This window comes from Xiphophorus couchianus, chromosome 23 (genome assembly GCF_001444195.1).
Source record: "Xiphophorus couchianus chromosome 23, X_couchianus-1.0, whole genome shotgun sequence".
Taxonomy (NCBI): Eukaryota; Metazoa; Chordata; class Actinopteri; order Cyprinodontiformes; family Poeciliidae; genus Xiphophorus; species Xiphophorus couchianus.
Genome location: NC_040250.1, coordinates 12,753,561 through 12,825,649, shown reverse-complemented (window position 1 = coordinate 12,825,649; position 72,089 = coordinate 12,753,561). Strand labels below are relative to the sequence as shown.

The 72,089-nt window shown below is 38.0% G+C and overlaps 3 long non-coding RNA genes across 4 annotated transcripts; 1 reads left to right on the top strand and 2 right to left on the bottom strand.

The window, feature by feature from the left end:
* Positions 1–15,560: 15,560 nt before the first annotated feature.
* On the top strand, positions 15,561–40,697 carry LOC114139267 (uncharacterized). Its single transcript, XR_003594412.1, has 3 exons — positions 15,561–15,712; positions 40,536–40,540; positions 40,597–40,697. It is a non-coding gene; the product is annotated as an uncharacterized LOC114139267 (long non-coding RNA).
* On the bottom strand, positions 36,161–53,301 carry LOC114139263 (uncharacterized). The gene is made up of 3 exons (XR_003594408.1): positions 53,008–53,301; positions 40,590–40,693; positions 36,161–36,606 (listed from the first exon to the last, which is right to left on the bottom strand). It is a non-coding gene; the product is annotated as an uncharacterized LOC114139263 (long non-coding RNA).
* Positions 53,302–54,447: 1,146 nt separating this feature from the next.
* Positions 54,448–62,607, bottom strand: LOC114139265 (uncharacterized). Of its 2 annotated transcripts, none has more exons than XR_003594411.1 (4): positions 61,945–62,607; positions 57,678–57,727; positions 54,682–54,726; positions 54,448–54,602 (listed from the first exon to the last, which is right to left on the bottom strand). It is a non-coding gene; the product is annotated as an uncharacterized LOC114139265 (long non-coding RNA). The 2 variants fall into 2 exon arrangements; XR_003594410.1 differs by having other exon boundaries at positions 62,153–62,607.
* Between the last annotated feature and the right edge of the window lie 9,482 nt (positions 62,608–72,089).

The window sequence follows — 72,089 nt, the reverse complement described above, 5'->3', positions numbered from 1 at the left end:
AAGGATCTGACACAGGACAAAGCACCACAAAGCTGTTTTAGAAATTTGCATCCATTGTACAGAAGTAGGTATGAAATAGACACAATTCCATCCATCCATCTATCTATCCATCCATCAAACTTATCTTTGAGGAGGCTGGTGCCTATTTCCAGTGGTCATTGGCCGAAAGGTAGGGGTATTCCCTGGACAGGTCACCAATCCATCACAATATAACACAGAGACACAAAAGGACAAACAGCCATGCACACACGCGCACACTCTTAACAACAATTTTGATATTTTGAAGCCTGGATAGCTGGAGAGAACACCGGGGTAACATGCAAACTCCATACAGAAAGATCCCAGGGCGGGATTTGTACCCAGGACCTCCTGCTAGGTGACAGTGCTACCAACTATGCAGCCAAAATACATGCAATTGTATTTTAAAATATTGTGAAGTTATTTTTTGTGAACTGACAAAGCAGATACAACTACTTGCCAAAGTGTAAATAGTGCTTTCGCTTTTCTGTGTTGTACAACTGCAAACCTCTCTGTATGTTATTAAAACTTAACCAACACAAATTGCACAAATATGATAGGGGAGAAAATGGACAGATTGCTTTCTTTTTATAGAAATCAGAAAAATTGCCTGAAAAGAATGGATTTTAATGAGGTGCTCTAAATCTTCCACATGACCTGACATTGTCTTCCAAAAAATGTTTTCTTTCTTCGTTACTGTGAATCTAAAATGTAGTAGTTTTAACGATTTGATTAGAAGGAATTATATCCGGTGGAACCTCCAACCTTCAGCAATGGCCAGCCTGTCACTGGCTCCACCATCCAATATACTCCAATCAATTCAGCTTCCTCTGCAATCCAAAGTGACAGTAAGACAAATCGGACTTCACATGTGGAATAATTGAAACAGACTCCTATTTGAGTTTGTGATGGACGCTCAGAGATCAGCGGCTTCTGCATCAGCCTAATGCAGCGGTTGTGTCCATGTCAGAGATGGATAGTGGTGTCAGACTTATAGATAAGTTTCTGTTTCAAGAGGATTGAGCACTGTAGTCATGTCACAGAGGCTCAACACTCACAGGGGCAGAAAGGAAACAAGGCGCTCATATTCTGTCAAGTGAATTGTAATTGCTGTTCGCCAGGGGACGCATAATTGAAAAATTGGAAGAGAGCAAAAAGTCAGCAATGTCTGTGTTGTAAACAAAGATTGGACCGAATCCTCTGTGGTCGTAGGCGTCCGTAAAAAAAAAAAACACACAAAAAAGGCTTAGCTCTTCTTTCTGCTGAAATCCACTCGCTGGAAAAAAATAAATAAATAAATAAAAGGTCTTTGGGTAGCAGGGGATTAGAGCCGCCGCGTTCAGTGCCAAGCAGAGCTACATTCCAGAGCAGAAGTGGTGCTTGAAAAGAAAAAGGTTTGTGGGGGAAATAAAGGAGGTGAATTTGGATTGATGTGAATCACACACAGGCCTGGAGCTCTTCCAGCTGGGTATAAATCGCCTACCTGTGTCAGAGGGAAGTGTGAGAGGAACATCCAGCAACAACAACAACAACCAGCTGCACCACCGCCGCCGCCACTGCCTGCCGCCCACGTCCGCCTGGCCGGCAGGCATGTTGCAGTGAGGATTAGATGGTATAATCAAAGGCATTCCACCTTCAGACTGGCAGGACCTAAGGGTCTCCCTCTTCCTTGCTGCATACTGCTGCTGCTCTGCAAACCTTCACGGGAAGCCAAACTGTGAGTCAAGCTGGACTCTGGGGGTTAAAAAACCCCCATACAAACGGACGGTTTACTGCAGCAGAGCTAAAACCCACACACAGCTCAGGGAGCTCTAAGCACAGGTCAGAGGTCAGGGAAACTCAGAGGCACCTTTCTACATGTACACTAGTCCCACTGAGGGTGGAGAGTTTTGGGTAGTGGGAGGCTTAACGCGCGGGCCGAGAGGTTAAAGCGTGTTTCCACCCTTCTGCTGCATCTCCGGCATCAGGGGCATCAATTGTTATGACTGAGTTAAAAGCCAAGAAACATGCCGGTGTCAACAGCCGTAGCTTCACACATGAAGTGGGATGGAAAGATAGCCTTCTTTTGCTAATTCTAGTCAGAAATCCTCATAATAACAATTTGTTGCATCTTTCAGTATGGAAATTTCAGTCACGGTCTTCTAGATGCTTCTACAGACTGAGTCTTCCTCAATCACTTAATCTTAGTTGGCATAGAAAAAGGCTGAGAACATTAACTTGGTTTCCGACATCACAACATGTAATTTCTCTGTAGGTGGATGAACAGCTTTCATAAAAACCTTTTCCAATTATTTTTTTCCATTGTTGTGAACTGAAAATCTATTTTAGAGTTGTGCAACTCCTAAATACCCAATATATAAAATAATAAATTCCATTATTTTAAAAAACACATAATTTTTAATTTAAAAATTTGTAGCCACTGCACCTCTCCTAAAAACAGGAAGTAAGTACCATATTTGAGTGATAGTGTCTTTTAAATGGCTATTTCCTAAGGAAAATATATTTTTAAGAGGAACATGTGAAGTGGATATGTGATAAAGAAAACAAAAAGATGAGGTATGCAATTTTGCTTTTGCAATCTTATTCCTTATTGATTCTTTTGTCATTGCTTCTTCCCTGATTTCTTCCATTATCATTGATTCAGTTCAGTCCTATGACCACATACTGAGAGTGCATCTGTTTCCCTGGCAACACTCTTCCTGTCTGTTTTTCTCACCCGAGGGGGGTACTTTATTCAAATTTTTATTGTCGTTTAATATGTTCTTCCAACTTTAATATGTACTTATGTTATCCTCCAAATGTTACTTCATCCCCTGCGACAACTTGCAGTTGTTTTTGCTCACAATTTTCTTGCACAGTTTTGTTTTTTAAACATATTTCTCAATATTGGACATATGAACAAGCAATAATATTGTGACATATACCTAACCAACATTTGTCATTTATATCGGGCTTAAGGACGAGTCACAGTACAGACAGGAATTCTGTAGGGTTGTCAAACCCATATTTAATGAAGTAAAGAAGATAACAAAAAGACATTCTTTTGAAGGATAGGGAGCGATATACATTAAGAATTAAAAAAACAGTATGGACCTTAAGGGAAGAAACCTGAAACTTAGAAAAAAGAAAATTAAACTAAGAAACCTCAATCTAAATGTACAACTGACAAGGACAAAACTAAAATGGCAAGCTCAAAGGCACAACAATAAAGGAATGATCCAAAACAGAAAGCAAAAAAAAAAAACTAACACCAAAGGTCCATGACACAATTGCATAAGAAATAAAATGAAATTGATTTTATTTATCAATCTCCTTTTAAAAACCAAAAAGTATGGGCACCACGTTATGTAATGATAGAACAGTTCTCAATGCAGCTGTCCTGGGTTTGATTCCTGACCCTGAGGTCTTTGCTGCATGTCTTCCTTCCTTTTCCATCTGCCCATTTCCTGTCTGGTAAAGGGCTCTAGTGCCAAAAATAATAACCTAGGCAGTACATTTGGACATATGTAATTTTTTGCATCACTTGTACAAAACACAAAATTGCCAATGCGTTATATTTAAACATTATAAAATTTTCATAGCACGTTATAAAAACTAAAAGAATATCTAAAACATTGTATTTTCATCTCCAAACTACTCCTACAAAACCACCTAAAAAGTTGAACTATTATATTTTTGCTTTTCTATGTCTGGGGATTCCAGGGTTAAAGATGCATTGTCAAGTGAGTGATAAAACCCACAGAGATAACAAAACATAAACAACATTGCGTAACACAAACAGATGACAAAAGGCATCTATTTTCACCCACACATCAATAGCTTAATGCAGGGGTGTCCAAAGTCAGTCCTTATAGGCTGGTATTCTGCATGTTTTAATTTGTTCCCTGGTACAACACACCTAGATAAAAAGATGACTCGTTAGCTGGCCTCTGCAGAGCATTGACATGCTGAGGAGGTAGCTACTAGCACCAGAGAGAGAACTAAAACAAGCTGGATACCAGCCTTTAAGGACTGACTCTGGATACTAGAAAAACAAGAAGAAACTAACATGAATGTTATTCAACAACACATGTTTTCTTCAGCAACAAGCTTGCATTTTGCAGTAATATAAGCTGACATTTTAAAGCTGCATCGCTTTGCAGTCACACATGCAAACAAACTACAGTATGTGACTTTGTTAGAAGGTCTCCCTTGCAACACATGCAAAGAAAGAGGATAAATTAATGAAAATTGTGTTTATTGATTTGCTAAGTTGTAGATTAGAATATGAATAAAAAAAATCTATTTGGTAATCCCTAAAGTTTGCTATACATTATTTGGTGCTGGATAGACAAATCTAAGTTCAAGACAAAAAACCTGTCTTGGAGAAATGACACAAGCTGCAAAGTTATATTTATCTTTATCTTTAATGCATAAGTTTCCGTCTGGCTTTGTTTGACTTTGTGGCTTGTGGACACATGAATATCTTCATGTGTCCACACATGAAGATATTCATAAATATCCAGCTCAACATGGATATTCTGAATATCCATGTTGAGCTGAATATTCTAACTTGAAAATGAAATTTTAAAGCAGACCAAAGGAATCATTGCTGTGCTTAATTTGATCTGGTCATTTTTTCTTAAAACTTTGTTAATCAATCAACAGAGGTAGGTTCCAGTGAGAAGACGTGCAGATTCACAGCTGTGATTTGCTGTAGCTGAAGAACAGAATAAGCATTTAAATGCAGCCTTGCAGCTCAGAGTTCAGATTTTATTTAAATTACAGTCATATCTAATGGTAATTAATGTTAATGTATAATTTACTGGAACAAACAGCTCTGACAGAAGCTGTAATTAAACACTGCAGGCTTCTCATTTTGTGCGAGTCTAGCAGGTGAATATACTTGGTTCAATAAAATCTATTTTTGTTGCTTTGTTCTTTCTGCAGCATCAGGACCGACTCTCTGATGCTCAGAGGTGAACACCACCAACAGCAGCAGTAATGAGGTCACAGTTCAGAGGTCCCAGCTGACATGAGAAGGAACAAACACTTCTCTGCCCGAAGACTTCAGGATGAAAGCTGAAACTGAGCCAAACAATCTGTTCAGGTCAAAGAACGCTGATCAGAAGTTTGTTGGCTGAAAGGCCTGTCGGTCATATAAGTGTGAGTGGAAGCATGAGAAGAACACTTTTGGGCCAGTGATGGACATTTTTCTCTCTATCCAAATGGTACCTGCAGGAAGCCTCAGGGAAGGTCATATTTTGACAGAAGGAAGTTGCCTTTGTTTTCATAAACTGAATTTTGTCAAGATTTGACAGAAATAAAAAGAAAAAGACAGAGGATAATAATCAGGAGGGGTAAGTGGGGTGATCTAATCTGATGTGCTTTAGTAGATTTTTTTTTCTGAGCAGAGTCACTGTCCAAACCTCATGGTAGAAAAAGTTTTGCATTTCAAAACATAATCAAACTAATGTTATTTCTCCTCTTCAAATTATTAAACAGATCACTGTAGCAAGACTTACAATAAATATGTTTTTGACCTTTCATTAGCAATGGACGATACATCAGATTACAGTTCAAACTGTAGGAAATTAATGGAAAGGTTTAGTTTACACTAAAGCTGTAACCACAACAGCAGCAGCTGAAATGTGTTGTATGTATGACATTCTTATTTACAATGTTTAAAGTACAGAGTAAAACATGCAAATGTTAAAGCTACTAAATGGATGCAAATCTGCAGCATGCAAGTACATTAACCTACATGTTTCCAAAAGGTCCTGCCTGAGATACTCCCACGTCTGCCAAACTGGCGAGTGTAGCTCAAAGGTTTTAACAAACACTGGTATATAAACTAAAAATCCTTGTGTACTGATTGTCAAGGAAAGTAATGTTGTAGTGACTGTGAGTTTGCAATATGCCAGAGGTTGGGGACTGGAGGAGTTTTGCTGTGGCTCAGGTGTTCCGATGCTCTTTGAATACAACATCATCACCGGTCAGGATATAGTCAGGAAGTTGAATAACCTCACTGAGGATTTCTGTTCCTGTGCCCTCTGCAGGGGGCACCTCTTTCCTTGCAGCTCCACCACTCCTTCAGTCGCTCACTCGCTTCTGAGATAAAACTGTGAGAGAGGGGTTGCGGGGGGGAAAGCCATGCTTATTTCCTTGCAGAGCTGAGAGGAGGCTCAGCATCACTTGTGAGGAGCAGGAAGGGGCTGCTGATTGCACAGGAACAGAGGTCTTTAATTTGAAGGCCTCAGTGCTGTTCAGGCCTTCAGACTCATGGGGAGTTAATCAGTACTTTGGCTATAGATAGAAAGACGGAGACACACAGAGGCTGAAGTGAGGAGAAAGAAGAGGGAGGGAATGATACTGCAGACAAAGATAGATCTCTTGACATGTGGCTCCACCAGCTGCTGTTCTCTACATGATGTTTAACAGAACCTGTTATGTGACTCCGATTTCTGTTATTTTGGACCGCTCCCTGGATCTCACTCGGCAGCTTCAGTTGGTTTAATTTTTCTGACAGACTGAAAAGATTCAAATTGTTTTCATCATCAGGAGCTGTCCACAGTTATCATTCCGCTACATGACACGTTAATGCCGTGATACTCCTGTTAATGTTTGGCAGTTGTCACATTCTTTGCCGAGAAGTGTTAGCTTGTGCTAATTAGGGTAGCACAAGCTAATTAGAAGAAAAGAAGTAGAAGAATGACACATTTTCTGAAATTGACAAATGGTGGTAACAGAGAAACTTGTCACTGAATTCTGAGACTTTTTAAAAAGATGGTGTTAGGGATTTCCAGGTCCAGTGTTTGACTTTCCCAATTCACACAGAGCACACCAAAGCTTTTTAGTGAAGAAACTCTAGGCCTCACTTACCAGTCTTTCAATACATCTTTAATATAATTTTAATTAAAATATTGTTTGACTCTTATATGTATTAATGTCGTTCACAGAGCACAGCCTTGGCTTTACTAACAACCAGGCTCTATAGGATGGTATTCATCCACTAGCTCTCATCCATGATTGATTCATAGAGGCACCTGTTACACATATATTCAGGCTTGAACTATTTTTTTAGATCACAATAGTACTCATATTTTCCTATTATGGATAAATGTATATATTCATTTGTTTTTATATTTGAAATGAATGATTATATGTGAGAGAATTGTGAATAATCTTGATTTAAAATTGGAATACTGGTTCAGGTTGTGGGCCTCCGTCAGGCTTGGCATTTCTAAACAGCTTCCCTAGGGGGCCACCTGACCAGATGCCCACATCTCTTTAACTGGCTTGATTTGATTCAGAGGAGCTGCACAAACTGCACTGCTAATGCAACCTCTAGAATTGAGGACAAATGCTAAAGTATTTGTCAAGATCCTCTTCACCAATAGCAAGAATCACACTGCTTCTTAAAGAGTACAGAGCGATCTATGTTGACTTTGGTATAATCTGTATTATCATCTATTTTAAGTAAATAACTGGAAGCAGGCACTTCAGGTGCCATTTAATGTGAGCAGGGGGCAGAAAGTTAATATGTAGTGTGATTACTTTAACTCACTTTAAAGCATGGCACCTAAATTACTTGCAGCCTCTTACAAACATATATTTGGACACCAACTAAGTAAACTTGAAGAACTGCCATACTGAAAAGCAAATTTAAACCGAATCTATGATCAAACAGTTTTGCTGTAAATGGTGAAGAGAACTCCTAAATGAGCATATATGTCCCAGCAGGGAGTAAATAAGCATTAAAATATTCTTATCTCAAAGCAGCTTCACTTCAAACCAGAATAGAAAAGAAGCTGATGTTTTGGTGAGCTTTTGTTACGGTTGCAATATGTTCTGGAAAATGTAAGTTCTGTTCTCTAGAAGTTTGCTTCAAAATGCTATCAGCTGAAGATTTGATTTATTTAAGGTTTGAACATTGTGGGAACCTGTGGAAAAACAGGGTTTTAACATCAGATTAATTAAAGTATTTGTACAAAAAGATTCAAACCTCAGACTGAGCTTCTGAATAATGTGTGGGTCTCTGCAGTGATGTCTTTCTAAAACAATAACACTTCTTGGACATGTTCATGTTTCGTGATGCTTCCGCCAAAAACTGTAATGCATTGCATTTCTTTCTATTTTTGTTCAAGGACAATTATAAGTGTTTGTATTAACCCTCCTTCACTCTGATCTGAAATTATATTCTGTGCAATCAAGACGTTCAAGTTTTTTTTTTTTTTGGTTTTTTTTTAGGAAATTCCAGATTGTTGTTTAAAGCTTTGCTCAATTACAGCTCTGTATGCATCGACTCTTGAGGACTATTTCTCTTGGCACATTTGGCAATCAGTTGCTCTAAAGCAAAATTAACACCAAACCAGGTAATTAAAACATTTTGTCATTGCATTTCACCCAAACCACGATCTTACTTTATGTTGTGTTATTCTGCTTTTAGACTCTTTTCCAGAAGGCAACCAAAGTGTAATTTCTCTCTAGTTGGTTTAATGAGACCTCTTGTTTTGTCAAAACAGATTGGGGTAAAACTTCGCCCTCTAGTGGTTGCTGTTGCCCGACAGATTGCATGCAGTACAATAAAAAGCACAAACACCTTTTAGCCCACAGCTCTGTGCAGCTCTTGGCTTGATGTTTACCGGAATTCAGTGCTCAAAATGTAGCAAGAAGTACACAAGCTGAGTTGCCATGCTCTGGCTGTAGTACTTCTAACAATCCAGCATTGTGACAGACACAGCGGCCCTCGTGAAGCTCCGGGAGCAGCTCTTCCAGCGGATGGACCTCTCTGCTTGTGACAAATTGCATGTGGAAGGAAATCTGCAGGGCCCATTGAACTTTAGTATTGCTTTTATTCCTCTGTCATGTTCCTGCAGAGATGAAATTGGATCGGTTTCCCTTTTCTTTTCTTTTTTTATGTTCCTGGCTCCCTTATTCATGGCTGCGTGCCCGCTGGTGCGCTGGATAAACGACCAGCGCTGTCTGACAGTCAGACATTCTTCTCTGCTTTTCTTTTCTTCTTGTATCTCCTCCTTTCTTGAACTATCCTTGAGATTTTAGGCACCTGAAATGGAGCAAGCGAAGAGTGATGCAGATTCACCACAGGAGCTGTGCTGTGCAGGAGCCAAGTGTATGCATTCATTTTATTCCCTAAATGTTTCAGACATGAGGTTTTCTAAAGCATTTTCCTCAGCAGTAAAGAAAAAATGTTTTGAAGAACATTTACCTTTCAGCAAATATCATCCTTTCAAAAGGAATTTTAAAAAACTCACTTTCAAGAAAAGATTTGGGGAACTTTAGAGTGAAGGGTTTCACTGGGCTCCAAACATCTGGCATCAGAAGAGGGTCATCTTGATTTTTGGCTTCAGTCTTTCTACCTGCCACTACCCCAATCAAAATCCGTACACCAGCTGAAGCCAAGTTACATGATATCTGCTTCAAATATAGAATAAACATTAAAAACAACTAGGCACATTTTCCTTACAAAGATTATGTGGTATTTGATACTCATCAATTTTTCTTACAAATTGAGAAATAATATGTGGCCAAGATGGCTGCCATTGGGAGTTTCCAGAGAACAAGAAAACCCAGAAGGTCTTGAAATTCCTTATAAGAAGATGGACAGCGTCCACTTGCCTATTTTCCTCCACTCTCCATTAGTTTAAGCACAGATGATGGCAGGTTCAACTGGGAACCATTTCCCGTCTCTCATTTGAAAAAGGAATGAAGACAATTGAACTCGGTGCCTGAGAGTTTTCCCCCCTGACTCAGAGGGAGAGTCAAACTGTTTTTAAGAAATGCAAAATCACAGACTTTTAAAAAAAACTTCAGTCCAAAATGGCCAACTTCCTGTAAAGTTCTGATTAAAAATCCAAGAGGCATAACACCTGGTGTTACACTTGAACTGTTCAACAAATGATTGTTTCAGCTTTGTCCTAGTGAATACAAATAATCAAAACATTTTCCAACCAGCAGTCTTTGTAATCAAGGTGTACTCCAATCAGGGTCTTAAAAGCCAGGAGGTAGTTTGAGCTGTACTAACTGGAACACCATATTAAATTTGGGAAAGCTGAAAAACCCTCCCAGGAAACGAGGTCATTGGATTGAAAAAGCAATAATTCAAAACTAAGCACAAATGCAATCTTGTTGTTGATACAAAAGGATCAGAGGAACACTGGAGTAATGCTCAGAGGCCTTCGAGTGATATCAGTTTGGATTCAGACCTTTGATTCACTGCACAACATCAATCGGGGAATCCTGTCTTGCAGCATTTTGACTGCTGTTTTGTTCCTGTGGGGAGTCACTCAAGCAGTCAGTTATTAAACACATTCATGAAAAGGGAATACAAACATCACATGAAGGAGTCATAAAAACTCCAACAGACATATTGCAAAGATAAGCGGGCCTCATATTTCTAATAACTACTCTTAACACAAGATGGTCTTTTGGGTGACTTGGCTTTTTCCTTGAAAACCCAGAGAAGAGTAGATTCACTAAGGAAAAAGTGCATCTGCTGCAGGATGGAGTGAGTATCCTAGAGGTACCAATCCATCTATGGCAGCACAATTTAACACCATCACCTTATAGCAAAGGGCCATGCTCATATCTCAGCTGAGGTTTTTCGGTGTAGAGCTTGAGTGTTCTTCACATTTGTTGGTTTCCTGCAGGTGTTCAGCCTCACTCCAGCACAGCATAAACATACATCTATAGCATTCATTCATTTGCTTTCGCAATACTGATATCAATTCATAGATTAAATTAATTTACAAGACAAGAGTCTTGAACCCAGCAGAGTGGTGCCACAAGGTCACCTTTCTCCAGATGATGTTTTAACACACAATGTTAACATTCAATAACATTTGTAATAAATGAAATGTCTGCTGAAAGTGACTTTAAGCAGCTATCCAAATGGTACCTGCAGGAAGCCTCAGGGAAGGTCATATTTTGACAGAAGGAAGTTGCCTTTGTTTTCATAAACTGAATTTTGTCAAGATTTGACAGAAATAAAAAGAAAAAGACAGAGGATAATAATCAGGAGGGGTAAGTGGGGTGATCTAATCTGATGTGCTTTAGTAGATTTTTTTTTTCTGAGCAGAGTCACTGTCCAAACCTCATGGTAGAAAAAGTTTTGCATTTCAAAACATAATCAAACTAATGTTATTTCTCCTCTTCAAATTATTAAACAGATCACTGTAGCAAGACTTACAATAAATATGTTTTTGACCTTTCATTAGCAATGGACGATACATCAGATTACAGTTCAAACTGTAGGAAATTAATGGAAAGGTTTAGTTTACACTAAAGCTGTAACCACAACAGCAGCAGCTGAAATTTGTTGTATGTATGACATTCTTATTTACAATGTTTAAAGTACAGAGTAAAACATGCAAATGTTAAAGCTACTAAATGGATGCAAATCTGCAGCATGCAAGTACATTAACCTACATGTTTCCAAAAGGTCCTGCCTGAGATACTCCCACGTCTGCCAAACTGGCGAGTGTAGCTCAAAGGTTTTAACAAACACTGGTATATAAACTAAAAATCCTTGTGTACTGATTGTCAAGGAAAGTAATGTTGTAGTGACTGTGAGTTTGCAATATGCCAGAGGTTGGGGACTGGAGGAGTTTTGCTGTGGCTCAGGTGTTCCGATGCTCTTTGAATACAACATCATCACCGGTCAGGATATAGTCAGGAAGTTGAATAACCTCACTGAGGATTTCTGTTCCTGTGCCCTCTGCAGGGGCAGGATGTCTGCTGAAAGTGACTTTAAGCAGACCGAGGAGGCTGGTGCTTTGGAAGGATGAGACTAATATCAGTGTTTTTGGTCAACATGCAAACATGGTTTAATTAGGGATCATCAACTGTCTCTAATTGATATCAGAACCAAACTAAATAAAGACATAGTTCAGAGTAATAAATTGAATCACAATGACTACAGTACAAAAATATTTGTTTATGGCATGAAACACACGTAGAAATGGAAGAAATCTAAAAACCAAATGGGGTTATGAACCGTTAGCCCTTCAAATTTACCCTTAGGCAGAGAAATAACAGTTGACAGAAAGTAGGGACCTTTCACTGGTAAACAAGCAGCTTGACGGACTTTAAGTCAGTTTACATTTATTCTTTTTGGTTTATTTTCAGCCGAGATTCATGTTTGGTTCAGGAGGAATTTTGACTTGAACTATTTTCTGTCAAAATATAAAGTGTGCTTGATTTTGTAAAATAAAACCTCAAATGATAATGTATGACTTTGCTGTCAAAGTCGCAATGGGCCTGGACATTAATTAGTTTGGAAAAAAATACAACTTTTAACGATTGCCTCTAGTATTCTCCTCCTTGTAGGTCCACTGAGCTTAAAGTTTTTTATGTGCCCCTTAAGATGAAACAAGACTTAAAAGACCTTTGAATTGTAACCTGAAGTAATAATTCCCTCTAAGAGAAACTTCATGCCTGACTGGTAACTTTGAATCACTCAGCTGTTGCCGAGTTGTCATAACAAATGTAGGTCATGAAACCTTTTGAATTATTCTAACTGATGGGGATGTTTGTAGGGATCCAAACAAATTACTTTGCTCAGGTGCTGCTAAGGAAAATGAAGACAAGCCACTTATCTGCTCCCAGGTTGTTCTAATCGGAATCCCCGTAGCTCATTAATGAGGCGAGCGGCACCCACTGCTGGGTTCGAGGTGGTGAGCTCTTTTCCAAAGGAGGGGAGGCTGGACAGGCCACAGCGGCGTGTCGGCAGGGGTCAGAGAGCACCTGGGAGGGGAGGCTGAGCTGTGACTGGCAGCTCACAGCAGGGGGGCGTGGCTAACAGGTCTCTACTAATTGCAAAGTTAAAAGCAGCAGGAGTCTAAATAACGTGTTGCTGCACTTTTACTTGTATTGAACAGCAAAGCTATTGATCGAGTGGGGTGTTTGTTTGTACAGATGGGGGAGGGGGTATTTCTCATAAAAAGGTTATCGGGTATTGATGGGGACTTGATGGGTTGTGGCCTTTAGTTTCACTCGGCTCTGTGGTGTTGAATGAAACAAGATGGAAAAGTTAGTTAACACTAACAGAAAATATTAGGACTCCTTTTGTTAATTAAAACTTAAGTTTCCAGAGAGGAGCAAAACTAAAATAGGCAAGCTTGAAAACCTTGTTGTTTGTGTAGCCTTTTGACAGGAAACATTTTCAACAAATACAACTGCTGCAATGTAGAAATCGTTAAAAAATTTGAAATGAAATAGCTTTGCGTTTCTAAAGGTCACTTCTGAACTTTCATTTAATCTATTTCAATAATGTCAGATGACTTGGTGAGATAAGTATTCATGCTGAAAGTTTTGACTTGGAGATAACAGAAAATTGCTCTAGAAATTAATTCAGTGGTGTAAATACTGTATTTGTTCATTTTGAGCCTTTTGAGCTGAGTTTGTCCTGAAGTGTCCTTCCAGTTAGCTGTACCTCAAAAACCTCCAAAGTCAGGTGCCAAAGACACACCCGTTGGCTGACAAGTCAATACAGCAAGAGTTTCACTCATGCCTAAGTCTTTTCTTGACCGTCGCAGGACAAAGCAGTACCTAATCTGTTAGAAACATGGCCCAACCCACATGTCTGTCTGGGTTCTAGTTTACCTTTAGAACCAGCATTCAATCTAAAAAACAAACAAACATTGTTTATACCTGTCTCTTATTCTCCTCCTGGTAGGTCCACTGGCATGCCATTATTGACAAAATCACAGTGAAGTTCAACTCTTCTAAAGAACACAGGTCTCTATAGATAGAATATTTCATTATTTTTTTGCTAGCAAAAATGTCCTGCTACAACTCAAACATACACGTCATTCACCTTGGGATACTTGCAACTGAAGGCATCACTCCCTGATTACTAGAAATCGCTAATATACCTTTTGTCACTTGATCCTTAAATATAAAAAGTTGCAAAAGAGTGGTGATACAGCAAAAATAACAAACCCATCCCTGATGTAGTGGAGCAATTTAAATCCTACACTTTTGATTCCAGTAGCCCACTCATTATTTTCTTCAAAACATTAATACATTTTTGTTAAACCCATGGGGCACACCAGCCTAAATGGCAGGATAGGAAACAGTGTGACGTTAGCTCCAGTTTGAATGCTTGCAATAAACATACTGTAGCTCACAGAAACTGGATGATGAAGGACAACCATGATTTGTATTCTATGTTCTACCTTTTCTCTCACAGCTCTTGTCCCAATGTTTCTTTGAATCTCCCTCTGAATTAGACCCAGTGATAGGTATTTTCCTTTCGAACCTAAATAAAAGAAAGAACCACAGACAACGTATATGAATTTTATGTAGAGCTTTTGCAAAAGGAGAAGGCTCTGTCCATTCTTCCTCCGAAAAATCCACAGAGCGTTCTGACCTGCCCTCACAAAAGCTCCTGTTTTTATTGTCAAAGAAAAACAGGCAAGGGGGCAGTCAGGAAAAACAACAGAGGTCGTAAAGCTTCTAACCCAAACATCTAACAACCGAGTTCCAGATGTGATATCTGATCAAAGGTCTGAGCTCGGTTCAAATCTCGGTCAGTACTGTCAAGAAAACAAAATACGACTGCTCACAAGTAGTTACTAAATTAAGAGGTGTTCTTTAAAAGGATTTAAGGTCTGAGAAACTTAGTGTTATCTATTTCTCGTAAAGTTGAACAGACAGTAGTGACCTCCATACACACGTAAGGAAGAGAACACTTTAAACAGAAAATCACAATGATCTATAGGCTGAAAGTAAACTAAATTAAGAATAAAATGATAATACCAAAAAATCTCTAACACCCAGGTTAAAGCCCTATGATTTGCACACTTAGCTTGTGTATTAGATGTCTAACACAAGTTTCTGTTATTAGCCTAATCTTGAGCTCTAACCATTTTTGTGTAATATTCCTTTCACCCTGATGGCACAGAAATGTTCCTGAATCTTCCCTCTGTCTTCTTTCTTTCTATGCTCTCTTTAATGATAACCTGCACCTGTTGCTTCTCAAAAAGAGACAAATCCAAAAGGTAAAGCTCTGAAGTAGGAAGACTGGGTTTTTGTTCAAGCTGTTGCTTCTGACACTCATTCTAGGATAAGTGAGATAAAGAAAGTTTAGATATCTGACTTTGAATATGTACTTCTGAAAGCAATCAGAATATATAATATTTAAGTGTGCTTTGAGAGGTGAATAAAACCACGTTTCGTTCTTATCTCAGCTGCCAATTCTGTTTCTCAAAGTAGTTTTACACTAATGTGCATGAGTAATAAAGTGTTACCAATTTTTTTCTATTATCAACACGTCCTTAACCAATTTTGAGCAAAACAAGTGGAATGAGTCATTCCTTGTAATATTGTTTTCACAATTTTGATCAGAACAGTAGAAAATGGTCATTAAAAAATTGTATGTGATCAACAATAATCTAAATATGCTGCATGTCTGGTATATCTGATTACTATTTTCATTGTGTTATCAGAACAGAACACCATTTTATAAAATAAGGATTGAGGTCCACCGGAAGCTGTTATGGGTTCAATGCCTTGCTTAAAGGCACCTTGGTCCACCGACCTTCCTGCTAGCTGCGCTCTTGCCCGGCCGCTTCGCTGCATGTAGGCCCGCGGCAACTAGCCGGATCAGGTCACCTCTAGGAGCGCCGATGCTGCTGTTTCTCCTCTTTCTCATCCGTCTTGCAGCCTCATTGATGGAGGCGATGCGTCTCCTGTGTCGAACAGGTGAGTAGAGCCATGCATTAAAACCTCGCCAGTGCCGGTCCCCCGGGGGACTCAACAAACATACACATGAACGCACCACTAACACTACTGCACCAGCTGGCTGCTTAAAGAAAAAAAGAAAAGATCAACTGGAGCTCCTGACAGAAAATAATATCACGAACAAGGGCGAGCTGAGAGCAGGGTTATTTCTGTATGATGTAGTACATGCTGTTTGAACGTATGTTCCCCTGCATCAGGTCTAAAATTAAACATCATCACAGAGTCTGCAGAAAAAGACTCATTAGCTGCTGGTGCTGCCACACAGAGAACTGCAACCTGAGCAAATACTCCAGTTACAGCAACATCAGTTTGGGTGTTCTGCTAATTGTTAAAATTTCTACTAATATTTCTAATGTTTTCCTCAACCAGGGTATGTAGTTACTCCAACTTATGTTCAAAGGGTTCCCAATTTGGAAAAGTATTCCATCTGATCTTCACTCCCTTGATTACAGCTGTTTCACTGTCCTCAGATTAACTTCCTCAGTTGGCTGAGTCTTAAATCTTTGTGCTGAGATTTAAATTGTACATTTCTACCATTCACTCTTTTTTGATTTTGTGGAGCTTTTTGAGGTGAGACAAACTTTGCTCTGCAGATTTATTAATTGAACAACTCACAGCTTAAAATTTGTAATTTATAGCAAAACTATTTATCAGTATGTGTTGTCAGAACACATGAAGTTGTGAAAAAGTTGAGTTAAAATCCCTGCTAGTGACTGGAAGAAACAACAACAGATGTTCTTGAAGTCATTGTCTTTTACTACTGGCATTCATTGCTGCCAAAAAAACAGAGTGCAACCATCATCATTTTGCTTCACAATCGACTCACATGCAGGAAACTGCTAAAGGTTTGCAATTTTCTAATAATAGTAAAAGTCAGAATAAATGATAAAGTTGCTCAATAATAAGAAGGTAAAAAGACCAGCCATCAGAAAACTCTCCTAATCTTAACCAATTACACTACTAAATAAAAGCTATGGGTGACTATCAGTCAGGATTCATCATCAGTACTGGCAGAAAATTCAATTTTTATTATTATTAGACTACTTAGATCTCCGACTTTACTTACTGCTTCAGCACCAAAAATCCTGTTGCGGTGAATATTTTTGTTTCTCTTTGCAAAATAAGTTTCCACAGTCAATAGTGCGACACTCTGACTTTTTAACAGGTGTTAGATAACTTTGAGTGAATTGTGATCATGGGGACAACATATGTACGCTCAGAGCATTCAGAGAGGAAGTTGCTAAAGGAACTGCTTAATTTGTGTTGTGAAACGGGACATAATTGATTTTTAATTACAGGGGTTTTGAGTTTCCAGAGTGTTTTACGTTGTTGTGGATTGGGGATTGTGTGACTTTGTGGATGTGTTTAGAAAACTCTTAAAAGGCTGTGTGCATTTTGAATTGTTAAGCGATGCTCAGGGTGCATGGAGTTCTACTGCTCTCCTTTCTGCAGCAAGCAATAAAGCTCAGGACTGCAATGAACTGTCTCAACCGTCTTTGTTCAAAAGTTTTCCATTTCACATGTCCATTGCCATTTTGATCATTCTGCTCTGGGAAATATGTGCAAATATGCATATTTGGTATATACATTTTTTTTGTGTATGCGTGTGTTTTTTTTTTTGTTTGTTTTAACTAAATCATAGCAGTTGAGACCTATTTCTACACTAAAATAATTTTCTCTGTGGCTCACATTTTTCTTGCTGGTTAGTTACACACTTCTCCCTCATGTGACCAGCTCAGGAATTTTCAAAGAACTTTGCAGGTGGATTTTCCTGAGCATCTTGGAGAATTTATTACTATATGGATTCAGGCTATTTCTCTGTCCTGTGTGTCTTCATACGTTCTCAGTCTGCCTCATTGATGTTCAGATCAGGGCTCTGTGGGGGCCACACTGTGCTCTGTTGGATTCCTTTATGAATTTGTTGTCCTGCTGCAGATCCACATCAGACTCCTCCTTGATGCTGCTGCATGATCTACACATCTGAAGAACCCAAAACTTTTTCACAGTATAATACAGGTTTGAATAAGTTGCATGTGAGTGATGTTTCACATTCAGCTGTGTCTTTCAAAGTCAATTGAAGGTATAAAACATACATTTATTTTGTGAAAGGTATTTTGAGTTAGAATGGAAGTACTGATGTAATCTGCAACTTCTGGGGTACAGTGAGATATATTGATTCACTGAGCTGTTTTCTGAGTCAATTTCTTTTTTTGTTGTTGTTTTTTTATTCATTATTTTATTTTCCATCCTATTATCCACTCCTTTTATTTTGTATGAAGCATATTCTTTTATTGTTCTATTTATTTGTTCTTCTTACTTCACAATGTAATAGCATGCCGTGACCTGGTCAAATTTACTAATTGGCAGAGAGTTTTTGTTAAAGGAGCAGAGTACATATCACAGTAATTAGATGAAGACAGGTTTTGTAGCTGTGCTTTGCTCAGTATTGATATTTTAACTTTGTCCTGTAAAATTATTTCCTTTAGTCATTTTTATAGTTACTTACTCTTTCCACAGTGCGACCTTGCTTACTTTCCCCCCATGTCCATTTAAGTCTCAATTTAGCTCTTGCGAAAAGTGACTCACTTTTTTCATTTCCTCATTGGTTCATTTTCTATATTGTTTTAGCAGGAAACCAGCCATCATAGCCCAATCATCTTATGCCCATTAACACTCGAAAAAGATCTTGGTATGTTCTAAGTTGTTCGAAACAAGTTAAAACGCAGCTGAATTTCTGCTAATTAAACAATCCTCTTTCAGGACAAAGGCAATATTAGCACTTCCTGTCTGGATCTTGAGTTGTTTTAGTTTGTTTTGGGTTTTGTTATTTGTGTTCCTTGGTTCTCAGTTCTATTAGTTCTGCATTGTTTCTATTTTCACTTCAGTTCCATCTTAGCGATTCTAGTTATACTCCTTTTTTTAGTTACTTTAGTTTTTTATTAGTTTCTTAAGTCTAGTTATTCTTTAGTGTTAGATTTATTTCCTAGTCCCCTTTGTGCCACATATTTCTCTCTCTCCCAACCTCCCCTCCCCTTGACAGTTGAGACTGAGTTTATGGTTTTAAAAGCTTCATCTTGAGTCCTCCAAAACTTTATTTTAAACTATGATTTTATCTGATGTTTGATTGATGGTAGAATTTCAATTCTACTGTTTTACTCTAAAGAACAATGGGCAATTCGTCAAAATATGTATCAGAAGTAAAACTTTTTTGTACCATGTTGGACAAATATTTTAACATTTTATGTTACTGAAAGCTTGTAGGTTGAATTGTGTGGTCCTTGTTAAAGGGGGTATTATATTTTCTGGGCACATGCAAATTCATACCTCAAAGGAACTATTATACCTTTAGTATATATGCTGAATATATCAAACAAACTTAAAAGAAATTTGACTTTGCATCAAAGCTGTATATGACACCTTGAAATTGGTCTGTCTCTTTAAGAAACTCCTACCTTTTCTGGCACTCAGAAAGTCATCACAACAATGCTCTTTTATGATTACAATCATTCTTAGGATCTCAGCAGACACGCAGTTCCACTAAGTATTTGCTAATTGCTGCTGCCACTAGTCTGGAGGAACTGTGTGAAGGAAGAGGTGAAGGAGGGGCGATCTGTGAGGTGGAATCTCAACTGGAGACTGCAGCTCCAAGGAGGAGCTTTGTGGAAGCAGACAGTGCTTTGTAAGAGCAAGCGTTTAGGCACCTCTGAATGACTGCCATGGGAGATACAAGGACACCTCAAGTATGAATGTTTTTGATGAGGGAACAATATAACATTATAAAATGTCAAAAAAGATGATTTTGCAAAATAACTTATCCTTTAATAAAATGGTGAATAACATTAACTAATGTGATTAAACAGAATCTGAATTTAATTGAAGATAGAATTCAGTACATAGTTTATTATACTGAATTGATCAACTGTGAAAATGAATTCTGGCAAGAGTTTCTTCATGTACTGGAAAGACACTATTCAGATTCGTCAGGGTCAACCAGCCTGCTGTGAGATCCCTCTGTGTGAGGCTAATAATCGCAATGCTTTGTTGTTAGTCATAAATATATAAAGAATGTGTGGATTCTTTTCAAATTCATGTTGTGTTTTCATTTCATAAGGCGAGGTGTTTCTTACTTTAAAGTTTTTCTTCAAAGAAACATCATAAAAAAAATACCATGAGCAAAAAGTAACCTAATAAAGTCTAACTCAGTGGTGGAACATAATTAACGCCTCTGACTCTTAGAATCCAGGAACATAAGTTTTCCACCAGGACAGACTGAGTAAAACTAACATAAAAACTACAAGCTCCACAGCAGACAATAACACATATAATGAGAAAATACATGTTGCATATACAAGATCCCTAAATATAGAGAACTTTCACTAAATAATTCAATCCTCACTACTGTTATTTTTCTTCCAAGCATTCAGACTTTTTTTTAGATGCTTTAAACTTGTCTTTATAAGTGGTTCACCGGACTTCCGGAAACTCAAAATTACTACAGCTAAATTTCAGACAGAGGAAAAGTGTGATGATTTGGAACTGACAATCAGGTCTTATAGCTGAAGCAGATGCTGTAGAAAAAAGGACAAAAAATTTAACAAACATTCTGGAATGCAAAATCCTAAATATAGTACTTGTAGATAAAGATACCGAAATATTACTATAAATAAATTTAATTTGTGTTGTTCTAACTGACTTCCTTTTACTCTTTAATGAAGATTTCAGGCTGACTTACTAGTGTCCTTTTTATTCCCACAAAAATACAATAAAATTAAATGAGTTAAACTGCAACTTTTGCAATTGCTAATTAAAATAACCTTTGTGAATCAATGTGTAATGTTAATTTGTATTATGCCGAGCTTGAAAAGAGCAACCTGACTTTGTGCTTTTAGGGCAGGTTGAAATTTCTGGGTTATAGGATCCACTGAGCTTCAGAGGAAATATTTTTTCTTCTCTGTTCTGCACGAGTCAGCATTGGCCTGAATTCCAACAATATCACCCTGAAGGATGTAATACCAGCTGGTGCAGAGGGAGCTCTCCCTGCTGTATGATATTGCACAGCGAAAAGTCACCGGGCTCAAACACCTGTATTCGATTTCTCATCTGAACTCGGCGCAGAGCTCTAAGCCTTGTTCTCGCTGGCACTAATCCTCGTTAGAAAACAGCTTTCAGAGGATTAGCATCAAGGGGGGGCCGAAAGGCGCTCCTTGACGGAAGCGGCATTGCTTCCCTTCTTTTTCCTCTTGTTTCCAGCTTCTGTAACACAACCTCACAGCTATGAAAATCTGACCTTTTGCTCTTCTTCCTCTCCCGTCGACCCCCCCGGTAGCTGCAATAAAGCTCCCCATTGACTTTCACTAAAAACTCCCATCAGCTTTCTTCCCCTTCACACTGACCGGATGACTTAACCATGTAATTTTTATCCAGAGGAAAAAGGCAGCACAGATCCAGTGCAGCAGGCTTCTGAATGTTTTACTGGAACCCCCAAAAAGCTCAGCATAAAGACGTGTAAAGCTCAAGACAAAATAAAGGAGGCAAACTAAACATGAATTTCTGCTGCAGGTGATGCAGGGTTGGATATCGGAACACCGCCCCGGCTGTGAAGAAACACAGATAACGACATGACCGCTCAAGGCCGCTCACAGATGCTGGAGGAAGATGCTGTAAGTCGAAGTGTTTTTGTTAGCTACAACTCTGTTTTTTTTTCTGAACAAAGGGTTGGGTTTTTTTGCATGTAAATGGGAGGAAGCTGCTGGAGGCCACAGCTCCTGTAGCGAACAGAGTCAACAACTTGGTAAATTTAACTTTCTCCTCCAATTTCTTCTCCTTCTTATGTTTTTTTTCTCCTGCCCCCTCCCCTAAAACTTCTGCAAATATTCTGCTCTAATAATTAGCTTTGATTTTGTTTCTCCCCGCACAAACAGCAGGCCGTTCAGTTAAGAGCACTGAGAGATGAAAGCAAGTGCATCCGGGCACGGATCAAATAAAAAGAGAAGAAAAAAATAAAATAGGTTCTTTTCCCCCCTTCAGCTTCCAAAATCCTGCTGGTTGTGACAGAGTTGTAAATACCCAAGATAAAAGACGGCTCTGCTGGCTCCTACTTAACATTCCCATTTGACTCCCTGACAATGGCTGCTTTTGTGTGCTCTCATGTAAGGATACAAATAAAAAAATTCCTTCGCCTCTGGTACTTTGCGGAGCATAATTCAATCACAGACAGAGAAGCGAACCAAAAGCGAGCGCGGTGATCTGCCGAACAAAGCGAGCGATGTTTTGGGAATTCTCTTAGGTAGGACCTGAAAGAAAGCTTCGGTTCAGAGAAATACGGATGAAACGTGACAACAGGACTCAGTTTTGTTAGCAAACACTGCATTTAAGGAGCTGCAGGAGGCCCGTTAGAGAGTAAATGACAGGATCTGACTTTTTTTAAATGGGAAGTTTCTGATCCTTTTAAAGTCTTCTACAGACACAGAAGTGAAATGATTGTGCATTATTTTGAAGTTGTGGACAAGCATGTGACTGGATATTTGTCCAATCTTACTAACAGAATTGGTAGAGTCATTTTAAATGGTTGGTTTCCTGAAACAAATCACCTTTTAAGTATAGTTCACACATTTTAATTGTGATGACCTCTGGGCTTGACCATTCCAAACATTGAATACTTTCTTCACTGACCACTTTCTTAAATGACCACCGTCCTTAAATGGTTCTGTGTAATAACCAATTTGTTTTTTCATAACTAAACAACTAAGTCAAAGCAAAGTCATTAGGTCATCATAACCATATCATTCAGTGATAGGATATTTTGTGATTCCTATATGATCTTAAATAGGTAAACTCTCATTATCACCAATGGCCCTGGAAAACAGGAAGTAAACATAACTTTTAAAAGCAAGATTCAGTGACATCCCTTGATAATATGAAGAAATCAACAGTGTTAAAAATAGAATGTGGCATTTATGGATTCATTGTAAAAGTAGTTTCACTGTGAAAAAGTGACAATGTTCCAGCAGTTCATGGTCCATGTTGGGTGTATAATTGTTTGAACTGATCTTCTTGAAATCTGCAGTTGTTTAGAAATTGCCTCAAAATCTACAATTATTCTATTTAGATTCTCATTGGGATCCTTGAACTTTTCATTTGTCCTAACAACTGAACTGGTACAAAAAAATAAATAAATAAATAAATTATGAATCAGATGTTAAAATGTTTCAAGATCTATTTTAATTTATTAAATTTACGTAATCTATTTTAATTTAGTAAATTAAAATACACTGCTGCTACTCATTAAAAGATTTTGGTACATTTAAAATTATGTGTGTAATTTTAAGCCTGAGGGAATTAATACCCAATAAACTTTTACCTCATTCATTTTCTCAAAAATATTACCTGAATATTCATTCCGCCTTGATTATTTTGTCTAAATATCATTAAAAATGCTAAATATAATTAAGGATAAGGTATATATAGATATTCAATGACAGTCAAACAAAGACAAGGATTTTAGAATTACGTTTTGCAATCCAGCCTTGGAAATATCCGTAAACCAGTTATATTTGCCCAATTTGATACATTTTTGATGCATTCATTATTGTAGTTATTGAGTTTTGGAGACAAACCATGCTTTACAGAACTGACATTATGGCAGCCGAACCACAATGAGCCTATTGTTGACATTATAACTATTAAGAGGCCACTAAATAAAACCAGAGTTGTAATAAAGCATAATTATTCTGTAACACACGGTGATTAAAGCAATAATATTCCCCGTTGATCTCCTGGCAGTTCTCTCTCTGCTCCTGTTACAGCTGGTTGCCAATCCTGAATTTAAGCTGCTTGCAGAGTGTAAGAGTTAAACCCATCAGAGTGTAAAATGAAAATGTGATGGAGCATCTTGCACTCCAACCTCACTGACTTGCTCGCGGTGTAACCTGAACTGTGTGTGAATGTGAAATGAGTCTCGGGTGTTAACTGAGCCCACAGACACTAACGGGGCCTGGAGCAGCTATCCGTCACGTCCTGGGCGGGATGACTGACAGGAAGAGCGGAAACGGGACAGAAGAAGAAGAGTCTAAATGTTTGTAAACAGAACTTAATTACCAACCATGCATTTGGGAAAATACCCCCAGGCTCTGAAACACCTGCTTTTTCTGTGTGTCAAGCATATGAGTTTGAATATCAACGATGACAGATTCCCTTTTCTTTTTTTCTTCAGTGTTGGAACATTAACTTTGACTTCAACTATACTTTTCATTCACTGATTGTTGCTAACGAGGTTCAGGTTTACAAAATATACTTTTACTGTTATTCAGTAATGTAAACATTTGAATTAATAATAGCCTTGTAATAGTTTTTATCTCAAACTTATTCTTTGTTTGAGTGTTTTTTTTCTTAGTGTCTGAGCCAAATTAGTTAAACAATGTATATTTTACTCAGTAAGTATTTTAACTTTTCCCATTCACCACATGTGCACCAAAAGTGTAAAGTCTCTTTTTAAAGTTTACCAATTTTTTGGGAAAATAATTTCCCTGCTGTTTGTTTTCTTTCATTCCCCTATCACCTTTCTTTGTTTTTATCTCCTTTGTTTTCCACCTAACATCTATTGCCAGTTTTCCTTTTTCCCATACATTTTCCCATTTCCTCATTTCCTCAACACACAGAAGAAAACCAGAGGCATGAGGAAATGAAAAACTGTGGATTTGTCCTTTTTTTATTCCCCAGCAGGTGCACCGTAGAGGCCGCATGCTTCTGGTAGCTCAATTGGAAAGACGCCCTGGTTTTCCAAAGGCACCGAGTTGTTCTTTGTTGGCCGCCCCATCTCAGTGGAGGCTGAAGTAGCCCTGCGGAGGTCGCGGTGGCTGACGAGCAAAGGGCATGAAAAATGTGCTCCTGCACAGGGAACGGCGGAGAAAAACACACACGGCTGAAGATGAAATATTATCAGTTGTGTTGATTGAGCTTATTTGGGTCTTGCGTTTCTGCTGCGTCAGCTGTTCTCCGTCGGAGCGGGATCTGATGACTAGTATTAAACTGCACCTGCTAAATAAAGTTCCACCTTCCCCCTAATGGCAGGACGGCACTTCTCCTAACTCTTACCTTAAGGCTTTATGCACTGGACAGCTTTGCAAATTTAGCACACTTTTTAAAGGTTGTGTGCTCATTTAAAAGGGTGGAGCTTCTTCCTGTTGTCCAATTTACCTCCATGGTGGCTTTTGTTTTCTCTCTCATCATCTGCCGTGAGATGTGATACATGACAAGCATCATTAAATTTGCTGTTAATGAACAGAGAGTCATTACCTCAGACTCTGTCAGGTGGAGTGCCAACTGGAACTTAAAATGAGGAAACGCTTCATATCACAAGTTGACACCAGTTATTGACTTTCAACAATAACAATATTCCACATGTGACTGCTTGGAGATAAATTAGGGAATTAAAGACAAACTGTGCCCAAACTGAGCCGTAATGAGAGACAACACAATGAGGAGAAAACCGCAGATGAGTTTAGCTTCTGGAGTTACTTTTTCCTCCACTTCTTGTTTTCTAACAATGACATTGCACGGGACTAATTTTACTTTAAAAATATGTATCTTTGTTTGCTGTGTTTAAAAATGGGAGCTATCTGACAAAACATTTATCACTAAAAAGAAAGCTTTAATATGTGTGTTCTTTTGTTCACCTAGCTTCTACACCTGCTGGTTCAGCAGACTCACTCACCTCATTTTTAATCCAGCAGTTATCTTGGTTTGTAAATGAGGAGAGTCACAATTTCATATTATGAGAGAATTAGGAGCCAGAAACAGGAATATTGTGGGTATTGTGAAGTTTGACATGAAGTCTTACACAGTAATATATCCAGTTGCAAATGAAACAAATTAACATTGTTTTTTATTGTCAGTCATATTGAAATAAATGGTAGACTTTGTTGGAAAAAGTAGTGATGGGACTAGATTAATTGTTAATTGAGTTATTTGGGTTTAATAAAACCTCTCAAAATGTAATCTGGTCTGGTTGCATGTCCTGTGTGATGACATAAGTACAGTAACAGAAGGTAAGATAGAAACAACACATGCTCTTTTTCTATGAATATGATGCAACCAACGGTTGATCAAAAATCATTACCATAGAGTGCCATACAAGGAAATTTTGTAAGCCAGCCAGATGTAATAAAATAAACAAAAGTGTTCAATCCTTGGACTCTTGTCCACAAGCATGCAATTTACAGGCAGACCACCCCATGACACCATCCACACATGCATCCTGTTTTGCCTTCTCCCAAATAGCTAAGTATAATCTGCCACAATGTTTTGCACACCAGCTTATGACTGAGGTGCTTAAACGTCTTCACTTTGAGCAATAATGTATTTCAAAACCAATTGATACAAATCAAATCTGATTAAAGCAATGAATATGTTACAATAAAAGGACATTATATTGCAGACAAATCAACTTTGTTGCCAACAAGAAGGAAGCATTTGAGCAGCACTGAAACAGCTGATGATGATATTAAAAAAAGAAATGATCCAGAGTGTACTGAAACTAGATGGTTAAAGAGATGTACATTTTTATCCAACATACAAGCTTAAATAAACTAAGCTAAAGTTTTGGCTCCACTGCAACAATTGCAAGAAGCCTGAGATGTCATCATTGTGAACAACAAGCCAAACAAAGCTTCCTGACAGGTGAAATGTTTTTGTCCTCGTTCTATAAAATGATCAATGTTGGCAGTTGTGTATGATGGCTGACATTCTCCTGTTTGCTAGAGTAACTTCTGTTTACCTAAGAGGTTTAGAGGAAACCAACGGCATGTTCAAAACAAACCAAACTGGTAGTGAACAACAGTGTGGCTTGTCTGGAGCTCTTAAGTTCTGTAATTATGCAAACTGATTCTTAGGAAGATCGAAAGCTGAACTCTGACTGAATTCTTGCTGAAGATTGGTTGAAAAATCTGAAATGAACTTTTGAAAACCTACCTGCAAGGTATTTTGACTAGGCTGTATTGAGGTATACAGAGTACAAATATTGATTTCTTTTAGTTTCCTCATGTTGCAGCTCTGAGAACAGTAATGGTATTACAACGTGGCTGGAAGGAACATCATTTGCATACCTTGTGGGAAGAAGGTGGATTTTATGCTAAAACTAGCTGTAAAATCTTTCTCTAAAATCTAAAAAATTGTCTCAGCATTAATCAGAATTAAACGAATGAGATAAAGCTGTTGGTTTCTAAAATATATAAATAACCCGGTTGAGCTGGGGCACTGCAGAGCTCCACAGATGGCTCGCAGGCTGCAGTCGAGGAGAAGGGTGAAGTTTACTGATGAGTCCTGGTAATCTGGTGTAAGCAGAATGTAAACTTGCTGATGGTGACCTCAACAACAGTTCTGCTGCTTCTGAGCCATTTATGCTGTGATATGGTCCCAGCAGGGGAGGGCGGGGTAAGGGAACGGAGGGAGGGGTGCTGCATGTGGGTAAGTCGACAAAAAGGGCGAGTGTGCAGCTTCCAGCTCCCAGCTGACCTTCAGACCTTGATCAGTGCTTGGGGCAATTCATTACACCACAGGCAGGCACTCTGAGGATACCTCTGATAGCAAACAAAGCGGTGGGGGCCGGGGGGTTCAACATGTCATTGAGAGGGTGAGGTCAAAGGTCAAAACATCAGGGCAGTTAATGTGGATATTAATTTAAACAACAAGACAATGCTTATCTGCTCTCTGCTTCTAAACTGTATACATCTTTCCGAGATAGTATATCAAAAATGACATTTCTCCCAGTGTATTTCATAAGCATTTCATACACACATTTGTATCATATTTTTGTTTTACTTTTCATATTATGGATCTGCATTAGACATGCTTAACAGTCTAATGCAGTGGTCTCAAACTGCATTACTGCTTGCCAGTGTCCTGCAACTTTTAGTTGTGTCTCTTATCCTACACATTTGAATTAAATGCCTAAATTGCCTCTGTAGCATGCAGCCAACCTCTGCTAACGAGCTACTATAGGACCCAGGTGCTGAAGCAGAGAGACATCTAAAAGTTGTAGAACACCGGCCCTTGAGGATTACAGTTTGAGACCACTGCTCGCAATTATTTTCTGTCTCTTTGAAACAAATTTCTTTTCACATCCTCCCCTGATTTGCAATACTACGGAGAACCTCAACAAATTTTGTGATTTATCTCTGCAATGATCAAAACAGATTAATAAAACGTGCTGCAGAATGATTTAAGTTGCTCCACTATGCCAGAATATGGGGTTCTTTATGGAAATTGCCACGCCTAGCACACACGTCCAATAACAAAACACCACCCAGGTTGAGTTCAGGAAAGCCATTCTTCCTTATTACACTATTCCAGGTAACACAATCATTGCCCAAATAGAGATTTAACACTCGCAGAATCATTACAGAATCCCCAGATGGCAATCCTTCCAGGACACCATGCAGAGATTCGAAGAAGACTGAGTAATCAGGTCATAAGCACAGACGACATTCAGAGCTTTTCATGCTGCAGATTGAAGTTTCAAAAAAGCAGTCCTCTTGATCATCAGGGAGAATTCAAACACCAAGATCCACAGCCTCTACAAAGCAACATTTATCAGTTAGACCAGTGATATTAGGACAGGGAAATGATAAATCTAGTGATCTGCAACAGATAAATTCCCCCCTAAATATGATAATTTCCAGAAACTCACAGAGAAGATCAAACCTTTACCAGAAAATATGGCTTTAAGATCATTCTCTTTCTCTGGTATGTCCACCTGGTCCTTTAGTAGAATTATATATTTATGCTTTATCAGAGTTAAGAGTTTTTGTTTCAGTTCAGCATTTGACTTTGTCATCATTTTATCTAGCTTTGTTCTGAATTTATTTCTTGAATGCAGTGTTCTGCAGGCAATAGGGTTCCGTCTGTTCAGAAAGGATTCAATATCCACTGTTTCAATAAAAGAAAACGTACAAGAAAAAAAAATCGAATTTTTATCTTAATAAACTTAAAATCTGGGATCATGATGCCAAATTGTTAATTGAAACTCAAACTAAACTAATAATTGAAACTGCTGAAATTGCTTAAACTCCAAGTCAAATTTTTCTTCCTGAAAATCAAACCTTCATATGTATTGTTTTTGTCCTACTCTTTTCCTCTCTTTGCATTTAGCACTGCCACACGCTAAAGTTATGAGAAAACACTGTTTTTAGTTGTGCTACAGTAATTATTTAAGTCAAAGTGTTAGAAAGAAACACATGAACATGTAAACAGAATTTGAGAGCTGGTGTTAATAAAGTGAAATCCACCCAGCTGTTTTTATGATACAAAATGGTGATACCCAGTGAGACAAACTTCACAACAAACTACTGTACTTTGTTTTGTCAGAATCAGATTGAATCCTTTTGTCTGTCAACATGCTGTCTTTTTCTCTTGCCATGTACACACTCCATAAAGAACAGCCAGGAGAAACACACATGCTCTGATCCAATCTCTCTTTTTGTTTTAACCTCTGCATGTTAGCTTCTGTAATAAACCTTTTGCCCTTTACGAACTGCCACTGCGAACAGGGCAAACCTTTTCTGGGACGATGTTTCCCATTTACCCTTGGCTTCGTTTTACTTCAGCCCCGAGTTCTTCTCACATTTTCTGCACAAGCCGCCTGTCAGAGGACAGCAGTCGTTAAGGTTAAAACAAGAAGTGGCTGTGAAGAACATGAGGCATAAGGCTTGTTTTCGCACGTCCTCCGCCTTTTATTTCCTTTATTCTCACTTATTAGGACCTTGCAGCAGGCAATGCGGAGGTGAGAAGTCGCTTCCTTCAGCAGGCGAAGTTGTTAAGTGCCAGGAAACAAACCTGATTACTCAGACTCATATTTTTAAGAGGAAAAGGTTGGCCATTTAAATTGTACCTATTCACTGGTGTATTTTCATTTATGACTTTAAGCTCTACAGTAGTTTATTCATTGAATCTGAAGGACCACTAGAACATTTTCAATAAATTTCAATGTAAATCAAGAAAGGTTCAGTACAAAGTTCTTCTTCATGGGAAATTGCCTTAGATCATGCTTCTGGCAGAGGTATTAATAACTGGCAAAACTACCTCCAACTTTCTATTTTATTTTTTTGCCTATTAAAGCTGGAAATGATTCCTTTAGTGACAGTTTCACAATGGGCTTCGATACAGCGTGGGAAGGGCAGACACTTGTAATGAGATCACCTGTCAGATTTGTCAGAAAAAACATGCATGCAGTAATATTTAGCAGACACCCTGTTCTCCTGGTAGATGCTTTTAGACTGTTAATAAAACGTCTTTCTGAAGCTGGTGGCTTCAGAAAGAGTCCAGTGAATAAGTGAATCCATGTTTTTCAACTTTGAAATTTAAAACAGATAAAGACAACAAAGACATGCAAATGGTACAATCTCTAAACTTAAACTAGACAACTGCTGGTGAAATGAAACTTTTTCAGAGATATCTTTTTGCTAGTTATTACCAAACAATTAGCTTTTTTTTTTTTTTATGTTGCATTTTGCAAACTACCGTTAATTTGTTTAGCGTTTAGACTCCCTTGGGAAGGTTTTCAAATCTGTTTAATAATTTCTGATGAGAACTTAAATTATTGTGTAAAACATAATTTTAGGCTGTTATTTCTTCATACATAGAGAATCGGTTTGAGAGTTTTTATACTTTAGAATATTAAAACTTACAATATAGAGAGGATGAAAGTGAATGCGAAATTTATGCAAAACGTTGAACATCATATCTACAAATTAATAAGTGAATGTAGCAAACGTCAAAAAGCTCGGCAGGTTTTTCTTCTCCAATCACTTAAGCAATGCAATGATTAAAAATTCACTGTGTGGGATAATTTCATTTAGTTCCTCAGGCTACTGCTGGTTAACCCCTGACACAGCTGCCATTTTGTGAAAATCTGATTGATTATTAAAAATATTATCGCCTGACCTCTTGACACGTCCATCCCCATGTATGCTTAAGGTAAACCATTTTTCACCAGTGGGAATATACAGACTATAAACACATCACACTGTAAAGTGTATTAATTCTCAGTAAGGTTAATACAAACTGACCAAGACAAACATGATCACCAACCAACCGTAGCAGTGTATTGTTTTTTTTTTTTTTTTTTTTGTAAAACATGGTTAGAAATATTTTTGATTTATTAAAAGTTCTGGGAATCTAATGCTTTGAGAAATTGGAATAAAAACCAAAACAGCTTTTCTTTTTTTTTTTTATTTGGCATGAGAAACCTTCTCATATCCTCTCTCACATCTAAATGAACATGGTAGTATGACCTGGCTGTGCAGTCATCAAGTAATTCAATTCAGTTTTCAATTATGTTTATTACTGTGCCAGTTAAAACCATATAATCTCAGAGTACTTCACAAAAATAGACAGTTCAGTCCAAACATACGTAAATTCCATAGTCCAGACGTTTTGAAACAGTGCAGTCAAGTTTAGTTTCTTATTCAAATTGGTTTCAAAACTTTCAGAGATGGATAATCTCTAAATCTCAAAACTAATCATGAATTATTAGTTTCTCTTAGACATCATAAGTCAAACTTAAGTGCTAGTTACAGTCAGGCATAGCTATTTTTGCACATAAGTTAGAACAAGGCCTGCACTTAACTTGAAATTAAAAAAGATGCTTTGATTGTAGTCCTTTTGTTTTGAATCAACCGCCTTAAGCAAATGCAAAATGCTGCATTGATGTATTGATTATGTCTGTATTGTCTCCTGTGAATTTTACTGCCTTTTACACTTTCAGCCTGTCAGTATTGAAGATATTTTGAGACCTGAATGTAATTTTCATCCCTCTTCTCCACTTGGTCCACTACATGTCATTTCATGGACATTCTGTTTCCCAGTTGACCCGTGGTTTTTATGGACATTTCTCATCATGGCTTATATAGCAAACATTTCAGCACATTATTCATCATGTTCATGAGCTGTAATTATGATGTTCTAAAGCTGACAGATCTACTATACCAGTTCTTCCCCAGTATCTGTAGCTTCCTGATGCCAGAGGCGCACCTCGCAGGCAATTAAAATGTTAGACTGACAGGGTTTATATTTCATTTTATGCTGCTATTAAAAAGAGTTCTGAAAGCTACCACTCAACTACAGATACCCTTGTAAGTGTAGGACACTGGCCCCATGGCTGGGCTGAAAGCTGCAATGTTCCAACTGATTCCAGCCCAGCACAGACATTCTCTGGAGGCACATTTCTGTATCAGCACTGGATGCAAATCCTGATGTTAAAATGTAAACACGTAAAGGTAAACTCATACACCCTCAAACTATTATGTAAAGATCATTGTATTGACTCGAACCCACTTTTGATTTTATTTAATAGCCTACTTTCTTGTGAAGGTGGAGAGTTGAATTAAGATGTTTCCCCCTTTCTGCTGAATATCTGAGCAGTTGATATTTTCTACCATTAAAACAGCCCCATGCTTTTCTGACCTTTTGATTGAAGTGGCTGCTTCTCATTAAAGTGAAAAGTGTTTTTCTTGATTTGCTAACAGCAGCTGCCTGCCTTCGTTCTGATCAATTTGCAACTAAAATCCTTCTCTCACATCCCTGTCCTGTTATTAATATTTCTGTAGATACAAATAAAATAGGTCAAATGTATTTCCCGTTCATCCCTCTCTTCAGAAAATGCGGATTGAATATTGAATCTGGATTGGCTGTTTAAATCCGCGAATGATGACTGGGGCTTATTTCCAGATGACTGTCGGCCAGAGAATAGCTGTTCAACACCCCCCTGGGGAAATTAAAGCCACTCTACCACTCTGCTGAATTGTTATGCAGGTCAATCTTACAATGTTAGACCTGTGAAAACAGTAATGGATTATTTTCATATGACACTGCTCCTTTTTTACATTGTTGCTGCGAATTTATATTCTTGTGAACTCCAAATGGAAAATTTTCAAAGGGCTAGTATCTTAAAACCCCTTAGCCCTCACCCCTGGGAAATACAATGGAAAAACGGCACGTGGGCTTAAAATTTGAAAATCTATGCCAATAGTTACTGTGCTACTTTAGAAATTATGTAGTCCTTTAACTAATATCCTAATTTGCAAGATAAATTCTAAAATGACATACAATACATACTAGATGGTAATTTCAAAATTATGGGATTGCCTGTATTTCAATAAACTGTTATACTAATAATAATCATTTTAGCAGATAGCTATTATTACAGTTGTGTTTTTATTATTTAAGTGGAGTATTTTGTTACAAAATATATATTAGACATAAGTAAAACTAAAGTAGCTAAGAAAAGCTAAATACTAGCACTAGAGCACATCCAAATAATACTTTCACAACTCAAAGTATTTTACTGTCTTTCAAAACTTATCTGTCAAATATGAATTTGTGAGCAGTTAAAGCTATTGTTGCTGTTCTCACTGTTTTATTGTCAGGAAGTGGAGTTTATAGATGAAAAGACTTTTTTTTTAAGAGATCAATTCAAGGTAAGTGCTGCTGGAAATGAATTTTAAGTTGGATTTCTCAGAATGGGCCAGATCACAAAGACTGAACCACCCCCTTATTTTGCTGACAATATATTTTGAATTCTTCTTCTGCTATGTCAATATTGCCATATGTTTTCAAAGAACATAAAAACAACACAGTGGGGGAAAAAAACACAGAAAGAAGGCTACTCCTCCTCCAGAGATTTTTGTGCAAAGAAAAGAATGAGCTGAGGATGTTGCACCAAAATAATCTAATCCTCTAAGCATGGGAGGAATATCGTGGCAAGATGGGAAAAAAAAAAGAATACATCAGCTGAGAAAATATTTCTTTTTTCTTCTGAACAACAATTGCCAGCACAACCTCGCCTCAGGCAGCAACAATCAGCAGAGGAAAAAACCCCTCACTAAATGAAATGAAAGAGACAAGTTTAAGAGGAACAAAGTGGGAATGAAAAAGGGACAGCAACAAATAGAAGAAGAGAGATAACAAGGAAAAAAATTAACAGCAGAGTGATATAAAGTGAAGTCTGCAGGCCGACACCTGTCACTGCCATTTAAACCCTTTTACTAAAGCTTATCAGGAAGACTCAGGAAATGAGACATCCCGCCATTCTTCACTTTGTCTCTGTCAGGGCACCACGGCCAGCAGGGTGTCAAGGCGACAGCGATGGCCCACAATGAATAAAAGATCTCTGCTCCTGCTGCTGAAAACTTAACTGCTTGGTGAAAATGTTTGGGTGTCATGTGTCACTTCGAGGACAAACAGGAAACTTTCGATTGTTTATTTTAAAAGCAGAGATACTGACAATTCAGTCACATGTTGAATGTTATGTACAGTTAATCTATTCCACTTTTTTTGTTTGATGTTTCCATTTTGTGGACTGGAGAGATAATTCTTAGTAAATAAAAACGTTGTTGGACCATAAATGAATCATATTTATAATTCATTTGATTTCTATTTTTGTTTCAATTTATGATACTTTTTAGATGATAATAGCAGAAAAAAGAGGAATAGAGATAAAACACTCAATTTTAATTGCATCGCTAAATGTCCTTAACTACAAGGTTTCTGCTCGGCTGGAAGGCCTCATTGCCCTTTAGACCAGACAGGATCTTAGAAAATTGTTATTCTTCTCTATTCGTCATATCTTCAACCGGTTCTCTCAGTGTTCTGGGTAATTATCTATTCAGGAGCTTCCCAAGGCCACTTCTTCCTGTTGATTGTCTGGTTTCATTCCTCCAGGTTTTTAATATAGATTTTACATTTTATTCCATTTTATAGCAAGTGTCATTCAAGGTCCAGGAAGCAAGGAGGACTTACTACTACAATAATTATCCTGCATAGATAAGAAAGCTCTGGGTCATGTTACAATTAAACGTAAAGATTATTACATCTTCTCAAAGTAAATTAAAGCATTAAAGAGAATATTTTGAAAAATAAAAAAGGAGGAAGAGCTGTAATTTTTGAGAAGTCCACCAAAACGTCCGACAGCTACAAGAGGCTACAGTGTTTTCTAGTGGGGTAATTTATGTGTTAATTGTGTTACTTGTTTTTTTTTTATATGTGTGTGGGGGTGTGTGGGCGGGCGTGTGTGTGTGCTGCTAAACAGCAGCACACACACACACACCCCTTTTATTGCTCTTGTAATCAACAATAAAAATGTATTCCAGATTCTATTCTATTCTTCATGAAGGTGAATTTTTTGGCATGTCAAAAAATCTGATAGCTTTGCTCAGCTTAGTAACCAATTATGAATACTACACAGTATAACGTGTAAGACAGCATTACTAGAAATGTTAAATGTGTATTGTCCTATAGATCTGCAACAGTGTGATAGGTATTTAGTTTCTTTTTTATTTTTTGTCAAATCTAACTGTCTTAAAAGAGATAGTAATTGAAGATCTGTAAACTTAGTGAAGCATTTTTTTAAAGACTACTTCAATATATATTCTGATTACTCAGACCATACAAATGTCACTTTGAATGAAACACCTCCAAACAAAGAAAAGCTCTTTTTTCATTGAGGATGATCGAGCATTTCCTGTTCTTAAGGAAACAATCAGAAACCCTGAAGGTTTCGAGAGACGTCTTCTTTACATCTCAGAGTGAATTATGCAAGAATGAACATTGATGATGTGAACCAACAACTATTAATGAGCTACCAAGAGATATTCACAGAGCTGAGTTAGTGGGTAACAGTGGCCTTAGTGCTCCTTTACAAGCAACTACAGTGCTGTTACCATCTGGCCTGAAAGATTGCGGAACTGTCTTATAGAAAGACAAGTTAAAATTTCTCTCTTTAACATCTAGTTAAAGAAGCCATCATCATTCTACCTACCCTACCATCCTAACCTATCCACCACTAAAGCACTATCCCTTTTCCAACTATTTTATTTAAAATAATTAACTTTTGGTTTCAAATAATAAAACTTTGAAGTGACTAAAATGACATTTAAAGTGTTTCAAACTTGTCATGAATAGGTTCTTAAAAAGCGTGATTAGATTCCTATCAATGTTTTTATATTTCAAGTGGGAGTTTAAGTTTCTGTCATTTGTGAGTATGAAGTTGGAAAAATATGGCCACAACTGATGTTGTCAATCATGTGATGTGAGAAAGTGGTTACCATTTACATCCCAGCCTATATTTGACCCAACTCAGCAGTTATTCTATATTTCCGTAGCAGAGGAGTCAGACGATGTATATATTAAAAATCTTTCTGAGTGCCTGAAAACTGACTTCATGTGTACATAGAGACTGATTTCCATGTTATAGATTTCATATATACTTTATATTTAACCATCAAAATGCAATGCAATGGTTAAATCATCTCAGTGAAATACATTTTGACTTGTAAGAAGAAAACAAAAAAGTTTTTGTCACACTGATGCTCTCGATTTTCCTAGGAATCCACTTAAGCAAACAGGGTGAAGTGGAACCAGAGTTGGCTTTAATCTAATGTGATCGACACCAAAAAGTCTGAAAACATGACAGTTTACACGTAAATATTTTGTCTCCAAAGCCGAGGGCATTGTTGCTTCATTGACTTTCTTCACTTCAGGGCTGATTTTCTGATCCCATCTGTCTCAAAAATGCCAAGAAATCAGTCAAAATCAGAGTGTGAGCCAAACACACCCAGTCGGTGGTCCCAGCACCCATCAGACAAGGCCTGTGACAGTTTTTGACAATTCGAACAAAAGTCGTTCATTTATCTGCTTCACATCTTTCTGATGCAACCTGGAGAAAGCTGAATTTCAAAGGACGGTGGCGTCGCTCGGGTTTATTCCACAGTCTGTCTGGTTTTTGTCTCATTAATCACCTTCGGCGGCTTCAGAGATAGAAAATTCATGTCCGTGAGTACAGCTTGTAAAGACCTGGGTGAGGCAACACAAACGGTCTAAATTACAAACAGCGTGAAATAGAGAAGCTATCTTTTTGTATGCAGCACAAACAACATTTTATATACAACATGGCAAAAAATGTGGATTTAAATTGACAAAAATGCATGACGGGCTGAAACGATGCAATTTTGTTTTGAATCAACTACCCATCAGCTGTGTCACAGCCTGAAGCAAGTTTAAAGTTTCTTCCTGAAAAGTTTGCAGCTCCAAAAAAGTGGAATGTTGATGTGAATATTGAAAGACACGGCATATTGTTTTGACTTCATACAGCAGGGCTCAGTTTCGAAAGTTCAGTAAGGCTGCAGCCTGAATAAGCTCTGAATCAGACGGGAGTTCAGTCAGAGACCTTTACAGACCTGGTTTCTATGGTGAAGCAACATACATTTTCATAAGGCTCACTGATTTTTTTATTCTCACCTCCCTCACAAATGTAAGCTGCAACAAGTTGTTCTGAAACTCTGATGAATATCTCACATATGTAAAGAAAAACTGAAAAGTTCAAAATACAGGGTCAGGTTAGATATCACACAAGCATAGGAGGTGGATCTCTTGGAAAAGAGCTCAGTACTGAAACATTTTCTGCTACTGTTCGTCACAAGCTGAAATTGGTTTTATAAAATAAAAAAAGCTGGACCCCTTGCTCTGTAAAGACTGTGGAATAAATGGAAAAATAATTTTGTCAAGTTATATCAAATAGACAAAGTTTGAGCTACTCGGTCATGATGACATGCAGTTGGTACCATCGATCAAGTATGTCATGCTGTGAGCCCGTTTCACAACCAGTGGCACTAAAGGAATGCACAAGGTTGATGAATTAAGGAATAGAGATGGTTATCTCTACCTTATTAAGCTTTTTACTTTAACAGCTACCCCACACCAATGGATGTTTATGGACAAATTTTCTCTTTAAGGTTTGCCCATCCTTGTTTTAACTTAGCTCAGAAATGATCAAAATTCTACCTTTTTTGTCAGTTGACCATTTTAGTCACAGTTGCTTATACCATTTGATGAATCCGAATCACTTTTCAAACACAACCATACATTCAGAAATTGTTTAAATTTGGCCAAAATGTGACTGAAAACGAGTTCAAATACTCTAGTATTTGAACGGGAAAAGATGAGAGAAAATACCAACTGTTAACTGTTAGGCATCAGTTAACAGTTAACATCTATGTTGTTTCGTCATAGATGGAAAAACAATAGTTTGAATAAATAATTTAAAGTTAACAATATGATATTCATGTCCATGACTAGTGAATGGAACTTCTGACAGCACCCATAGACAGTTTTTTTGTTTTTGGAAGGCTGTTTGTTGGATGAAAAATTTTTTCATATTTCTTCTACATTTACTTCTTATCTTTGTAAGACAGCACAATGTTTAATTCATCGGAACTGTTAAAAGTTGAACTATCAACCTTACAGGAAAACACAATACCTGACCTGTCAGGAAAAAAAAGATTTTCAAATGTCAGAGCAGCATAAGAACAACAATAATGGCAGTCACACTTGATCTCTCAGAAGCATTTGGATACTTTAATGGAAAATACTTTGAAAATATCTCTTGGAAAAGAGCAGACACTCCCACAAAAGCATGGAGGGGACTGTTTTCTTTTCTAGAAATATTGTGTAGAAGTATTAAAACTTTAAGATGTGATAAAAGCAAAGATGATGATCTATTAGCAGCTTAGCTGTCAGTATCTATCGTCACCTGTGTGCCAACCTATTCTTTCAGATTTCCAAAACATGCATGGAAGGATGCTTATTTTTGCATTGCTGTAGTCTCAAATCCAAGTTAAGTTTGAGGTTTTAAGTCTTTGATGTATGAGTCTAAACGAATTATTGAGCCTTTAGAACACAGAATCAAGCCAAGTCTGATGTATTTACAGCATAAGTTTGAATCAAATCTCAGGTCTTTGGAGTGTGTGTCTAAGGAAAGTCTTTGATATTTAGAGAGTAAGTTCAAGACAACTCTTTAGTCTTCGGAGCACATTCCAGGTAAGTCTCAAACCTTTAGAGCACCAGTTCATATCAACTCTCAACTCTTCAAAGTGTGAGTTCAAGAAGAAGACTTACTAGAGTCTTCATCTTTTGCATATATAGTCAACTCTTTACTCTGGAGAGTTTTTAGAGCAGGATACTTTTTTAAATCACTTCTAAGTGTTTAGAACAAACAAATAAATCAGATTTTTGGTCTTTACTCTTTGGGTCAGGCCAGGTCTTGAGACTTTGTTTGTGCAACTCAGGTACAACTCGAGTCCTAGTTTCAGACTTTTCCAACCTAGTTGACAGCAAACTTGAAAAAGTTCAAACCACTTGTGCAATTGTATGTATTTTGAAGGACATGCTTAAGATAATATTTATTACAAAGCATGCAACAGTACTTCCTCTTCCCCATTTGTTGCTGTCTGTCACCTGTGTGTGATGGCTGAATACACAAATAAACAACCTCTAATCTTTTCCACTAATTTAAAAACCTTTTGATGTTTGGATTTTTTTTTATGGTTGTGAAAAACAGACTTCACAGCCTGGCTAGTAGGTAAGTGATGTCCATCTCTCTTCATGCAAAGCTGCCTTGGAAAAATATCTTTGAAACAGTTTTGTATAGTTAGTTGTTAAAGTGTGTTCCAGATTCCTATCGGGCTTGAAAGAAGCGATATGTTATAGTTTTTTGGCAATACACAGCACTGACACCTTTCAAAATTTTCTAGGATTTTTTTCTGTATTTAGTGCTTGTTACTGGAGCAGATGAAATTGACTGAGTCAAGTGTGATATATTAAGAGTATATGTTATAGCAGGCACAGTTACAGCTGAAATTCAATGATTAACACTGATTTTGTGGCATTTTAACATTTAATTTTAAACATTCTCTCAGTCTTGAACTTACTTGGATGACTGTAAACACTGTCAACATTGTTACTTGGAAAATTATACCATTGCAGTCTCATCTAATAAAGAAGAAAATGCATACATCAAATCGGGAAAAAAAAGAGAGCACATCCATGTTTGAAGAACTCCAAACTTGTATATAAAGCAGCGAGGTGAGATAACCATCATCTTGCAGGCAGATTCAAGCACACAATGAATCTGTCAGTCAAACAAACAAATAATTAAATTACTGTCTGATTGTTGAAAGGGGAACTTGTCTGTACAGGCTCTGCTGCTTATTTTTTGTTTTCTCAGAACATCTGGGCTCTGCACTGCTGCGTCTCCCATCTGTTTCTCTGTTCTATGAAACAAAACTTTGTGGAAGAGGAGTCAGAGTTGACTATTCCTGATGAATCCCCGTCAGTATTACCCAGATAAACTGCTGCTCTGACTGATCAGTCTCTCCCTGATGCATGCATCTGCTCTGTTTGGAGTGGCTCTGTGTTTAAGAAAGTTTTACAGAGGCACATTTTCTATGTCACAAGAGAGCAAAACGTGTCTCTGAGTCATTTCAAACTCCTCAAAGTCTCCCCAATGAGATACTTCTGCAGCACATTAGACTGCAACGATTTTATTCTAATTACAGTTCGCCCTTCAGATTGGGGCTCTGTTCATCGAACCTGCTGGATTTCACATTGTCCAATAAAAATTAAAGTTTTTTTCTTTTGCACTTATGTTTTTCTTGCCTTTTCCTGGAGACATAACTCCAGTAACTAACTTTTCAATGAATCAAACATAAGGCCACTTAGACAAATGACATCCAATCTCACTCTTAAAGACTCAGTGTCCTGCTTGTTATAGATGTTGGCTTAATTTAACAACCGTTGAATTGCAAAATATTAAAAGCTTATATCCCAGACATGTGTTGGTTAATATGTGGTCAAAAGTTAAAGTTAAGCTTAAATGGAGAATTCTGAAGAAACCACAGAGGAATGACGTGTCCTCACCTTGAGCACGGCACAAGGAACCAGGTTAGCATAGGTAAGAAAACACTGGAACCAACCAGTGAAACTCAACGGGAAATAGGTACCTGATAGGTTGACACTCAAATAACTGGCAGTCAGCTTCTCTTGCTCTCTTGCTGATGGGCTTATTAGACCCAGCACTGCCCTCTAGTGGAAACTAGCAGCTCCACTGAAGAGAAAGCACAACACACCAAGATCACAGACAGCAATTTTTCCACTGAAAAATTTGGCTGATTTTACATTTGTTGCACATTTTGCCGTTATTGCATGAGTTACAGACTATGATTGCGAGACCTCTTCTTTTATTGGCACTACTGCTATGGGTGCGTTAAAAATATCTAAATGAATGCTTAAAAGCTCTAATTATTTTTTTACCAACAGGCATTAAATCATCATGTGATCGTATTTGTACTGTACTATAATTACAATTGAAATTAACTTTAAGCTCAAAACAGTGTAATTGAAAACTATGTTAATTTCATCAAGAAGTTGTTTTTATAAATACAAGAAAAAAAACTTCAAAGCAATTTTGATTTTAAAAAAATAGATTTGATTTACATTTTTACATTTTAAAAAATCCCAAGCAAGTCTTTATTGGTATTACCTCAACTTAACTCATTTAAGAATTGCTGAGCAGATTCTTAAATGAATTTTTCTACAGAAATCTTGGCAATTTATGTTTGGTGTTGAGTTCCAAGTCTTGGAGGTTGGAAGTATGCCTTGCCATCACCTTAATCTTTAGCTCTGTGCACATATTTTCTATCAAACTGAAGTCAGGACTCTGGATGGGCTTCTCCAAAACATAAACATCACATACAGTCTGAACAAACATCTTGATAAAATTAAAATATTACTTTAAACCTAAATATGTCAGGGATAACAATAATTTGGGGCTTAGCTACGAAACTCATGAAACTGAATGAGAGAACATAACTGGACTGTACTAAAATGGGTTGACTAATCTGAGTGCAATTGGAGCAAAAAACCTGGACATGAATTGGATGTGCTTGTCTTCCATCAAACTCTGAGGTGACAGCTACTTTAATTAGGTATGTTATAAGTTAAATGGACTGAAACTGCATCTAATATTTTTTCATAGCAGCAGATAATCTTACACCTCAAACCTTTAATTTGAGGAAATTTATTCTGAGCAAAAACAAAATCCACATTAATAAGTAATGTGGATTTCACATATAGATAATTCTAAAATCCATACAAAATGCATTTAAATAAGGCACTTAAAGAAAGAAATTTCAATTAAAACATGTATTTCTGTTTCCCTTTGTTACAAATGTGAAGTAACGGAAAATCAATTTCTTTGACATCAGACATAACATAAGATGATTTGTGTTGGTCTTCATAATGATGAAAAGAAAATAGAAACTCACTTAAAAGTAGTCATTTACACAATAAGTACAATAATTTTGTGTAGCCTAGTTGATAAAAAAAACTGTATCCGTTACTCTGTCAGCAAAATATAAACATATATTTTAATTTTAACCAATATTTGATTCTTTTTTAGCTACTACCAGAACTATGATCAAAACCAGTAATGCACTGTAAAATACACCATTAAAGAGATTTACCCAAATTTCAAAAGATCTATAGGAACTTAAAGCTGCCGTAAGAGACATTTCAAGAAAACATTGTTACCATCTTACATTAAAACCCCATGAAGGAATTTGTAGGCCATCTTTATTCTTTATTCCAGGACAACAGGTGGAAATTGAGTGCACGAAGGACAAGCTCAGAGGTTGATATGATCCATTGTTTCAAGTCCTTTTGTATGAAAAGATGCTGAATTAGTTCAAGCAGAAAACAAAAACGAACGCCCTCGCCCCGCAGGCTGCCAGAACATTCCTCCGCTGAGCTTTCGCTCGCTGAGAGTCTCAATCAGTTCTGGCACAGAGATGCTGCACATATTGGAGTAGGCTGATTGGCTTTCACGTCTTGGCGGTAGAAAAGGGGGAGAAAAAAAAGGGAATGGATAGTGATTAAATTCACTGGCAGCCCGTGTAACACAACGCTCACTCTCATTCGTCTGTATTTTTATTGTTGGACGGTAATCCTGTTAATGAAAAATGTGCTGTTTTTCACAGCCACTGGCATGGAGAGCGCCAACCCAGCTCCTGTGGGAAGGAAGGTGGGATGAGTGTTTGTCCGCCAAAATAAAAGACACATTAACAAGAAAAGAATGTTGCAATCAACTGAAATTATGTGTCTGGTCAAAAAGCGAGGGACGGTGCTCTCCCGCTGCCTCCTTGGCTAAATGATGAACCTGCTGATCCTCAGCAGGTGAGGTTTCAAAAGCTGCCCGTTTTCTCCAGTAGGGACGCACAAATCCGACATCCAGCGTTTCAGTCGCACAGTATCAAATCAAACATGGCTCACATCAGCCCACACAGACCACGGGGCAAATCTTTCAAGCTGCAGCTGAGTCACTTAGTGAGCAGCTGTGTTTAAATGCTCAAACCTCTGGACAGAGCAGCTTAAAGAAATCTAAAGCTTAAATTTTTTTCTTTACATTTCAGCGAAAAGTTAGTTTAAATCTTTAATCCAATAACGCTACACTCACCGACCCCCTTAGGTACATTGTATCTTTTCACATGAGAGCAGTCATCTTAATGACATACATTCAAAAGGTGGTAGGAAATTTGCTCTGAGATTTTGATCCATATTTACATAATCAAGGAAGTGATGCAGATTTTTTGGCTGCTGATGAGAATCTCCCGTTTCACCACATGCCAAAGGCGTAACATTAGGTCAAGATCAAGTGACTGTTCAGGTCACTGGAGTACAATCAACGTATGTTAGGTTGTCTTTATTTATTTTTAATAAACTCAACTGAGGTTCTCAGAGTGATTGAAAAGTCACTCTATAAGGAAAAATGTCTGTGGTACAGATGAGGCAAATAATAAAATGAGAAATATAAAAAATATGCCGTTTCTTTCAGCTATTAAAGCTTTAGGCTTTTCAACTGATTGTGCTTAAGCGTTCATATTCCCTGGGCCGTCTGAATTTATAAACGCTGTAAAAAGCTGCAGCTTGCCCTTATCCAGTACTTGATGAATCAAAATACAGCTACACGTTTGCACGGGTGAGAAAATGTTTAATATCCGTAAATTATCTTAGTAATTTCCACATTTTGTTGAAAATTTGACTTTTGAATTGAAATCTGGCAACCTGTGCTTCTCCATCTGGAACCAGCTTGTGATGCATTGCAGAGAGGATTTGACTGGGTCTAATTACCAGGATCACTGAAGCTGGTGCGTAACATATTTTTAATTTGTGTCTCAATGACTGCAGGATCTGAGGGATATTGTCGACTTTATTGCTCCTGTTTTTAAAACGCTGAAATTTTGTACTAAAAAGATAACGTTTCTTCATTTCTTCTGTGTTTCTCTATCAGCCCTGTTTTATCTGAAAAATAAATAAAAATATAATTGAAATTATATTGAAACCTGTTTAATAAAAACCCCTCATTGCTTTCATGGATTTGAACTAAACAAATAAAAAATATATCCTTAAAAATAATAAAACAGGAGAAGTGAACATTTCAGTGCAAAAGGAAGAAATGTGACAAATAAAATCACAGAAGGTCATCGTTATTCCCTCTGAAATTTTTAACTTAAGCTTCAGATTTCTTTAAACTGCTACTCTATGATTACATTTTTTCTGACTTCATCAGAGATCTCGCATAGAAAGTGACTCTCCCATCACTGCTTTTGTGTGGTGCAGCCATTGTATTCTACACTGATACCTGAGCTTAGTGTTTAAAAACATAAGGTCATCACTCGTCTCTAACATAGGCTATGTTCTTTCTGCCTTACTCGCTTTTCTTTCTTTCACACTTTTTAAAGAATTTCTCAACTTCAAATGTAACAAAGAATACAATTATTGTGAGATAGACATCTCAATAGAATTTTAAAATAAAGGTGTAAACTATATATGTAAATATATTACAATTAGTATATATATATTTGTGGGTGTGAACAACTGAATCTATGTGGATCATTTTGGCCAGATTTAGATGCTGTATGAAAACCGATGATAAATAAGACGTACCAGATTTCACATACGCAATGTGTTCAATTCAGTTGCCAATGTCTGGACGGTGCCTCAGCACTGCATTTACAGTGCCTTGGAAATGTATAGATCTACGTCACAACCATAAACCTCAGTGCATATTCACTGCTTATTTGGTGTGAGATGGTCTAACAATTACGCATTACTATGCACTGACCTATAATGACCAATATAAAGTAATGGATCATTGTGTAGTGGAAGGAATACAAGCAATGGTTTCTGTTTTTTTTTTTTTTTTTTACAAAGAATAATCAAAAGATTTGGTGTGCACTTCAGGGAGCGTGGCATGAGAAAAAAAAAAAAATAGAAATACCAACTTCACTAAACTGGGCCAAGAAAAATACAAATAAAAAAAGAATCAAGTATGACCATGATTAAGTAAAGTTGGGGTTTCTATGTTTTGGGTATACAGGAGGTTAATTGAACTGCACTCACAGCAAAACATAATTTATACTTTTGTCACTGTAAATGAAAAGGTAGCTGAACCATCATATCATGTGGTGTTACGAATAGTCAAAGCAGGTAAACCCTGCAATGACAATTAAACGTATATGAAAGGAACATCAAGTAGAGAAACAGCAAAAAGTTTTCTGAAATAATAGTGAAAATGCATTTGGGATGGGGTGGGTGCAGTTGCCTCTTTGCTCTCTGAGGGGTGGGCTAGCTTTCCCACACTTTGAAAGCTCTGCTTTGAAAACATGGTCCTACTAGCTTTGTACAGCTTATATTCTTCCCCATCTTCTCTTGTGAAATAGCTCAAACTCAGTCAGATTATGAAGAACATCTGTGGATGTTAATTTGAAGCCTTGTCACAAATTGGATATAAGTCAAGTCTTTTGCAGGTTTTCAGAGGTTTTCTTCCAGGATGATCTGTATTTAGCTGCACCCACCTTCCCATTAACTCTGACCACCTTCACTGTCCCTACTGAAAAAAATCATTTGCTGGGGAGAGACGGTGACGCAGGGCTAAAGCATGACCCATACGGAGACCTTGGTAATATCTTGGTAATAATTGTAGATTTCCATGAATCTAAAATGGTTGTGATATTTCCAGGTGGATGTACATCACAGTGCCTGATTGTGGAGCTATTCGGTACATGAAGGAAATCACACATCACATGAATAATGATGGTTTAAGACAGGGGTGTCCAAACTTTTTGCAAAGAGGGCCAGATTTGATAAAGTGAAGATGCCCGGAGGCCAATAGTTTGTTCGGACATTTTTTAACTACAAAAGTTTCATGCAAATACACACCGTTATAAAACAATTTTCATTGTCACAATTATCTTTATTTTTCAAATGACAAAATAACCAAATATAAGCCACTCAGGCAGATGAGAATAACTCTAAAAACACAAATTCTGCCTTTCATTCATATCTGAAGAGTCAGATAACATTGAACAAACTGTATGAAATACCTTAAATTTACATGAGTTTAAAAATATCTTTGCCTCAAGAACATTTTAAACAGGAGTTATAAGTAATGCAAAGTTGTCTGTTATTATTAAATCTTAAAACAAGTGAATTTTGCTCTTGTCATTTACAATATCTTTCAGAAAGTAATAGTTTGTCACATCTACAGGTTCATAACATCAACAGTAATAACCAAATCTTACTCAAGAGTTTAATAAAATTAAGTGCCATAAATGTTCGATTGGCTCTTCACTGCTGATAGTGACAGACGTTACCGTTCAAAATACTCAGTTTCATGTCCTCAACTCTCAGTGCCACACTGTTACTGCCAGGCAAACATTCGCAAATTCTTGCTTCTTCTCAGGGCAAAATGTTCTCCACCATTTTCATAACAGTCTTTGATAAATGTACCTTCAGTAAAAGGTTTGCCATGTTTAGCTATTAACATGGCCACTTCGTAGCTTGCTTTGGTGGTATTTTCTTTTGACTCACAGGCCCGCGTGAAGAATCGCTGTTGTGATGCCAGTGCAGCTTGGAGCTGCTTCAGTTTTTCAGCACGGTCACTTCCTGTTAGCTTTTTGTATGTGTTAGCATGTTTAGTCTGGTAGTGTCTCTTTACGTTGAAATCCTTAAACAAGGCAACCGTCTCATTACAAATTAGACAAGCACAATTGGCTTGATTTTCAGTGAAGAAGTGTTATAATTCCCATCTCTCTTGAAAGCGGCGGCCCTCACTGTAAACTTGTTTTCTTTGCAGTGGCCATGGCAGAAATGAACGGAGAGCGGTTCGCTGCACGGAGGCAGAGACTGATAGTATTAAAGTGGTGCTGCCACCATTTGGTGAAAGGAGGAATTACAGTTTCAAGTTTTATGATTTATTTATTCTGTTTGACAGTGCAGGCGGGCCATAAATAATACATTATAAGACCGAAGCTGCGGGCCGTATGAAATCTGACCGCGGGCCGTGATTGGCCCTCGGGCCGGACTTTGGACATGCCTGGTTTAAGACAAACCATGGGGAGGAAGCATTGAAAGACTTGTCAGGTTACAGGTATTAACCATTTATGATGTCACATGGAGACATCATCTGAGCCAACATGTGTATGCCAAAAAATTTGTGTTGGATTGAAAACATCTTTTAAACATCCTCAAGGCCCAAACATGGTAATTCTGGACGCAAGATGATTAAATTAACTGAAAAATATTAAATATTTGTCTTGTCAGAGAAGAGACAGATATCTTTGTTGAAGTTTCATCAAAATCTGATCAGACGCTTCCAAGAAATTGCGTGTGACAGACGGAGGGATGAGGAGATGGACGAGTGCCGACCCTCGGTCCCACTGTGGGGGGCAACAGTGGTACTAACGGCTAATTAATCAAATTATATGACAGATGGTGTGGAGGAACTCTCCCCCCCCCACAGGACGCTTTCAGACGAGCCGCGGGCCTCGCGGTGAAGCCGAACGTCAACACTTGACTGAAGTCCTTTTATTCTATCCAATAAGAGAGCGAAGCCTTGGGAGAGACAGAACATGCCGGCATTAGTGGAGGACTGGAGCAGAGAAAGAACAGAGGAGTGATGGAGAAATATTGCTCTTCCTCTTTGGATGTGATATGATCACAGCGTGGTGATATTGCTTTGTGGAATATAGCTGGAGCGCAGAATTAGATTGGGTCTCCCCCTCTGGTTTCCATGATAAGGCCCCAGAAAAAGCAGCTTTGGATCGATCCACCGGACAAAAATGGGACAATGGGAACATAAACAGATTATGGACCTTTAAAATGGCTTCATTTCCAGGCAGGGGTCACACAAAGAAAGCCCCTTTGCCTCCTTCTCCTACACAGTAGGGGAAAAGCCACCTTTAGGAGCGTGTTAAGCATGAAAAACTGACCAATTATATTTGTGTTTGGATTATAGGAACATTGACTGCTTATTTGCACTGACTTGGTTTTGAAAGTAGAACCAGCTGTATTTTGACCTGATCTGTGGTTGTAATTCTAGTTCTTATTTGGCTGTCTCCTTCACACTAGCCGCTTGTTTCCTCATCTCATTTCCTGGATTGGATCTTGTGGATCTGTTCGTTTTTATTCAGCATACTTTCCTTTTCTTTCAGTTTTGATTAGAGTCTGTATATCTTTTGCACGTTTACCTTTTATTCTCATGAAAGAACTGTCAGCTTTCTGCTTTTGGGTTTTCCTCTTATTTTGTTGTAGCATATTTCTTGGAGTAGATTTAAATCTAAAATGAGAATCTAGTACAATGTAATCAATTTTACACCCAAATATGCCTATTACCTTTTTACCTAATTTGTATATGCTACCTGGAGTCAAAAGCAATGTTAAGGCCATTTATCACTTTACCAAATAAACTGACTCAATAAGCTGCAGAGAAGTATACAATTAGCTGAATATTTTAATCAGGCTTTTTGACATTTGAGCCATTTTACTATCATCATACAGGAAACTGTTCAGTTGCTGGAAAATGTTTTGATTCCTCTTTATTTATCACCAGTGATTTTAGGCACACTGGGTAGAAGCTCATTCCCTGATGAGAAGCAACCCCACACATTTATTTTATCTGCACGTTTCCCTTTTGGAGCTACACTAGTCTCCTAGAGATGCTTACATCTTGTTCTCCAAAAAATCAGAAAGAAGGTTTATCAGAGAAAATCACTTTGCCCCAGTCTGCTGCTGTCCCTGTGTGTCCATCCTGCAGAATATCAGCCACTCCTTGATGTTTTTCTTGGAAAATAGCTGCTTTTTTCGCTGCCATTCTTGTCCAGAATTTGTCTCGTCACTGTGAGTACAAAAGCACAACTGTGGATTAGGACTGAAGATTCTGCCTGGAAAGAGTAATGAATTTTTTGTGCTGTTGTAAACTTTATTTATTTATTAGACACAATTCACTAGTGTCTCCTTCCTTTCCTTTCAGAACAGCCTCAATTAAGGTTAAAATACCTTAGCAATTTTGGTCCAATTGACATGAGAACATCTCACAGTCGCTACAGTTTGTCAGTTTTCCTTACTGTTACATTTTTAACACCTAATCTTGACACTGCATGATTAGGATTAGAATTCATGCTGCAGCTGAAATCAAGATTCATATGACCTGACAACATTTTTGTAATCTGTTGTTGCCCGATACTGGTGAACCTGCTGCTTTGAACAATAGCCTCAGTTTCCTGATTTTAGCTGACACAAGTGACACCCAATAAGGTTCTCTGCTACTGTAGCTCATCTGCTTCAAGGATCTAAGTCTTGATGAGTTAGAATGGTATTCAAGAATAGTATTCTGCATGCCTTGGTTGTAACAAGTGGCTATGAGAGTTGCTGTTGTATGTTTATCATTGCAAAGTAGCCTACTTAATCTCATTTGACAGCAACATGGCATTTTCTGGATAGTTTCAGTTTTCTGACTGTTCTCAGTGTTTCCAGTAGATCAACAATTTCTAAATCCATCTGACCAGCCCGCCTGGCAATAGTACTCAGACTAAATTAAACTCACCTAAATCCCCTTTTATTTTCATTCTGACGCTAGAATTTTATCAAGTCCACATCAGTACCTCTGGACACCTAAGGTTATTGAGTGTCTTTTGATTGGCTAATTTAATCTTTGTGTTCAAAAGTAATTTAGCTAGCGTACCTAATAAATTGACCTAACAAATTAATATCTACCATATTCTGCATGACTGAGAATCAACAACAAGTTCCACTGTTGTGGAAGGTGGAATAATGCGGCATTTTAAAGCTACATTAATAAAACCACATAGATGAAAACAACTGCAGGTAATGTGTGAATAAATATAACAGATAAAAACACTCTACATGTGACAATAAGTTAGCACTAGGTACTAACTTTAAAGCAGCGTCCTTTTCTTGAGTATGCAGTGAAATTATAAAAACAGTCTTAACAGGATAATTGTACAGCGGAACCAGAACCTGTGTAGGATCAACTTGGAGCTGAAAGTAAAGTAAATAAACACCCCGAAAGCCATAGAAATACACAATTAACGGCAGCACTATATGCAAAACAGAAATGGAGTATAATGAGAATGAAGACAGTAGTGTAGAAAGTTGGTCAGTTTATTCTCCAGTGGACTTAACCTAAAGTAATGCAACTATAGAATATGAGGTGTTTAATGATAAGATGGATTACAATCATTAGGAGCTTTACATGTAAGGAGAATAGGCCATCACATTGCGGTGACGGTAGTTAAATCTCTCACCTCAAAACAAGGTTGAACGTTTTTCAAGGTTACAGGTTATTTTGTGTGGGTTTTGTATGTGGATCCCAGTTGATTCCTGCTGTCCAAAAGCAGGACTGTTTGTATAAGTGGTCGTTATGCTGTTAAAATATACTGAAACCTCTAAAAACTATTTTAAATAAATTCAAACTGGAAATTTACATGATGAAAATGTACTTAAAAACATTTTCTTTCTCCACTACAAATAAAGACAATTAAAATGATTAGTATCTCACCACAACATTGAGAATGGATTCATAACAACATTGCCAGAAGCAAGGATGCTACAGCAATAAAAGGAAGAAAAGCGCTGAGCAAGTTTCCGTGGCTGGCATAATGAACACAACTGTGAGGTGGTCCAAGTGAAATAAAGTCTTTTTGGAAGTAGAACCTAATTTTATTATGAAATCTACAGAGGTACTCCCTGTCCTAGAGCATTTTGCAGTAAGAAATTGGTTGATCTGAGCATTCTTCTGCTCGCGTTTTAAAATGTCACATACCAGTGCCATTGTGCAGACAAAACATGTTGTGCTCATGTTTGCCTGTTAGCACCTCTTTTTCTCCTCTCTGTGCCTGATCCTATGATATAAATACACAAAAATTCTTCCAGTTTACAAAGACATATTTTCCCTAAATTTCCAAGTTGCAAACTGTGCAATGTGTTATTGTGTAACTAAAGCACTCTTGCTAAAGTCAGAGAAGATGTAAACGGTTAATTTGTGCTCCACCCCATATAGGCGTGCAGCACCTATATGGGGTGCTCCATATAGGAGCTTTGACTGACACCATCAAACAGTCATGCATTCCTGAAAAGCAATTAGAATCCAGGAAATAATCTCAGATTTGAGATGAGGAAAAATGCTGCACAACCCAGTCAGGAAGCCTGCTGCATCCGTCAGCAGCAAACGGGGTGCACCTACTGAACAAAGGGGTACGCCGAATCTTCACTGACTCCATGCGAATCGTTAAACAATCCAAAACCCGTTCAGGACAAATATAAAAAAGCAATTTTAATGAGGTACTCCTGTAAACTAATACCGCCCTGGGCAACTGCCCATGTTGCCCATATATCAAAAACTGCTACTGCTCTGCAATTCATTTGATTCTTTGCTTTTAGAAGAATGTGTAGCACCAGCCTCTTCTTTATCAGTTCTTTGAAGCATTTAACCAAGCAGAAAATCCCAACCTTATCCTTTATTTCCAGCTCATGACTTTTACCCTCTCCGAGAGGAGCATCAGCAGCGTTGTCGAAGGATTTAAGCAAGCAGAAAAAGGCTTCACAGATTTATTGCGATGAAAACGCAGCTGGAGAGCACATTCAGAGTTGACAAAAAAGATCCAATATTGCAGCTTGTTCCTTGTAATCTTATGAGTGGTTGGGGAGCGAGGTGATACCACAGACAAAAGTAAATCTACTTGGCAGTAAAGATTTGCTGTCCTCATTTGTTTGTTGTGTCAGAGGCACGGAGGACTATTAAGAGCCAGAGCTTGCTCTGCTCGAAATTCTCCTCCAGGACAAGGGAGGACAAAATACAAGTGGCAGACTGGGAGATAAATTAGGACCATGGCCATGGCCTATAATGGTGGGATGATGGCTGAATTGTTTTCCCGGGGCAGACTAGACTCTTATTTTCCCGGCAGGAGGTTTCTATACCTGATTAGCGAGCAGAAAACCTGCTGAACACAATGAGGCACTCGTATGTGGGCGACAAACAAACAGAACCAAGCTGGTGTTTCCTGCTAAAGAAGGACACACACACATGTTGTGCAGCAAACAACACACCACGAAGAGCAAAAATGATTCTTAACCAGGATCTCTCAGACACAAACACACAGCAAGTTTGTGCTCTAACAAGCTCCCCGGGTTCAGCAATATTGTCACATCCATCAGAGAGCCGTCAGTCAGCCTGCCAGCACCCCGGAGCCTTCACCATGGTGTCAGCTCTGCTTTAATACAGTGGCCACTGCAGCGGTGTTCTGTGATACTATGAATGGTGGAGATGCCGTGAAGTGGCTCTGCGTTAGTTTGAGTAGCATCACTCATGTTTTTGAGTGGTATTTTTAAGCCAAAAATGACCATCAACAGTTGCAGTTTCAGGAGGAATAAGAACAGTTTCCATTTCACATTTTCACTTGTGTTACATCACTGCAAAACATGGCCCCAACAGCTCTTTCTTAAAATAAAATCTCAAGTGGTCAGACATCTCCTATTCTTAGTTAATTTATCTGTAGACTAGCAAACTACAAACTACTAGTGCTAGAACCTTGACAGTTTTTGTGTTACATACCTATCCCTGCGCCAGACAGCAGTCAGAGTGATCCCAGTTTGGAGAATCGGGCAAATATTCTCACAGAGGAGTCAAACTAACAGCTACACAGAAGAGTAGCCATTTAATAGTAACGTCAATGATTCAAAACTATGTTAAGTTTAGTGCAAACACCAATGTAAGCAAATTACAACATAATTTATTGTAACTGCTGCAACTCTGAACAGTCAGCTAACACATTTTCAAGAAAATGTTGGAAAAAAAAGTAACTACAGTGCAAATGGTGAGTTTAAACGGGTTCAACTAACAGCTTCAAATTGAAGTGCTCCAAATCTCCCCAGTTGTGTGTACGAAAATGAAATTAGCTCGTTAGCCTATTGGACCACATATTTCCCGCTCTCCCTTTTGCCCCTCCCGTCCTGACACACTTTCAGACAAGCCCCTCATCACGCCCGGTCTTCCCATGAACTCACCTGGTTGAAGCTGTTCAAGCTGGTTCCTTTTCCCTTTGTAAAGATGGCCGTTTCCCTGCAGAACATGTCATAGCAACACCGCAGCCACCATACTGTCAGCGTTGCCGTCCATTGCAGGAAACTATTACCGTAAAAAGCCAAGGCTGTGTAATCTCTCCGTTCATAATTGCACTACTGTTATATTATGCTGAGTGGGTACAGTCACTATGGACCGATAAAAACTGAACAAAAGTAAAAAATAGGACCACTCCTGTGCGCCAGCCTCTCCGATGTGGCAAACCGGAAGTCCTGAGAAGCGTGTGACGTCAAAGAGTTAGACGTTACTCGTAAGTCCTAGAATTAAAGGAAATTTAATAATACTGAAATAACCATTCATAATCCTGAGTGCTCCATAATGAAATTAAAATGTTACATTTGTCTATAGTGCAGATGGAAAGAATGGATTCCTGATTCTGCTTTGCGTGAGACTATCACATGACCTAGAAGTCTTTTTCTTTTGTAATATTTGTAATTGTAAGTATTTTAATGGGGCAGATTTTTTATTTTTCTAATTATTCACAGGTCTTTGTGGCAAAAAAAAAAAATGTATGGGAGCGTTTGCTTGCACTGTTCAACTAGAAAAGAATTATGGACACTTTTTCTTTGGAGAAGTGATTTGTGTTTATCTGCTTATGGATATTTAAAAATACAAAATTGAGTAAACGAAATTACATGGATGATTTTTTTGGTTTGTGTTTGTGTGTAAAGAAAAATATACGTTTTGTCATTCATAATACTAATTATGAATACTATACTATGAATACTATGAATACTAGTTCCCAAGTCAATACCTTTGTTGTGTATGTTCCTTGTGTGACTGGGAATAAATGCAAAAGTAAAATAACTTTGCAAATCCTAGTAGTTGTCAGTGATACCTGGCTGGCACCCCTTTAAAAATTTAAATAACCTTGTAAATCGTCACAACTTCACCCAGCTGAATTGGTCAAGAACTTTTTGATTTTATGTTAATGTTTGTGGTTCTTTAAAGCCTAGTCCCCAATTCCCAATCCATGCCCTTCTATTATCTGTTGATTAAAAGGGTTCTTTGAAATTACGCTTGACCATTTTATGAACAGGAATTTCTTCTCAATGCTGGCTTCAAAAGAATTTATTCCAAATCTTCAACAGAATGGCTCACAAAGAAAAGAGTCGAGATTTTGTATTGGGTCAACAAAGCTCTAGACCTCAGCTTAATTAATAAAAACTTTTTTGAGTTATTAATGAACTTGCAAATTTTAATAAAGAAAAAAGGAAATTTAAGTGATCAAAATAAATTTTCTTCTATAACAAATACAAATGAATTGAATTTTTAATGGACTATACACTCTCTGACCCCATTGTCATTGTGTCTATTTTGTTATTGTTAAGGACATTTCTGTAAAAATTCTTCTTGCACTTGTCAACATGTTTCCGTGAATTTTATTCATGACAGAAAACAAGCATTTTCTCCAAAGCTTCTCCACACAAAGCTATTCACCATGAGTCACACTCTTCGCTCTCTTTCTGTCTGCCAGAGTTGTTGTGTTCTCGTTGCCAAACTCTTACTGTCCCCGCAGCTGCAAAAAAAGAAATTACAAACTGAATGAGAAGACAAAACACTTTATACTAGCAAAACGCAGCGGCCCGTCCACCCACCTCCGTCTTTGGGATTTGGAGGTTCTGTCTAGTGGCTGGCCGACTCTAAAGACATGCAAAAAAAAAAAAAAAAAATCACTTTAAGAGTCAAACATGCCAGTCTCTTGGGGAGGTTGGTTGTCAGTTTGGGAAGTGAGTCAATGCGGACTGCCTGGGGGGTGGAACAGGGTGGGTTTATGGGGTTGGACATGTATCAGTTAAATGAGACATAACTGTTACTCTTACTGCCTCAGTTTTATTTGTTATTAATTTCTGGTGCCACTGAGATTGAAAGGTCAGTGTATATTTGGGTAAGGATAATTTGGGTGAATTTTAGATCTGATTGATTCGGCTTACTGAATTGTGGGCAAGTAGCAGCCTCATATGAGTTCTCTGACCCTCTCTCAACCAATCTATCGTCACCCTTATAATGTCTGACCTCGACTTGACTCTGTTAACTGTCATACAGTCATGTTAGCCATATTAGCATGTAAGCCTTAATTAAAAAAATTAAAATAAAGTTAGGAATTTTATACAGACCTATGTACACCAATCACATGCACATCTTATATATAAAACACAGTATATTGTTTCTTTATACCTAAATATAAATGCCTTTTCCATTATAGATGCTGATTGTAGGTTGTTACCCATAGTACCCAGTAGGGGGTGCTGTAGTTTGGTTCAAGTTGAGTTAGTGCCTTCATTTAAAGCGATAAATAAGAGGAAGTGTTGCTAGTCTCCTGTCAGTCAGCACTTTGGGCTGCAATATCCCACGGACAAGCGGAAGAGGAGGGTATTCTTCATCTGTATGACTCTGGACTGTAGCGCACATTTTTCAGAACCGGCTAAAGGCTAATGGCAGCACAACACGACTTTACCGCCATGAACTTTGCAGCCCTTGGACAGCGGAGCGAGGTACATGTTTAGAACCGCATTAGTTTGTGAAGTTAGCGTTACTATGTAATGTATTCATGTTTTGTGTCAAACAAAGGCACTTAAGCAAATGTTTTTTCTTTTCTTTTAGTTTTCACGGTGTATTTGGAGCAGGGTGTATTCAGTGCTATTCAACAAACTTGGTTTCTAACGAAGTAAATACGAATCTACTGCACCGGTCGAAACTTTCTGTGTTTTCTTGGGTCTGAGGGATTGCTACACTACATTTTTATTATTGTTTACTTCTGAGCCTTCCTGTGCTGTCTCTAGTGATGGCTCTAGCAACAAAAGTATTGGCTAAGGAACACAGACTTGACTGAGGGCAACACAGAGCTTGATTGCAAAGCTTTACAATGTTAATGCTGTGCCACTATGATTAACACTTTTGTCAGCAATAGCGTCAAGCTGTGCTTTAATTTGCTTCAAGTTGAGATGCTAGCTGGCCTCAAGTTCTTGATAACAACAACTTAGATGTAATTGATACATATTGTACTCTTCAAGTACATTAAAAATGGCAGCATAACTACAGAGATAGCTCAGGATCATCTGTGTCACTCTAACTATAAACATAATCAAAAACAGAAGCTTTCCTCTTAACCTTAAAAGTAGACAGGATGTCCCATTAAATTATTAGTTTTTTTAAATAATTCAACAAAGCCACTGCTGTAAATATTTAAAAAAATAAATGGTTAAAAAGTGCAAGCTTTGTTCTTTACACCATCTGAGACTTTTGTCTCCAAGTTTCAATTATGTACCTCACTGTTGTTGATTTTTTGTGCATGCGTTTCAAGTCTCTGTTCTTCTTTAACATAAATGTCCATGACCTTGGTTGGTCTGAAACAAAAAACCCTTCAGGAGAATGTGTCAAAAACAAATCCAGTAGCTTAATCTTGTTCCCAAGCAACCTGCTACAGTCAAGTTTGCTCTTTAATCACACATTTGGTGAAACTGATGGCTGCAGATAATGAACTTGTGCCTGCACTTGTCATTCTAAATCTCAGTTCTACCGTGGACATAGTTGATTATAATAGTCTCCAGCAAAGGCTGTCAGAGAGATTCCAGTTTGTTCTTGTTCTAGAAAAAAATCACTTATGAAATACTATGGTGTTCAGTGTTTGGGTAAGTTCGTTACTCAAAGTACTTCTACTTAAAATGATCAGAAATTATGTGATAAAGTTAAAGTTTTCTGCTGATGACACTATATTTGTCGTAATGAATTCAATCAGTTATGGCACAATGCATGTCGTGTATATCATATCCTGACATAAAAACCCATATGATATTTAAATTTCTGCTTCTGAGACAACACAAGATTCTTTGGAGGAATTTATTTAAATAAAAGTTTAAGATTGTAAGTAATCTTGACATTAAACACATTTCCTGGGCTCTTTATTTTACATGTTGGTTAAAATTGACTTCATGCATTGTTGCTTCTGGGCTGGACTTCTTTTATTATTCACGATCGTGAAGACCAAAGATATCTTTGATAAGTCTTAAATGCATTAAAGTTCTGCAGTGAGAGTTATATTAAGGAGAGACATCTTGTTTTTAAAATTTCATCGATTTCCCACTAAATGATCACAAATAATCAGGAGTAGCTTAGAGCAGCGTTTCCCAATTCCGGTCCTCAGGCCTCCCTGCCCTGCATGTTTTAGGTGTTCCCCTTCTGCTACACACCTGGATTGAATATATGGGTGATCAACAGGTTTCTGCAGCACTTGATGGTCATGCAATCATTTGAATCAGCTGCTCTGGAATAGAGGCACATCTAAAACATGCAGAGCAGGGAGGCCTGAGGACCGGAATTGGGAAACGCTGGCTTAGAGGACGGGGTTTTCTGAAAGAGATTCCAGCTTGTGACTGGTAATCAGGCCTCCCTCTTTTATGTTCCTAGAGGTCTGACACTTAGCTATGTTTTATTTCCTCTTCAGAAAACCAACATACCCATTAATGCTCTATTAAAAGATCAAATTTCTCAGTGTTTGTTGGGAATTTTCTTTCCAAAATTTCCCTGTAAGTCTCCTCACCAACCCTCTGGCCGCTCCCCTGCTTGCAAGTCAGGTAAGTTCACATCAACTTACCGCTCACTCACCTGGCTCTCCACTCTCCAACACTCCATCACCCCACCCACCTGGAGAAAAAAGACAAAGGAGACTTATTACCAAACTGCCAATTAACCACCACCTGCTGACTGCAGCCTCCTGTAATAAACTCAGCTTTGCCTGGATCACAATTATGTTTTCCCAGCAATATGAATCTGCCTCTTATTATTATTTTTAGAACATCTCAATCATTTTGAACCCAGGATAATAATCAATTACCTCGATCCCTCAATGCCATCCTGGACCTTGTGGGTAACACAGAAGAATATAATAAACTTTTCAAATTTTGGAGCTTGCTGTAGTGCCTCGCATACTTTTTTGTGATTGTGGCTTTTAGGGAGTTTTTGCTGTCAAACAACAGCAAAAACATAAAAAGTGAACACGTTTCTTCAAGAAAAATAAACAGCATTCAATTACTATGATATATTAAATAAATAAAAAAGCTTTGTGTTTGGATAAAATATTCCCTTTTAGTTTTTTATGTGCTTTTTAGAACCTGCAAAGAATGCAGCAGTATAGTTTGAAAACAGTTTTTTTTTAATAAGCAGCAGATTACCACTATCTTTTATTGATACAAGCAGGAAGCATACATTTTTCTCTGCCATTGGTTGATAAGAGCCAAGGAAACACTGCTGAGACACTTCAGCAGGAAGCCTTTAGGAAAAATCACTGCCTCTGTTTTTAGGACTCTGCTACAAAGTTCCATTCATTGAGAGCTTTTTTTTTTTCTGGTTTCCTCAGCAGATGGTTATGTTTTTAACACTCCATATGGTGCGCTTTAGCTGTATTATAGCTGTGAGTGTGTGGATTGTGTTATTTTGTTTGTTTGATTTTGTGTTTTGGTTCTCCATGTTTATTAGCCTCTGATTGGAAGCAGTCACTTGATGCACCTGTTGGTGATAACACCACAGACACTTGTTGTTGGGGGGTGAAGTTTAAACAGAAAATAGGAATGCTGTGCTGAACCACATTATCAAATTAGACAAATGATAATTAAACAAATAACATATTTGGCCATTGCAACACCTCTGCCATGATGAACCTAGCAGGACTCTTATGGGCATCTACAAATGATAAAATTTTATCTTGGTTGTAGTTGAATACATTTTAGCTGGACTGGCTGGGTGTAGATTCTACTTTGATAGTAGTTTTAGTTAAAGCAGTGATCCAACTCTGATACTTAAGGTGTACTGTCCTGCATCTGTCCCTGTTCCAGCAAAACCTGCCTGTTTTTTGTCAGTGAGTTTGACTTGCGACAAGATGCTGCTTTTCATGTCAAGCAAACATGCATAATTGTGCAATTTGTGTTTTATTATTTAATAAAACACCTTATAAGAAGACATGCTTGAAAGCAAATATGACTTTACAGTTTAAAAACTTATGTTTTCCTGCCTGGTTTGTCATCAGACTCACCATCATGATGTTTATCCTTTCATTAATTCCCAACCTTTCACTTTGCTGACATTCATCACTGTGATCAAGTGTGACAGGAGCAACAGAACCTCAGATCCAAATCAGGTCCAGAGTGACTTTTAGAGACCCATTAAGAGGCTCGCTGATGATGCACACAGCCTATTAAAAAGAACAGCAGTACTCATAAATCCTTGCATATTAAAGTGTTTTATTCCCTTTTGTTGTCCACTCTTATCAGAGAATATTTGCTGTGAAAGGTGCTGCTTTTCCCACAGAGCCAGAAGCTTTCTCCAGCGCAGGTCAGAAAAGGTCTGAGATCCACCGAGACGTCAGCATATCTCATCGGCCATCATGTCTGGTCGCTGGAGATGATAGAGCCGCCTCTGAGCTGAGAGGCTTTTAGCCACTGCATGGGTCAGACGCCCCCATCGTCGTCGTAAAAGGCCGGCGTAAATCTCTCCACCGCTGTTATGCCAGCTGATCAATACTGATCTAAAAGTGATGAATGAGAGCTCAATGGACTCCATCTTTTCTTCTTCACGCAGTGGGACCAGAATTTTTTAATCTCTCTATCATAACATTGTTTGTGGTTGAAATGGAGAGGTCATGGAGATAAATCAGATAATCATTGGGTTTTACAGTACACTGATGTCACTGTGTTTCACAGCTAATGTCTGAGGCTTTGAGGGCTGCAGGGGTCAAAAACAGATTCAACCCCTAGCAAAAATAATCTGAAATCATTAATAGCTGGTTTCTTACTCTGTAGAAAACTATTTAACAGCTGTAAAATTGTAAAATAAATGTGCAATAGTCTTATATTTTCAAATAGTAAACAACAGATTGATCTTTAATGACATCATTCTCCAAATGGCTTTGTAGTCATTAGTTTTGAAAGAGTTTTTAATGAACTATTTGGTTAACAGGAAACAAGACCCCAACATTAGAACTGTTACCTGAAACAATGGAAAGAAATATAAGCATCCTTCAAGCAGTTGCAGTGCAGACTTTTTTTTTTCCAGAAAACTGAAATGTATGACATCCATTTGTACTAAGCTCTGCTCTTGTGACTTTAAACTTTCTACTTTGTTTTGAAGATGTAAATAATTCCACTCAGAAACTCAGGAGAGTGTGTTTTCTGTATTTCCAATTGTGCTTTGACCATTAGCTCTGAGGTACTGGTGAAGACCTGAACTGGGAACACAGCAAACAACTGAGTATATGACTGGTAAGGTAAGGAGCTGATGTGCATTATCTCTTTCACTGCATTGTGTTCAGTTTAAAAGTTTACCCATGGGTCATGAGCATCATTTAGAAGAGTGGAAAAAACTAATTTTGCATATTTGAGTTGAATATTAGAGAAATGTAAATGTGTTTTAAAAAATTCTCTAATGCTAGGTAATATAAATTCAACATAGTATCTGGATATTTTTGTCACTTTACAGATCCCTGTGGCTGCATACGCATTGTTTTATAGTACGGCTGTAAATTGAGCCAGTGTTGTTCTATAAAAGCTGCCTATTACATAATGTTTGAGCTGCTACTGAGACAGTGTGTCATCAGCAAGTTTGTATGTCTGTGAAACATGGCCTGAAAACTTCTCATCTCTGCCTCGAGCACCTAAAGGCAATTCCAAAAGAGTGGTGTCAAGAAGTTGGAGCCTTCTCTACAGTGAAGAGCTTCAGGTGATGAAAGAAAGATAAAAAAGAACATGATCTACAGGTGGAGCCCGATGGTGGAGCATCAACTAACCAGCAGGCCGTCACAGGCAGAAATCCTGAGAAGACTGAGAAACTTGCAGAGATTTGGAGAGCCATGCCATTTGCTGTTGGTGGCCCACTGTGTATTATCAAGTCTAAAATCACTTCAACTATCTACCAGGAAATTTTAGAGCCCTTCATATTTCCTTCTGCTGACAAGCTGTATGGAGATGCTGATTTCATTTTCTATCAGGATTTGGCTTTCGCCCACATTACCAAAATAACTAGTAACTACTTTAACAACAAAGGTATTATGAATACAATTAACAAGTGATTGACTATATCCCTCTAAAAGCCTGTGTGGTTTTGTCAAGAGAAAAACAAGACACACCAGGCACTTTACACATGCGGATACTTTTTAGTAGCCTAAGATTTTTGCATGAGTAATGCTTTTTCTATTGGTCTTATGTGATTATCTGTCTTTTGGCACTTGCAAGCCGTACTAATTGTGATTTAACAAAAACGAATAACATTTAACGAGTTTCATTTTTTACCTGAACATTCAGGTTTACAAGGATTCTCCTAAACCTTCTGACGGACACTCTGATTGACACAAGGCTTTCATCTGGCTGAATCAGTTCTCTGAAGGTCCTGCAGGTTTTTAAGCAAAAATAAAAATCTGCAAAAAGTCACTTAGTGTGAGGACTTTGTTTATTTGCCTCTTTTCTTAAGGCTCAAAGAAAGACCCGTCCCTCTGAGCTGACCTTTTCTTTGATTGCTGGTGTTTTTAAGGATCTCTCTCTAAGTGCAAACTGAACATAAAACGTCCTTCTTGTTGCCCTTCGTCTTTTCATCATGATTTTAAGCAAAACATATGTCTTTGTTGCATACTCTGCTCCTCTTGTAACTCACTCAGAAGCCATTAGTGACCTTTGTAGTTCATAAAAAACCAACATGAACCTCCAACACCATCATGGATGTGTAACACATAAAAGGACAGAGCTAAAGTTCAGCTGAAGTGTTACAATGAGCACCAGTTGTTTTTCCCCAGTCTCAACCCTCAAGTTGCATTTCCGTCCCTCCACCCACTCAGCAGCTCATAATGATAAAGCCTGAGAATTGAAGCCATAAATTACCTCCTAATGTTGAGAAGTGTAATGATTAATCACTCCACAAAGTCTCCACTGAGGACACACAAAGACATGTCTCCAGGTGCCAAGCAGCTCCTCTGTGCTTGGTGCTGATGATTTACAGCGCGTCCGGGCGGCTGCATTCAGCCTGACTGTCAGCTGCTGAATCGGAAAACGCTTCGGAGATGCCAAACTGACAAAGAGTCTGCCGCACCTGTGAAAAGTTGCACCGTGGACACGTCTCGCCGATGACGACGAGGCTCTCCACTGCCTCTTTCAGTCGGAATAATGGCCATCCGGTCAGTGACGTGCTCCATAAATCAAGCAGACGGCTGGTTTGTTTACCCACTGGGGGTGTGGAGAGGTCTGAAACAGCAGTATCTGTCCCCACCAGCTGTTCCCTCTGAAGCTAATCTCGGGTTTCCAACTTTTTCGCTTTTTATTCCGCTCCTTCATTGTTCTCATCATAACGAGTTTGGGGCTGAACTTTACCTCAGTGCTTTGCTGCTTTTATTTCCGCTTTCATTTCCTATCTCTGTGTCAGACTCCTGCCTCTGTGTGCTCTCATTTATTCAACAAATGTCTGCGTTTACTGATTTGTTTTCTGGAGGAGCTTTAAGGAATGATTTCTTCCAAAGTCATAGCTGGAGGTAAATTAGAGCATTCTTGACTTACTCTCTCAACTCTTCAGGTTTGTTAGTTTTTACTTCTCTGTGGGCAACAGTATCAGTCACTGCTTCAGGACATTACCAAATATGCCAATTTCAGTGGCAAATCTTCAGAATTACAACTTCTTGACCATTTAGGGTTCCTCAGTTTTTATGCTCATTTTAAGAATCTGTTGCAAAGAAAAATTAAACTTTCATTGTCTACTGTGAAGAGAGTTTCACATTAACTGACGGAGTCTAAGCAAGAAAGTTATCACTTTCCAGAAAATCTATACTTTCAAGCAAGCATGACGGAAATTTTCAACTGCCCATGTGGACAACCCAAATTACATTGTATAGTCAAATAAGAAAAAGATGGATCTGTTGAGCCATAAAGTCAAGAAGCATGTTTCAAGGAAGCATCCTGAGGTTTTTATAAAATCTATCCAGCAGAGTACTGCCAGTATCATGCTGCAAAGCTGGCAGTGTTGCTGTTTTGCAAGTTTGCAAACCTTGCACAACTTGCAAGTTATGCAAAGTTCCTCCAAAGTCATCAGATGTTTTTTTTAAATCAACAGCTTGATAGTTGAAACACATTTGAGTTTTCAAATATGACAATGATCCCAACCACGCATGATAGCTGTGTATAGGACCATCTCAGACAGGCTGAAGTTGAATGGCGGTAAAGGCCTTCCAGGTGACCTGCTTTCGGTTCTGTTGACTTCTTTTAAACTGTGCTTAAAAGCCAGATGTGTGTCATAAACTACTTAGATTAAACAAATTTCCCAGAATTTTCTTGAGTTCATAACTGTCGGTTGGTTTCTGAGATGTGTAGTTTCAGCTCCATAGTTGGCTGCTGATTTTTGTTATTACTACATGATGATAATAATCATGAAAATCTGTTTTTTACTTAAGATTTTTGAGTGCAAAAGCAGTGATGATTTCTGAATTAAACTGAAGTAAATCCAGATAGTCCACTCATTCAAATTCCACATCCTGAGATCAAATCAGCATCTAGATGGTTGGAACCTGGATGGTATTACAACAACACCATAATCCCAAACATATAACAGAACTGGTTGTCACAATCTGTGTTTTTCTGGGTATTTATTTCGAGTTTCCTGTGTCTGAGTCTCCGTGTTGTCCTGTCTCCCCTTGATTATTCCCAGGTGTGTCTCGTTCCTTGATTACCTCCTGTGTATTTAATGTCTCAGCGTCTCTGTCGGGTCCTTGTCGTTAGTCGTCTTATTTTGTGTCTGTTCTGCCGTGAGTCTCGTTCAGTCCATTCGTACTCTCTGTTGCTACATGTGTTAAGCCTTAGTTTCCTCTCAGCAGTGCGGGATTTGGACTTGTGTATCTTAGTTGTGTTCAGTTTCCTTTGGATTATTCTTCATTAAAACCTTCATTATTCATCTTACCTGGGTCTTCTAGCATCTGCCTCTCCGCCACTTCACCCCACATCATGACACTGGTTCTCTTATGAGCAAATGAGCACTAAGCTGCTGGAGTACCCATTATGAAACCTTCTTCTCAACTCTATTGATAATTTGTACATAGAATGTTTTCTAGCTCAGTTTATTTCTTGTTCAATTAGTTGAATTGTTAAAGCTTCATTTGAGTTTACAGCTTTATTTTTTTTATTTCTTGGTTCTATGTTGTCTGTTGCTTTACTGTTACTTTTTCTAATGCTTCAACTTCAGCCTTTGGTGATGGATGGAAATATCTGCTCTCTGTTTAAGATAAAAACTGTGTCTGAAAATGATACACCAGATTTTCGTCCCCCTCCTTTAGTTACTGTTTTGTAATTTTAAAGAGTAATCTTGACTTCCAGTGGTAGCTGCATATTTGAACTCTGGCTCTGTTTGACAAAGTGCAATAGATGAAAAACCAAACTACTTGCTGCAAATTGGAGCTTTAGTTATCAAATCCTACAATTTGGAAGGACTCTGGTTTAAGCAAAGTATAATCATTTTTAAGCCAGGGAAAGTTTTTGATCTTTTTAAAAATTTTATATTTTCACTGACAATTAACCAGATTTTTTTTTAACTCCAACTGTTTGTGAGATAATCTGTCAGACTGCCGCTGAGCAGCTTCCATGCTTTTAAGTATTAAATGATTAATCTGCATTCGGCGAACTGTGCTTGATTTTTTGGTGGAAGCTTCTCTAAATGAATAAAAATTAAATAGAGTATACTGAACACTGTAATTATGCACAAGGTATAAATTATTTATTCTACACTGCAACATTTTCAGCATTTGTTTTTCTCTGCTTTCTGCATTTTCCACATGGTGACGAAAGCTTGTAATTGATTCGAAATCCTTAGCGTCAAAACAGACAAAGGGGTCATCTATTATCCACCCCCAATGTCCCTCTCTTCTTCTCCTCCTCTCCTCGACCCTTCTTTGGAGGTCACCCGTTAAAAGGAAACTCTGGGGACGACATGAAGCTCTCTCCTTCATGGGCCATGCTCCACTTCTCCAAAGCCGGCTAGGGGTTGGGGCTAATTGGCGAATCCACCAGGGAGTCCTCCAACTGCCGAGACGTCCAGCGAAGGGGTCCTTTCGCATGCATGAAATCTGCCTGAAAATTAACCATATTTAGAGATGAAGGAGGAGGTGGTCTGGGAATGCTGGTGGCTTTAGAGGACATGGTAGACGTGACTGCCTTGAGAGGAGTGGGTGGAAAGTTCTGAACCTCTCTGTGAGCTTTTATGCAAAAGATTTAAAATAACTATGAATGCCCCTTGAACCCCTCTTATGACCATATTTGTGCGGGATCACTGATGTAAGGCATGGCGTGTGATGTGCTGGAGAGCACAGCTACATCCAGAACAGCTTCAGCAGAGGCTCGACATAATTGACAGGCAGAGCTGAACTGCTTTGTGTGAGCCTCCACCAGCAGCTCTTTGTGTTTATCAGCACAGCCGATCGATGGCCATCTTAACCCTCGGGAGAGAGAGGCCAGGACGGATGAAAAGTAAAGACTCATCTTTTGTTGTGCGGGCAGCTCTGTCCAGTGCCAACGGCAACACTCCCGACGGGCCTGGCTCACAGAAATATGAAGGATTGCAGTCATGACAAAAAGCTGGAATAAATATTTCTATTTTCCCTCAACTATCCCCCAATGCAACCCCACTCTGTGGTTTCAGAGGAAATGCTTTCAAATATTTTGGTTGGGCTTTCACTTTGAGGCTCTCTTCAGTGACCCATTTGAGCCCAGAGGGACCGGGGAGGAGAGGGAAGCCAGAGGAGAGAAGCCACAGTGTGACACAATCGGATTTGATCATGGGAGCCAATCTAAAGCATGAACCAAACCAGCACTCATGCAGGCTATAAACCACAGTGGCACTCTTCTGCTGCACGGCTTTATTGTTTCACTGTATGGAAGTATTCCTGCTGGAGTCCTTCTAAAGGACTTTTTTCTCTTGCTTACACCTCCAAAAGTTTCCAAACTTTTCAGGTTGTCAGAGGAACATAAGTTATTTGCTGTCTGAGAGTTTTTAAAGTCTATTAAAAAAAGACAAAATAGTATACAATAAAGAAAACTCGGAGCAGTAAAAAATACGATTTTGCAATATTACCAATAATCACAACAGCGTATATGAAAAATACTCCTTCAGTAGTGTGCAGTCTTGTGTTGGATAGACAGCGCGCTGAGCGTGCAGCTGTGTTTAACAAACAACAAGCGGCAGCCAGTTCAACAGACAGTGAAGCCGACCCTGAGTGGACACCAACTAGCCGACCTCGATCACCACTTCATGGTACAGTATTTAAGGTGAAAAAAATGATTGTCACATCATATCAAAAAGACCAAAGCACTTCAGGAGCTCATGATAGAAAAAAAAAAAAGGTGAAAAACTGAAAAAAGTATTGTTTGTTGAATATAACGTTGTGTTTCTAGCTTAATTGAAGCAGAAGGTAGAGAGAGCATAGCATTACATGCAGCAAGTAGACAATTAGCCAAAGTTAGTTTGAGGATAACTGAGTAATCATGCAAATTAAAGAATAGCAAGAGTTGCCATCAGTGACTCCCAACTTAGAGGAAATTTAAAAGTATTCAAGTGCAGAAATAACTGGCATGTTTTTTTTCTACGGCCTGCTTCTTTGACCATCATCTGTCTACTTTATTAACCAGTCGTCTTCCAACATTAGACCTGACCTGGGTGATATAATCCAAAAATCAGATTTAATTGAAAGCTGAGGGTGAAGTAACCTATCATCACTATTTTGATAAATATGTATTAGTAATGTGGATATAATTTTTGATGATGGCACTTGACAAAATTAATTGTCTGTTACCGGTTTTCACAACTGTTGACTGTATCATCTGTTTTCATGATATAAACCACTTTGCTTAGGCATTTTATTATCAAGGCTGGAAAACTTTGTAAGCTTATCTGTAGTGAACATCTAAAAGAGACAACCACAGACAATCATCATTCAAGCAGAGAATAATGTAAATTAATGAATTAATTAGTGATGTCGTACGATCTTACACTGAGAAGTTTAGAAAAATTCTTTACTGGGAAAGAAACTCAGTAAGAAATAATTGGCGCCAGAATTACTGTTAAAACTTTAACTCCCTTTGGACAATGGGACATTACTAATTACTTTCTTAAAACATTTCACAAGGTCGTGGCGTAGTGAGAGTCGAGTCTTTGACCATCGCTCTTTGACCAATCTATTTCTTCCAGAGTCCTGAGTCCCCTAATGTACTTTTTTCTCCTCAGTTCACAGGCTTTATTTTTGGATTTAGATCAGGAGATATAAATGCCCATGGAGAAGAGTTACTTTTCTGTCTGTTTAGCAGTTTCTGTGTTGATTTAGTTATATGTTTTAGGTAATTAAATATTAAACAAAACACCTAATGACATTTCGGTTTTTCTTCAAGATTTCACTAGATTTAAGATGGAAGAGTTCATGAAACATGAGACATTCTTACAAGAGAATCAGGTTCTATAAAAACATGCTCACACAATCATCCATTCTCCATCTTATTTCACAGTTAGCACCACATCCTTTCTGTCGTATTCATCCAATGTGTGGTGCAAAATTTAGATCCTCTTGGATTATTTGTAAGGAAAAAGTTATGTGTTCACTAATTTATGTACGTTTTTCTGAAGGTAGGACATAAAAAAGATTTTAACAGTTCACATGTAGATAGTATTAAATGGTAGTTATAAGATGCCATTCCTTCCTTCAATTCTGGATTTTTTATTTTTTATTTTTGGCTCTCTTACCACCCTACTAGCTGTGCAATAATATAAAGTTGGGTCCTTGCCCAGTCTCCCTGTCACAACTCCAGCTAATTAAAACTTTTTAAAGTATTTTTTTTGTATGTTGTGGGCAAATCAAGCTGTTTTCTTGTATTTTTTATTGACTAATGTAGATGAAAACACTTCTGCGTTACCTTAATGGCATGGCTTTATTTCTCTCCTATATTTAATAATGGCTTTTGTCTCATATTATTGGGCATTCTTTAGGGAACCAAAAAACTGATTTCTAATGAAAAAACTCTGATATAGAATAGAATAGAATTACTTTAGTCATCCCAGCAGGGAAATTATTTCGCAGGTGCAGCAGCATAGAGACAAGACACACAACATCCACCACTGAGTAGCAATGTAGACAAGATAAAATAAGAATAAAATATGACATGCTGTCAATATAAAAAGCAGCTTAGAGCAGACCTTGCAAGGAAGGTCTGCTCTATGTATGTTTTTCTTTTATTAAAGAAAAACATACATTTTTAAAAATGCTTCAGTACATTTATGTTATAGGAATTGCAAGACTCTTATAATAGGAAGGTTGTGGGTTCAATTCCAGCTCCCACTACCGTTCACATGGCAATGTGCCCCTTAATTCCTTAAACCTGCTGATCTGCATGAATATGTGCATATTTGTGAGTGCTGTTGGGTAAATGGGACCATAGTGTAGAGCACTTTGATTGGTCAGTATGTAAAGGAAAGGGTGATATACCAGAGTTTAAATGGTAAAGAATCCTCCAAATGACCATGGAGGGTTACCCATCATTGTCTGATCATCTACTGCTTTAAATTAATGGGTTTTTTAAAATAATACATAAATAAATTAATCACCAACCTGTTTCCAGAGCTTCTTACTCTAAACAAGAAACAGATTAAATGGACTCAATAAAGTGAGTGGGATTATTGTGGACAAATGTCTTATTAAAACACATGGAGAACAATGTAAATAAATGTAATGTAAGCTTAACATTCATAGTTTTCTTTAGAAGTTTCTCCTTTTTAATAAAAAAAGCATTCTTGCTTGATGTGTGGTTTCTGTCCAAGTTTACATCCTTCATCTTTTCTCAGTAACCTTTGACAGAAAGAAGATATACAGTCCCTAAGAGAAACTTTACTCTGCCTGTTAAATCTCAATCAAAAACCATCTAACCAGACATCTCTTTAAATCTCCTATCAATCTGACTGTTTTATCCTCCAGTAAACTGGATTTTTTCCCTTTAATATTCACCTTAGAGGATTTTATTTAGTCTCCTTTGACACACTCTGAATCTGCTATTCTGAGAAGTGAGACGTTAAATAACCATGTTGCTGTGGGTGAGGTGTTAGAAATCCCTGCAGGGTTCCAGCTCTGTGGGTTTTTTACTGTCACTGTCCAACTAGTGTCTCCACTGATTTTATTTACAACTGTGGGTAATTTTTTATGCATCACCTTAGTACTCTACAGTAAAAGGCTTAATAAAACCAATGTATTGTAATACCTTTCTTGTGATACTTTCCTGAGTTATTCCCATGCCAAAAAGGATCATCATCTCCTCCCATTTGAATGTACCCTGAAGACCTTAAAGAACTACATTCTGATCTGAAGACCAAGGCAGCTAGGCAGATGTTTTATGATGCTGAAGAACAGCAACTCTACTCAAAAGATCCCTGATTGATGTAGCTCTGCTTCCAATCCACCCACAGAGGACGTTCATTTCAGCTTTTGTTCAAGGGTCATGTTCCTTAGGTCTTGATTCATGTTCATGAACATAGGTAAGGGTAAATGTGTAACGTCCAGAACATCACCTCTTAGATCAATTTCTTCATCACCATTAGTAACAGGGAAATGCCAATATTGCAGACAAAGCATCAATCCATTTATCCATGTCCCCTTCCATCTTACCATTATTCAGCAACAAGACCCAAGATAACTGAGCTTCTTTTCTCAATGGGGAGACTTACTGCCAACCTTCCAATAAGATTGAAAATCATGACTTCACTTATAAAGGAGTTTGTTATATTATCCATCATGTGTTTTAACCAAGCAGCATCAAATGATAGAGCTTTAAAAGCAGTTTTAACCTACTGACTCCTTCACTTTTTGTCTGAGGAGGCAAATGGACCACATCATCTCCAAAGGCCAAAATCAAGGGACTGAACTTCTCAAAAACACTGTTGACAGAAGAATTCAGAGACCTTCCAGTCATTACTCAATAGAGATCCTCAAGAAAGACTTGGAGAGTTCTACAGGTGGGAGAAATGACTGGTTCTTTCTGCTGGACTCATGTTCCCATTGGATGGATGATGGATAAATGCCTTGCAGTCATTTAATGTTGACTCTTTATTGCTACAAAATACATGCTTTCTCTCCTTTGGCCCTTCCCTGCTTTTGTTTTTCCTGTCTTTTTTTCTTCCTTCATTGCTTCCAGAGTTGGCTGTGTTTTCAGTGTGAACCAGTTTTCCAGTTGTAACACTTGGGAGCTTCTGGCAGCTTTATTTTGTAATTTTCTCCTGCAGAGGTCAAATCTGAGAATTGTTACTCGTCATTTCAGTAAATGAGCTGAACTGAAGCTGCAGGGTCAACACTTCTACTCTACTACATCTTCTTGTCTGGCAACGCTGCGGCCTTTTGTCCTCATCTTGTCCACTGACAGGAAGCAGCGTTCCAGGGTTGGTACCTGCCACAAAGCGTGACATGTTCACAAAGCAAGCCTGGACAAGCAGATTTCTGAAGATCCACACTCACAATAAAAGGAGGTTTTTAGAATGAAAGCCCACAATGAGGCTGCTATCTGCTGCTCTTTGTTGAAGCAGAAAAGCAGCAGGTTTTCTATTCTATTATCTGATAGACGGAGGTCTGCTGTGGACAGATCAAATAGCCAAGACAAGGAAAAACCACAGTCACTGCTGCTATTTGTTTTTATTCTGTAGATGTAAAAAGTCTCCTTTGCGAATGTTAGCTTCCTTTTGTTGCATTAGAGACATTGCATCACCATTTAAACTTTCCAAAGAAACACATTGTGCTTTCCTTGTTTACATCAACACACCTCAGAAAACCCTTTGGATTTCTAAAGTCAATACTTTAACCAAATGTTCTCCAGCAGTGATCACAAAATTTTCTGTTTTCTAAATAGTTTATATTTAGAAAACTGTTGTACTTGATTTAAAAAAACCCTCAAACATTTAGCTGTAGACACTGCTAAGAACAAATATAAGTGTTACAATTAAAACCCTTTATCAATGTTCTTTCCGCACAAAGTCGAGATTAGGTGATCTGCAAAAGTTATTCATCACTTTGGCTGTGTGTCCGTACAGCTCTGGTGTTTTGGGAGACCAGAAACAATCATATGTGAAAGCAAGAAGGTCTTCGGTTTGAATCTTGACGTGGAATCTTTCTGCGTGGAGCTTTCATGTTTTCCATGTACATGCATGGGTTTTCTGCAGGTACTCCCTGGTACTTCCTCCCACTGCCCAAAAACATGACGGCTGGGTTAATTACACTAAAAATCTCCATAGGTGTGAGTGTGTGCATGTATGGCCATTTGTTTTGTATCTCTATGTTGCCTTTTGATGGACTGTCTCTCTCTCAGTGACTGCTGAAGATTGGCACCAATCTCCCTGTGATCCCGCAAGGATAAGTGGGTATAGACAATGAATGAATGGATGTACAAAATGATGGGGGGAAAAACTCAACCACAGTATCCATTGTTAGTGGTCATAGTTGGATGTCTGGTTAGATTCAAGTCATCCAGGCAAAGAAATCATTGATTTGCATTTTATAAATACAGGAACCTGACATAAATGTCAGGAAGCCAGATTAATGGAAAGCAGATGCAAATAATTAATCTGGCTAGCAGAATGTGGAAAGATCTCTTCTGAAAAAAATGCTTTCTACATTTTTTCTTCAAAAAGACTGATGAAATAAAAAGATTGCACTGAGTTACAGAAGCTGGTGCGTTATACAGCTAGAGCCACATGAAAAGAAAGAGAACAGCCTAGATGAAAATCAACATTTATCGACTTTGTCACTAATATGACACCAGAGATAGAGGAAGACTCTTGATTCTCTAAATGTTGTTGGCCATTGAAGGAAAAAAAGCAAACACAAAAGGCCTCATGATGAGCCAGAAAAAGCAAATATTCATAAAAAATGTGAGCTGTTTCAACAACACAGTGCATCCTGCTCTTCCTGTTCAGCTGAAAGCCGAGAGGATATTTTGAGCGAAATACAACCTCTCATCGGTTTAAAGCTGTTCAT